This window comes from Aythya ferina (genome assembly GCF_964211825.1).
Source record: "Aythya ferina genome assembly, chromosome: 4".
NCBI classification, from domain to species: Eukaryota; Metazoa; Chordata; class Aves; order Anseriformes; family Anatidae; genus Aythya; species Aythya ferina.
The window spans coordinates 11099831-11165310 of NC_140300.1; the positions used below are offsets into that span (position 1 = coordinate 11099831).

Consider the following 65480-nt stretch of genomic DNA (forward strand, 5'->3'; position numbering starts at 1 on the left):
GGGAGCCACTACATATACCAGGTATCACAGAGTAACTTAAAGCAATAATGGCTTTATTTCATTTATAGGCAACATCATGGGTTAAGGGAGATATTTTAGACTGTCCCCACGTGGGATTTCAGAGGTATTTGCTGTTGGAGCAGAATGCTGCCATTTTGCAGTGTGACTCCCTCAGCTCCCTCTAACTAACTCCCTCAGGCACACTACTCTACCCTTTCCTACTGCTGGCCTCTCATTATACACTTGTTCTCCTGACTTTAAATTCACACTTTTTATTCCTACTCCAGTCTCCAGAGACATAACTTCTTTTCACCTCTTCCACACCAACTTCTCTTGACTCCTTATCTAATCACTATCTAATCACAGCTACTTTCACTTCCCCAAGTTCTTGAGAGGTTGCCTCAGCAGAACTACTTTCTTTAACCTCACCTTTGTCTTTTCATCTGGCTTCTTGAAGAATCTTCCTCCTTACCCCATCTCCTCCCCCTCTTCTTTCCCCACATTTAAAGAGGTGACTTACCTTATATATCCCTGACTTAGTTGTGATGAACACTCAAATAAATTACATTATTTGTTGAAGTTAGATCAGTCCCTTTTCAATCTATAGTTAAATTTCCCAAGAATTCTGTGTAATGATCTCATAGTATAGTGTTTCATAGCAGGCTGAAAAGTTTTTTGAATGGCAAAATATTCCACACAATAATGAAAAAAATATTCCTAAAGGTATATGTCAGCTTAGGGACAAGTTGAGTTTTCAGTGTATATTCACACTGGTATCTCAAACACTTAGTGCAAGTGTTACTTTGCCACAGTAGTCAGTCAAGTCTGCCTATTGTGTGCCCCATCAATCCATTGAATTGTGACTGTATTTGTCCCTACATTTCATACTCAAAATATTTTCAAGTTTTGCTTGTTCATATATAAACCAACCTATCTTCCCTGTCTTTCCCTTTTAAGTATTCCACATCTTGCAATGTTTCACAGAAAAAAAAAAAAAAGAAAAAAAAAAAAAAGAGAGAGAGGTGAGAGGTGAAAGCCTTTATCACTTTGAAATGTTTTAATCAACAAATGACAACTCATCTGGTATTAATATTTAGCAAGTAAATATGATTTAGAAGCACTAACATAAAATGTTTTCTTTTTTCCTCGTTTATAGTGCTATTTTCTTGGAATACATTAAGTGCCAACAATCTGTTTTCCTATTGTAATTGATGCTTTCTGGTACAGGCTTATTAATTGCAGTTTTCTAAAAGCATCTTCTTATGGATGCAGTCAGTTGGGATTTAGCTTGCTTTTTTATTTCTACTTCTTCCATTGGAGTTCAGATAACTCCCACCCACCTGACAGCATCAAAACCAAAACAAGACAAAAATCATCTGCTTCTGGTGAATTTCCCAATGCACAGATGACAGCAGATCTGAAAGGGAACTGCTTCTAGGGCCAAATCCTATGCAGCTTTAAGTTCGTGGAACTCATTTGAATTCAAAGGATACCAGGAGAGATCCTGGCACCCAGCTATGAGTGAGGAATGCACAACCAGACCCAAAATGTTGGGGACTTGACTTTATTAATACCATTTAATTTGGCCAGGATACAAAGGTTAATATCTTTCCCCCCTGCAAAAAGTTCCATGAGATCTTTAATTGACTACAAGTCACCAAGAGTCGGGTTTATCTTTCACAACAGAACAGGGCCTCTTTGAAGCACACCGGGTAGTAGTTTGATGCTGAACCTGTCGAGAATCACAACCCTGCATCCTTCATTCAGAAGATGCTATCTTCTGAATCACAACCACTGTTTTACTGCAGCACCTGGCAGTTCTGAGATCCCAGCTTCCGTATGGATTTTAGCCACTCTGAACCTGCATTGCTTTGCAAGATCTGGAAGGATCATAACTTGAATTTGTATAGTGGCTGACTTGAAGAAAATGCCTTACAATTTAAGAAACCTCTAAACAAACAGCTGATAACTACACTCATTATTATGCAGGCAGGCTAAAATTTGGCAGACTATGTACAAGTTCCACAATGCAAATACAGCTTTCAAGGCACAACAAGAAAGATCAGACTGAGTTAGCTAGTCAAAAGACAAAATGTACAGGGAACTTAGATATCCTATTAAAAGTTTGTCTTTTGAATCTGTCAGCTTCCTCCTAGATAGGTGATTTATACTTAAACTGACACGGCTTTACTTAGTTTGGTGGACATTCAGAAAATTAAATGAGCTGGAGAACCATGACAGTTCCCCGAGGAGAGAAAATCCTTACATTGCAGTCTGGAGGCACTGGCAGAGAAATGAAAACTTGAGCACAGTGTCAGTGGTCAGCCATAAACCAAAGACTCTTTAGCTGTTTTTACCATTGTGGGAGTTACAGAGAAGCAGAACATTTAGTTCTTTTTATCAGTATAGTCAATGGAGTATAAGGTTCAATGGATTTGATCAAATGTGTCTGCCTATTTAAGGATTAGACAAAACTTTCAGTGACCTTCAGTGCTGGAAGTTTTTCTGCAGTATCATACATGACTTTAATCCTGCTGTACACGATCACAGCTTATAGTTTCTCATTCCCTCTGTGACTTCTCTGTATTGTCATTTCCTCAGACTCCCTTGTTGCTTACATTCTATGACCACCTGATTTCTGTGGCTTTAATTTTGCCTTGGGTGGAAGATATTATTAACACTAGCTCATCTCTAAGCTTTGAAATAAATAACATGGAAGTTTCTTCAACTGTTCTTTTGAGAAAGAACTTACTTATGAACTAAACATTTTGTTTTTTCTCCTGTTCTGAAAGAGTTGTTCACATAGGATCATGTTGGCATTGCTCAGGTGGGATTTAACAGCTTTAGATACCTGCAGTCTAAGCATTTGTGTAGATTTGATAATAGTGCAGGACTTTGTATTTTTCCTTGTTGAATTTCATGAGATTTTTGTCAGCCCACCTCTCCAGCCTGTCAAGGTCCCTCTGGATGGCAGCATGACCCTCTGGAGAATATTTAGACAGCTGAATTCAGTCCTTGAGTTTAGCTGATAGGAATAATATACATTACGTCTTGTTTCAGTTAAGAACTTCAAAAGGATTTAGGTCAACTTTCACAAGACACTGGCAGTCTTTCCATGTGTTTTGATGGGAATTGGCTCAACTATCTGTAATAGCTGGGAGTCCTCATAACTATCATTATTCCTTTTTAAATAGAAGTGAAGCTTGTCAGAATCAAAACTTACTCTCATCTAATAGCTGTTTGGTATCTCAGTCCTGTAGATACATATTGACATCCTGCCAAAAAACAATGAAGTTCACACTAGTTGTGCATCCAAGACTCAGGTTTTATAATAATGAGAAAAATTAGGTTTGATTCAGCTTGCTAGCTGCAGAGTTCTGTAGCTGGACACTAGTTGTTAGCATCAGTATGCAAACCAATAGCAAAGGCCAAACAGGCATGGCAACTACCCTAATTACCCTAGTAGCTGATATTTCTTCCACTGTGGTTGAGACATATTGTGTATTGTAAAGATGTTCATATGACAAAGCCTGATGTACCTTTTCATGAATTTCTGCCAGAGACTGAATATCTGTATTGCTTATCAGATTCATTTTCTTCTCGCAGATAACTAGCAATAGGACTAGAGGGAATGGCCTCAAGTTGCACCAGGGGAGGTTTAGGTTGGAAATGAGGAGACATTTCTTCTCAGAAAAAGCAGTCAGGCATTGGAACAGGTTGCCCAAGGAGGTGGTGGAGTCACCATCCCTGGGGACATTTAAGGAAAGGTTGGACGTGGTGCTTAGGGATATAGTTTAGTTGCTGACATTGGTGGTAGGGGAATGGTTGGAGCAGATGATCTTGGAGGTCTTTTCCAATCTTAATGATTCTATGATTCTATGAAAGAGGTTTGAGAGGAGCTAGAGGAGTCTTAAAACTTGCCAAATGACCTGATAAATCCACTCCCTTCCTGACAGAAATGGAGGCCTTTCCAGTCTGAACAGGAGGGGGACTCAAAAGCACACTTCTGCCAGAACTCTCCATGCAGAAGCTTGTTATAATGCACCATAGTGTATCATGAGTTGAAATGAATACAATTTTCCAGTTAAAGCTTCCATATGTATGTAAAATTGTGTTCCTTGGGATGTGTAAAATTATACTGTCCTGATAAAGCAGGACATCTAACTTCCCCTTTCCCGTTAGAGCCCCTTAAAATTCACACTGTTGGTATCTTCATGCTAAATTCATTTGGTGCATTTGTTTTGCTAAGCATGTTTGTGTATACACAGAGAACAATGAGCAGCAGCCACTGTTATATTCATTCATTAATCCTAAATTCATGCAAAAACTCAAAAAGAAGAATGTGGATTTAACATAAAATTAATATCTCTTTTCGTTTAACTATATTTCAAATTTGGCTTCTCTTTGACAGAAGACAAGTATTAGAATACATAGGGTTTATGAGTTGTCCCTAGCAAACTTGTTTCATCATTTAGCTACATTTTTTACATATGAAAATAACATCTGTTCTTTCCTTTTACTCAATAAGACTTTTTAGAAGAGATTAAATGCAACAATTTTCTAAAAGCCTAGTGTAATGAAACAGCTGAATGAAAAGCTTAAAAGAAGGCAACTGAAAAATAAATGCATTCCCAACCATGACTATAACTCATAGTTATATTTTGTGAGAACTCTAACAAGATAATCCATCTGGTTTTGGTTTTCAGTCACAGATGAACTAATAGCCTCTCATTTAAGTTACTGCTTAGAACCACTATAAGCTTAAAGAAGCATTAGTCATTTTATGTTTTGTTGGTTTTCTTTTTTTTTCCTTTTTTAATGTGTAAGGAATATCTTTTTCCTTAAGAAAGGAACATAGCCTGAATAGCAAGGATTACCAGAGAGGCAGGAAAATCTGTGTTAGCTAAAAAAATTGATTACATGGACTCATTTGGTTTAGACAAGCCTCCTACCGTGTCATCAATTCCATTCTACTGCTTCAGTACCAAACTGATAATACCAGTTGGATTGTGGGATTGAAGAAAGCATAATTTTGGAAAGAATGAACCTAAAATTATTTCAGTATATGTGTATGAAATTAATGACCTTGAACAGTTCTGGTATCTTTCCTGTAGAAAACACTGGCAAGATTTACATAATCATTTCCAACTTTCTCCCTGGTATCCTACTTTAATATTCAAATTACACATTTAAATTCTAAATATTTATTGTCTCTCTTCTCACCGTTTCTTTCAAGAATGTTACAAAAAGGCCTTGAGCAAGCAATTTTGAGTCCAATACTTTACATGCAGCACTTATACTTTTGCCACAGAGCAAAGCGTGTAATGTAGGACTTCAGTTTGTCTGTTTCACTAAGGCCCACAGCAGTTAACATTGCTTATAAAAACAGTTTTATCTGTGGAAATATGCATTTGTTGAAGGAAACCCATACCATAAGGAAGGAACCTTATTCACAACAGACTTCCTTCTCTAAGGACTTTTTCAATTCTCACTGACGGCACTCCGAGTTTTTCCATTACTTCTATTTGGCATTGAAACAGGCCTCTTCACTGATGAGTTTGAAACCCTGATAGATAGGAGAATATTTACTCTATGCAATAATAATTCCAAAAATTACTATGTTACAGTGGAGTATAATGAAGAATTTTGCTGTCATAGGAATTCTGGTCCTTCATTTTGGTTTTAACCTAGAAATTATCTGACATGCTATAGACAGATAAATTGCTGCCAGTTTTTGATTGTATACGTAGTTTTAAATAGATCTCGTGTTTGCTTCATCAGCTGTTCTTTAATGTGCTCTCTGTTTATTCATATTAGGCTCATAATCCTTTAGTCCAGTGCTATCATTATAGATTTCATAGAAAGGCAGAGATTATCCTAAAAATATTTTTCAAACTACACTATCCTAAACTTACCACCAATGTTCTTAATTTTAAAAAATGTTATTTTCTCTGAGGCAGATAAAGCACTGTATGCTAGGTTCAGGACTGTGTTACCTTTTATTCAACATATTCCTAAGTCAAAATGTATTGTTTCTCTGTAGACACAAAACCAACCAGATACATATACGTGGCAATACAGCTTTTGTCTCCCAATCTCTTACACATTTACTTTCCTGTGGAACTGTAGGAGATAATGTCTTTGATCACAGCAAGCATTTTTAGGATATCATTCTTGAGATCTCTGGGAAAGTGACTGCGTGTGTCTGCCTTCTCAAAATGTTCATGGAAAAGGCCACCTTCAGAATAGCTTAAGTGAAACGTGCCCAGCCTATTGAATGGAAGGATAGAATTAAGCTCTGAATTTCTGTAGCTTCTGTGAAATACTGATTTCTCTGGTCCATACCGTGGCATCTATGATGGTCATTTATTTTGTTTGTTTGTTTGTTGGTGCTTTTTAATGTGTTCCTTACAAATTCTCACTAGTGGCTCTCTGACTTTCTTAGAAGCTTCAGTATGCCGTGACTTTTTCTGTGGCGCACATCTCTCATTAGCTGTTGTTTCTAATTCTTAATAATTATGTCACATTTGCTATTGGGTTATAACTCTTCAGAGAAGGAAATTGTGGTCTTATTTCTACAGGGCCAATTTTTGGGGCAGAGCCAAAAGTACATAAATGTCCTTGTCATGGAATTTATTTTAATACCTTTTAAGTGCAATTTTTGGTTCTCTTTGCAGGCTTCAGAGATTCCCTTCTGTGTGGTGTCTAATCTAGGTAATATTGGTAGAGATCCCAAAAGCTGTTTATGTGAGTGGGTAGAAACTCAATTGCTTAAGCTCTTATTCTCACAACCAGCTTCCTAGTTCTCTGTTAAAGAAAGTGTGTTTTGTTTTGCCTTGCTTTAGGCCTCCTGACGTAGGTCAACATTTTCCATGGACAAATATAATCAGTACTGGCATCATTTTGTAACTCAAAATGGCTCCTAAGTCCACAGAATTTTTCCATTAAGTCATTCTCAGAAATCCGTTCTTATGAAACATGCAGGCAAAATCTTCTTTAAACCATCTCCTTTTCCAGACAGGGTAATAGCAATTTTGTCTGAGGGTACCTTTGGAATTGTAAGATTATCAGGTTAGAACTTAATGGAAAAGAGTAAATTTTCAGTGAAAACAGAAAGGTAAAGAATGGAGCTTCTCACTCTTCACTCCTCTGCCCTCATTAAGTCACTAGTTCTATTTTAAGGCAAAAAGCTGCACACCTCTAAAACTGAAAATAATACTAAATACTCTATTTCCCTGGTATTTTATACATTTACCTTTTTACTAAGAACACAGTAATTTTTTGATCAAAAATGATTTGGAAATAGTGCTTATAGTAGTAGACAGACTATTCTTACTAACAGAACCAGGACCACATTTTCCTTTATGCCACATAAGGACAAATATGATGGTTGCAAACCATAGCCATGGTGTTCTCTTTTGTTTTGCTACTGTCAGGCACAAATATGGATATCCATTAGAACTAAAGGAGCTTAGTAAGAGTAATTAGAAGATTGTAGTTAAGATCAAAGGCATATACTGTGAATAAAAGCAACCAAAATAAAAACTGAATGCAGTAATTAATATATATATATATTGCTAAATTATGTCCAGCACCTGTGAAAGATAGCAGTCAGCCACCAGCCTGTAAATTTCATATGTTTTTATCCACATAAGCAGGTCTCAGTTCTTGCAGACTTGCTTCCTAGCTTTGCCATTACCTCACTGAGGATTTGTGTTCACGGGTGTGTTTGTGTTTGTGTAAGCAGTGGAAATTTTTTTAACAAGTATGAAAATAAAGCCTGTGTGTTTTTCAGTTCTGAAAATATTTTCTTTGGCAATGAAGGTGATAAACTCAATGGCTAAAAATGGGTATATTTCTAGGGTATATTTCTTGGTTTATACCTGAAATAGGACACCAAACTCAATAACAACAAATCTCTCAGCTGGTAAAATTAGTACAGTAGCATGAACTCTACCAATTAAACACAAGAAAGCTGTCACTAGTCTAGATTTTTGGATATATATTTTGATGAAGACAATGTATTGCTCCTATTATGGATTTGATACTATGGAATGGTTGATTTAATCTTTGTAAACTTCACAGTGTTACTGGTGTAATACCACAACCACTGAAAAAAAGCAGTCATCATTCAGTCTTTAGAGTGTTTGCTTGAGTTTTCATCAGCATCAAACCACAGTATCCAAAGCTGAAAGGCCAATCTAGGTAAATCAACAATGCCAGTTGGAGGTGTAATGGAAGTTTACAGCACTGGGGTCATTGTACTTTTAATGCAGCTGAGACACAACAAAGGGAGGAATAGGGTAATTACCCCACTGTTTTAGTGGTGTCCTTCCTCTTCCAAAACAAGACTTTTCTTCCAATAAGAACCTTCTTCTGGAACTGCAAAGCCCACATATATTTATCTGGGACGTTAGGATAAGTACTGATATTCAGCAGTAGTGCCTATAAGTTTATGCTAAAGGAGTACCCAAACCATTAAGCCACAGAGATTCCATGTGATTTCACAGTTTTATTGCTCTACTGGGGGCATAGTTGCCCCATTTTCTACCGGTTCTTCCCCAAAAGTAGCAGTGCCTCATGTTTAGGATGAGAAACATCTTTCGGCTATTCTTTTTGGAAATAATGACTTATTAAGAAAGTTTGAAGCTGTTTTCTTGATTGAGATGTCAAACAAAATAAGCCAAAGAATGTCTTGTTAGCATACTTAAATGATAGAGAAGGAACTTAAATGATAGAGAAGTTTTGAGCTTCCTGTGATACAGTAGCTATAGTTGTATCACAAGAAGAATATCTAGTCAACAGAATGTAATGGCCAAAATCATAAGCATTTATGGACTTCAGAATGCTTTATGCAGGTCATAAGCAGGAGTTTGGAGGGCCAGAGCTTTGATGTCAGGAGTCTAGTATCTGACATACTCATTCATCCATGTAGCCCATACATTAGCATTTTGAATTATTGTCATTGAGGTCTGACAGATGGAAAAGAGATGTGAGCAAGCAGAAATACGTAACAAGAAAGATTACCGGATGAGCTTGTGTCATGTTTGACTCACTGTTGAATCTGATTCTTCCTGAAAAGTACTGTAAAAATCAGGAAGTAGCTGAATTTTTCAGTTAAAATTAGAGCGTTACTTCTGTTGAAATAAAACTGTGTGTATAACACAATTCTGCTTATAAAAATTGTTTTAGAAAGGAAATGAATTGCTGAACAGACCAGTAACAGGCAGTGGATGTTAGATTTCTTTTCTAAATTATGGATTTAATTCTGTCTGAGATGTTAGTGACAACTGTTTGTTAGCCTACACTCCTTTCAATCTCACTTCCTAGTGGACAGACATCCTTATCAGAATCATCAGTCTCTGTAAGTAATTGTTTCTGCTTCAGGCTGAAGACTAAACTATCCTCTCTCAAAACTGAGAAAAATCTTTTAGCAGTAGTATTGCCACTGTGGTTCATACTGTGCTTGTGCAGATAAGGAAATAGTGTCTGTCTCTTCTGCTGTCATATCTCATTTCATTCAGAAGCACTAGGCTTGTCTGAGCTCAGCAAAATCGCAGTAATAATACAATGAAAAAGCTAAATCTTCCAAAAAGATTTTATATTGTTTAGCTTGGGTAGACCAAAGCCCATTCAGTCACTGTAGGATATGGGATTCCTTACTAAGCATCTGTCCTGTGTTTTGGTATAGCCACCATTCAAAATCTCTTCTCAACACTTCAGCCTGATTAAATCCCATGTACGCTTACGGTTTTGGCACTGGTCACATACACATCAGCACTGACAGTGCCAAAGAAGCAGCTGTACTCTTACAAAATTGTCAGAAAACAGGTTTCCCCTACCTCTCACTCCAGTGATCTAAGCATGGTTTGTCCCAACAGAACACAACCAAATGATATAATGCCCTTTTACTTAGTGGTTGGAGTACTAGACATGAAAGAGTCTGAATCACCATCTCCCTTGGTTTATATCCACTTTGCTCTGTGACATTTACAGATGGATGTCTTTTAATCCCTTCATAGCTTACACCATTCTAGTATGTCAAACGAAATCTTGAAAGCAAGCAAGTTCAAGGGATCACCAAGAACCCAGTGAAGCCCTGGTGCACAGAGGCAGAAATGAACATAATTAGGATACCATATAGCAAAAGATATTTATCTAATGTTTTTAAAAAGCTGCAGTGAAGAAATTCTCCTTCCATAATAGATTCTGGTGCTTCATTACCCTACTATTATGAAAATACACAATATAAATCTTATTTTTCTTTCCCTTGCAGATGAGAAGAGCTATCTTATTTACAAAAGGCATTGTGAAGACTGTTATATCTACCCTCATCCTGCTCTAGACTAAACAAACATAGCTCCTTCAACCCGTCTTCAAAGTTCATATTTTCTAAACTTTCTATCAGTCTTATTGTTCCTCTTTGTACTCTAATTTGTCAACATCTTTCATGTGTTGTGTTGTGCCTAAACTAGACAGAGTTCTTCGTCCAAGGTCTCACTGGACAGAAAGTAATTTCCATTGTTGTCTGTGACACATCCATTGATTTGAAGTTTGCCATTTTTGCATTACCACCCTCAAGAGTGCATTTTACTCTTTCCTGTTTTCCATCTTCAGCAAATTATAGACATCCAGATTTCTTCAAATCATTTAAAGAGGTCCCCAAATTTTGCTATGCAGGGCCCTGTTTGAAATCCCTTTCATTTATAAAGTGTGATGTCCCAATATCTAATTTTCAATTTTTTAGTAAATCACATGTTCAGGTCATGGAAATGTTGAGACAATATCCCATATTCTTTTACAGGAGAATGTATGATGTGAAACTGTTATACATAGTCCTGGCATTTATGATCTCACCTTCATAAACTGTCCCATTAGATAACATAGTTGTGCAAGCAAAATTTTGGCATGTGAGCTCTAAGATCATTTACCATTATCTTGGTATCAATACTGCCAGCTGCAGTCTCACACCGGTGGCTTATAACATGTCGTGTTTTTATAAAACCCACTTGTGAAGTCTTTGGAGTTCAGAGGAAAAGTGAGTACCTATATTAGTGCTACAGATTTTACAAAGTATAAGGACAACAGTAATCTAGGAATTGCAAAGTTATCAAATCCAAATTGTAGAGACTTTGCGTTTTTGTACTGGCATCCTTATAATAATAAAAAAGTCTGCCCAAGAGCAGCCTCTTGGGAGTGAAACAAATTTGTATGTTCTTTGGAAAAGGGTGTGTGAAGTAAATCTGTAACAAGATCTTTTATTTTAATAAGTTCAATTATAAGTACATACACTTATTTCTAAGTGATGATATAAGCCTCTGTAATAGTGAAACAGTTTATTTGCACAGTGAGTTCTTCCAGGGAGTTTTATTAGTTTGTTTTTATTCATGAAAGATGAAGTTAGGGAATGAACAGGATTTTAACGTATGGTAATGTATGGACTAAATGAAAAATGATACTTGACTCCACCTAGCAAAGAAGAGCCACCTCCCCTTAAAGGACTGAGCATTCAGAAGGAAGAAAAATAGCTTCAGGATATTTTCAGATGTTTTCTAAAACTTAATCCACTTTGTTTCCCACTATTTATTCAAAAGTATTGCCTCAGGACATAGATGATTTTCAACACTGATATACTACCACACCCTGTAGTATGAGGTACAGCAGCTGAGCATTCAGACGTTGGCCAAGGTTGCTTCCATATCTGAGATGCTTACACATGGCTGACTGAACCTGTAGATCTTGGGAGCTCAAGGGTCATAACTCTGTTACTTTATCCCATGAGGTGTAACAGCTATCTTGGTTTTCATATATCTTCTTCTATAGTGATCCAGTCCTCTTCTTTATGAAATAAATTTTGCAGTCATAGAATGGTTTGGGTTGGAGGGGACCTTGAAGATCATCTAATTTCAACCCCATTGCCATGGGCAGGGACACCTTCCACTAGACCATGTTGCTCAAAGCCCCATCCAACCTGGATGTCACTTTAAGCAAAATAAAAATAGTGCTAAAAATCTTAAAATGAGTTGTATGTTTGCAAAAAAATAGAAACATGAAAAATTTCTGAGCTGGAATATGAGAAAAGAAGTATCTAAGACCTTGAAAATAATCAGGTTATCCCAATTCCTGGTTCTGCCATCTTCTACCTTGTTATGTCTTTTTTTGTACACGTAGTTTTCACCAAAGACTTCACTGGGGAATATAGCTAATGAATGCTTGAATCTTAGTGGCCTGAATTTTCTTCAGTTAATAATTTAAGCCTCTTCACTTAAACTACATGACTGCCAGTGCAGATAGTGGTTTTAATGGCTTTGTTCTTTACTTGCTCTGGCCTAGCTCATCAATACCATGAGAAAAAATTATAATACTTTTGAAGAAGTGATCAAGGTATTAAAGATATGTTGCTCTCTTGTGCTTGTCTAGTTCACAAATTTAAACTTTTTAAGTCTGAAAGGAACCATTTGAATAACTTATTCTAGACATTTCTGTTTGATTTTCATTGTTGAAAAGGAATAAAGCCAATAGAAGCAATGGAGTGAAACTATTAGACAAAAATGAAAAAAGTGAGGATTTCCAAGTGTCCTGAGACTGTTTTACTTATGTTTGAATTCTCCAAAGTACTTTGACCACAATGGAAAAACACTGTTGATTATCCCACACACATTGTTACTTTAATAAAACACCAGACTAGACACATATTCTGTTAGATGCTCCTAAGACTATTTTAAACTAGCTGAGTGACATTGAGAATACATGTGCTTGCTTAATCTGAAACTTTATATTAAACAATTTCAGCTTTAAGTAAAAATTTCTAAAATTACAAAAACATAAACAAAAATATGCCTTGATAGCAATTTTGAGAAATTAAAAGCATTCACAGTTTCCCTTATAAATTAACTCAGGAGAACTGAAGAGTCAATTTTACAATTTCCCGTCTTACTGATATTCAGACTTAAATGCAGGATAATTTTATATTCTTATTGATAGTCTATCAGTTAGTCATTGACAAACTGTATGCAAAGTTTCTGCATAATATAACAAACGAAGTAGCAAAGAATCCAAGGTGTTTTTTTTTTTTTTTTTTAATTAAATTGTACTACAGTCAAATTGTCCAAGCATAAGTTTAACCAAAATGTAAACAGAGCAGACAGTATCGTGACTTACAAAATGTGAAATGGGAGAAGACTAATTACAAAAATATGAATAAGTCAATGAAGGGTTACACATTCTTTTTTTCAGCAGATAGAAAGAAAAATTTCTGTAAAATCTTGAATAAAATGGAAAGAGAGAATGGTTTCAGAGCATGCAGTCATAACCTTCTTCAGAATGAGACCCTAGCGGGTCTTACAAACCAAATGCTGCAAAATGTGGCCTACTCTGTAGCCCTCTTTCCTGTAGAACCTCTCACACTTTGTACAACAGTAAAGGGAGTGAGAGGTCGTGGACAAGACAACCAAGGAGGAGGATTTGCAGCAATATGCCAAAACTTTGGCATCCTGTGGAGCCGTGTTCCACGTGGTTTAGTGCAGACACAATGCTGAGGAAGTCTCTCCAGTGCATCCATGCCCACACAACCCACTCCTCTAGACTCTCACACGGGAAAAGAGCCACACAACAGAGCTGCTCAGCAGCTATTGGATGGGAGGAAGATCGAGTGTCTCAGCTCACATACACTCACTGTTTCCAGGAGTCTCTTCGACTTGGACCTTTATGCAGAACCTCAGCATTTTGTTATAATCTCCTGTGGCAAGGGAATGTCATGTTAGATACAGACCTTTAGCCAAATCTCAAATTGTTAATTTAACCCAGAACTGGAGTTTTATTTTAATGGAGCTTAACTGATTTATGTGAACTGAGAAAGTGGCCTATTGTCCAAATCAAAATCCACATCTCAGCAACTGAGTAAAATAAAACCTTAAATTGTGCATGTGGAGGCAGCAATCTAAATATTTCTAAATGCTCAATCTAAGTTTATATTAGATTTTGCTTGTTATAAACCATATCCAGTGTATTTTTATACAAGGGTAAGAGATCAAAAATTACTAAACAAAAAAAGAAAAAAAAAGAAGAGAATTCAGAAAAGAAGAGCAAATGCATTTGGGTAACTCAGCTACAGGTTTAAAAGGGAAGTTCAGAAGAGCTAAACATGGAGCTTGCAAAACTGAAAATGTTTGCCTGCTACAAAGACCACGGAGAAACATATTCAGTACACTGCTTTAAGTTTTACCTCTTGCCATTTAAAAAGGATGTATTTTGGTCTGTCTAACAAAAGGCACCAAGGAATTCTGAAGGTTTTAATATATAATTGCTGTAATTGTGGGAGACTGGATGTGAGCATCTTCAAAAGTGGCTCCCTTTCTGTTCAATCTTGGTATCTGCTACTTCAAAACTAACATAACTTAGAGTAGAAGGGAAATAATAGGCAATAATCCTTTACTAACAAATAAAAATTGATATGGGATACCTGCAGTCTATAAATGCAATTATTAAACATTGTTAAGTACTCAGAAAATCCACTAACTAATGTTGTTTATTCATGTTTACTGTTGTTTATGCAGTGTTTACTCCCATGATACATCCTTTGGCAGCATGGTCAAACATTTTCCTCCTAAATTCTTTCTCATTCTTGCCAGAGGATAAGCTTTCCTCATACTTCTAAAAACTAGTCTCTTAGTATCTGTTGCAAGGCTCCTAGCTTTATTTCCTTTACACTTTTAATAGCTTGAAACATCATTTACACATGGCAAATTCTCAATTGCCCAAGATACAAGTAGCTTAAGCTCTCTCAGTAAGCATTAAATTTTGGTAGCACATGTCAAAACATCCTTACTACATAAGTTGTAATTTTTTTAAAAGCTTTTGATAGGAATATATTTAGATGTGAGAAAGTCCATTCCTAAAGCAATCCCGCTTTGCTGCTAAATCCCTGCTCCTGGTCGGTAAACCATTGTAGAAAACAGGTAACCAGACTTCACTCATTTTAAAATAAACATTGACCAATTAGTGTACTTTTTTTCCAGACTCATTCTTAGAAATAGGAATGATTTGTTTCCAGCATTAACTGGTATGTGGCAGACATCCAGGATTCAGCAATGGTGATGAAAAGTCTGGCAGACCTAAAAACAAGTAAAGATGGTGGCTAAAAAAAGAAAACAATAGAGCAAATATAATTGACAAGAGGTGCAACATGGACAACTTTTCTCTGCTTTAATAAGAAATTGTGATTCAGTGACCCAGAAAATCACAGACAGAAATTCATACATATTGATCTACTGGCAGACAAAGAAAGGAAACTAATAATCTACCAGGTGATTCTATCCAAAAATTCCACATATCTGAGAAAGAAGAAAAAACATGTTGGAAACAAATCTGTCAAAATCTGTTAATAAAAGACAGAATTTCAGGCTAAGATACTTATTGACACGCAGCTCAGTTTTCCTGAAGCTTCTTGTAATCACAAGTCTTTTGAGATTCTAAAAATCGTATAGTTATCAATAAGTAAAATAAAATGAGAAACTTAGATTGATTGCTCTCTGAGATAACCAAATAATATTTGAGTAATCTAATTATCATTACTTTGTGGTGAATAACATTTCCTTAGCTATACATTTGCATGTGAGACTATTGTTATCTATGGTATGCAGGAAAAACAGGAACAACATTTTTTATAAAACGTGTAATTGACAGACCTACAGCAGAGCATAAAAGAAAATCATTTTTGAGTTACTTAGTAAGCAATTTACAAGTGTTTTTTCTTGAGTTCAATTCATCAGTATGAGAGAGCACAAATGTTAACTGAGTCTCTATACCATGTAAATCTTGACCAATATGAGGCAAAGGTTTAAGGTTTAAAGAAACTTGCAGCATAGCAGTTTTAGTCTACCAGGCAACTAAATGCAAGTATGTCAAGGGTTATGAATGCAAGAAGTAATGCTTTCTCACATGCAATAGGTAGAGGGGATGTATTTGTTTTACTATCCTAATTCTTTACAATATAGGTGTTTCTACATAGTTGATACTAATAGCAACTTTGAAAATTTTGAAAACAGGAAAAAAAAAAAAAAGAGCCATATTTTACAGTGATGCTCCATACTTCTATTATGCGTTGAGGATCAAATTGCCTCAAAAAATCATATGTCATTCATGGCTGAAGATACTCGTAGAAAGAAAGTAAACTAAAAAATAATTAGAATTTACTTCAGAATTTCAAGCAAGTATGGATACTTCCCTGCATTGGCACTGAAAAATAACAGTGTAGCTCTATTGAAAGTTTTTGCATGTTATTAAATAGATAGGAATTGGTGAAAATAAATTATGGGAAAGTGAAGAAATTTATTTGGGGGTTTGATACATCACAAGACCTAAGCCCCCAGTTCCCATAAAAACACGTCTCCTCTCTCTGTGAGTATTCATGTCAAAAGGCCAAAATGTACAAGAACTCCAGGAAAAGGTGGGGGTCAAGGTCACTTCTTGGGAGTTTCTTTCTATGTCCTAATGCCCGTATGCTGTTGCTTTTTGATATTACACAAAATGCCCAGTTATACTGTGTTAGATATTCCTTCCTAAGGGAGAGAAAGAAACAGGTGTGTTGTGTCTCACACACATGGCCTATACTAGTAAAGGCAGGCACAAAGAAATGTATCTGCATTTCAAGCAGAAAATAAGCAGGTGGATGATGGTCAGTAATTCTTGGTAAAGTTCTTTCCTGCTTTGCAAATGGATTGGCTCCTGTGAAGTTTGTCTTTTCCCACAGTTTATAATGTAACTCATATAACACTTTTTTTTTTCTTTTTTATGTTTAACAAACAGCCAGTAGTGTTAGATATAGTTCAGAAAACATTCAGAAGGGAGCCATGTTATTTTTAAAGAAGCAGAAATGCTTCATTAATCATACTCATCAAAACTTCCAAAAAATTAAATTCCTTGCAATAGTGAAATTCCCTTCTGTTGACTTGGCAAAGAAAGAATACTTTGAGAGCAGATTTTGTACATCTGCCACATCAGGAAAAACACCTGCTGAAAATTTTCAAGAGTTTCCCAGCACATAACTCTCTAAAATAATATGTCAGACTAATCTAGTTTTTGTTGTTGTTGTTGTTTGTTTGTTTGTTTTTGTTTGTTTGTTTATATTTATTTTCTTATGCAAAGATTCAATCCATTTAGTATGTCAGTGCACTGCAAGGGAAACTTAACCTGCCCACTTAGTGATCAAAGTGTTGGCTGGAGGAATATCTGCTGAGAAATTCATTATCTTCTTTCTTCCCTTCACCATCTGAAATAACAAAAAGAAATCAGAACAGCATTAAAAGTAAAATATTTAGGGCAACATCTCCTTTGCACATCAGCAGACATTAATACCAGGAGAGCAATTTATATGTCCAAAACTGCTACCAAATCTGCTGATAGCTTTAGGATATTTTCCCCCAAAAAAGTAGTTTGCCTGATCTCCATCTGTTAACTATTTTGAATATCACTGCCCGGAATACTATAGCACCAGGCTCATACAAAGGAATTCCGATGGCATTTATCTTAACAAAACAGGTAGCTGTCAGAAGTTGACCATTTTAAAGACCATCAGTCTGCAGTGTGTGCCTGCCTCTGGTATCATTTTCTAAGTTTCTCTTCTATCGCAGTATTCTATATTTGCACCCCAGTTTTCTGAGTACCAAATAAAAACGTGAAATACCTGAGAGCTGATGACTTTATCCAGGTTGGCTGTGGACAAGTCAGTTACAAGAACTGTCAATATTTCAAAGTAGTTTAAAATTATCTACAACTCTTTTTATTCATTGCATGTGCTCTGTTGCTTTCCTGGAGTATGTTTCCTTTGTGGAAGAACACATAGATGCTTATCTGGGGAAGATCAGTGTTTCCCTTGCTCTGGTAAAGGAGCTTTACCAGAAGAGTCCGTAGAAAGGACCTTAGGCCTCATTTTTGAAGGGTTTTGTTTGGTTTGGTTTTACAGGGTGTTAGCTTTTGCTTGGAAATTAAGAGTAAAGGAGGAACCATGTGCTATATTTTCAGGTTTCTGAATTCTTTCCTTAGCCTCCAGGACTGGAGACCACTTATTTAAAGCTAGAGAGTGCCACCACGTGGCTACAGATTTTTTAGGCTAGCTAGTGACTTTTGGTCCTGGAAAAACTGAAGTGTTAAGATTGAATGGCTTAGGTCCTGCTAAAACCAGCATGAAACAGGTGTAACTTCTCTGAAGAGGCCAAAATTGCAACAAAACAAAAACAAACAAAACAAAAAATGATACTCTAATAAAATTAATTAAATAAATAAGATGCCCAACATCCAGGAATTCTGTGTGCTAGTTTCTAATCCAGAGAGTGTATGTTATACAGAGGTGTTAAATGCAAGTGCTTCAGAACATAGGTGGTGGAGCTCAACCTTCCTTTACTCCAAGGTGAATTCCTGAGAGGACAAGGTCGAGCTCCCTTTTCACACAGACCCAGAGGGCATGAAGAATTTGGCACATCTTTTTATCTAACTAGAAGAGATGGAGAAAAGGACCAGACCAAAGCCTGTGTGCGTGTCAGGGAGACCCTTTTCTAGTAATTAAGTATTCTGTACAATGATTGTAGTATTATGTCCTCCCTAGTCCCATTTTCAAAATGAAGGGATGACACGACATCTGTACCTGGATGAGAAAACACCACAGTTGTATGCCTATCTTTGACAAGGTTCTAGGTATGTAGCTGCTCACAGGCACCAGTTCATAGTTTCCTGGAAATAGAAGCTTGTTATTTTTTCAATTCAAGCAGGAATACCTGGTGTGCCAGTAGCCTGCAGAGGTTTTAACAGCCCAGCAGGGCTTTTTGGCTCATTAAAAGAGTATCAAACTTTTTCTACTGTCTGGCTATATAACTAGCGTTGAGTGTAAGCCCACTGAATCTGCATTTGCTTTCTGTGTCTTTTTTAATTTAGGAACCAAACATGCTCTTCCTTGTTGGCTTTTCTAACAAACATCTTCTGCAGAGGTATGTTTTTTAATCCCTATCTAATAGGCATCCAGATTCCATGCTGTTCTGCCTTTTTGCTTCATTAAGCTTGAAGAATGTTCTGCCAGTCACCTAGCCAAAATTGATCATTTACATAATAGCTGTGGCAAAACAGAGTGTAAGTCTGATTATTTGAAACATTATATAGACTTGCACCAGAGAGCATGCCAGGAGAGATTCATCTCACCCACCTATAGAATTCTGCTTTGTAGCCTGCTGACCATTCTCTGATGCTAACAGGACCATAGCCATCTAACAGGTGTCTTCCTGAAGGGAAGATGAATCTTACCATTCCTGATTAAAGGGAACACAACTAAATAGCAAAATCCTTTAGCCCAGATTTAGTTCCTCCCAGAATTTGTAAATTCGAACTTTGTTGCTCAAGTGCATTGCATTTGTTACAAGAAAATCATGAAATGATGTTGTACTTTCTAAATGCCAGACATCTAATAGAAATGCAGCTCTTTGAAGTTCCATACCTACAGATCACTTTAACCACATGGAGTAGGAAAACATTTTTTCGCAGAGCAAGGAGAGAGAATTCAGGTACTGCCTTTTCAAAAATTGGCTAAAGTTTTCATTCTGTTCATCTGGCTTGAAGGCAGCGCCCAAGAAGTGGTGTGCTAGATACAAGCACAATTTAACATTAAAAGGTGAATTAGTAATGAAGTACTGGATTGCTGTGAAAGCAAAAATCCTGTGGAATCAGGGCAAAAAAAAAAAATAAAAATGAAGTAGCAATGCAAGAAAGAAGATAGGTCTTAGAAGAAGAATTGAATTACAGGTTTGGAAACACAACTTCCCCTCCCAGAATATAAGGAGACTGCCTGTGCTTACAGCAATCAGAACCAGAGAGAGGTTATAAATTTATCTAGACTGAAAGCCAAATGAAATGGAGAGTAGACTGCCAAGCACTGAAAAGTAAGCTATTTTACAGAGAGCGACATCCACAATTTTCCCAGCTCTATGGAGATAATACAAGATTTCTGTTGAGCTTTCAGGTCAAGGCAAGGAAGAGGACATATTTCCTATGCTTATTGAGACAGTATGACACCAGACTGAATGTGTTTATGCCTTTAGTGTAAGATCCCAAGCTACCTGAACATTAAAACTTCCAGCTTTAATGCTTGGTTCAAGTCTGATTGCAAGCGTTCAGAAAAAATGAGTGGAATTGCTTTCAGCAGTACACACTCAGGCGTCTGATTCATTGTTCAACATAATGTTTTTTCTTTTTTTAAAGCAAAATTTTGAGCTATATTTGGTGAGTGACATATATTTACAAGCATACTCTATTCCTTTACTGGAGGAAGTCTACAAATGAATGAAGAATTCACAAGGTCAGGAAGATGGCAAAAGTTAAATGCCCAATTGCATATATGTAAAGTTTCAGAGTCTGCTGTGAATGACAGTTTTAGGAAAGAAAAAAGATTATTGGGCAAAGAACCAAAGCAATGAGAATACATAGCTACACAAACCAGAAAATAAGTTGTTTCTTGCATCTTTCACTTCCCCCAGGTTTGATAATAAAAACAATAGGTAGCCGACCCCCATCCCCACCTGGCTATTGAGTCTGTGTGCACATCTTCCGTTGAAGCTTCCATTCTTTCTAAAAGTCCTTTAAAAATATAGCAAACTAAGTTTCTATATAAAATTGTTATAGAGAACGAACAGGCATGATTTCAAATTTTCTCTGAATGTTTTAATTGAAACTTTAACAGACTTTTTTTTGTAGATATACACATTCAGTATATACATTCTACAATGTCATTTCTCATAAAGCTTTAGTATGAAAATGTTTTGAGGCATAAAGATTTAGAACTACCAAAATTAACAATCTAGTATTTTTGCAACTAACATGAAAGGATGCATTTTTCTGAATATAATGTAAATATATGTAAAATGGCAGGAAATGCTGTAGTAAGTCATTGCAAACAATATTGACAATTCTGAAAAAGGTCAATTAAAAATGTCTTTGAAAAGAGAGAAAGAGAGCCTTCACGTGACAAATGAAATCCATGGAACAACATGCATATTACCAGAGACTTCATTCCTGAGCACTGGTTAGTTTTTACAACATACAACATCAGAATTTCAGAGATAATTAGGAGCTCTGAGTTCTGCAGTAGGTTAGTTTGTTGGGAAATGAGGGGTGATTTCTAGGGAACTGGATCAAACCAGTTCTCAAATACTGCATCTAACATGCTTGTGCAAATAGTTTTTTGGCATCAATTACAATTAAATAGAGGTAGGTCAAACAAGATCTAGGTCATACAAAGAAAGCCAGTTTGTACGGAGTGTTATTTCTCTATAATGCTTTATTAAATACTTTTCATCACATGTATACATTGATCATTTTCTAATATGCAACTAGGCAAAAAAAAGATAGCAAAGAAAAAAATAATATTAAAAAGAATAAAGGCTGATGGGTTTTGGTTTTAGTTCATAGTCTGATCCTCAGATAACAAGTGCAAGATGTTTTATCATCTTAGATGATAAAATGCAGTCCACTGTCTTGGAAACAGGTAATTTATCTCAGGATGCTGAACTCCTGCTCACAGCACATGCAGTATGAGACACTGAACAGTATGAGACAGGAGCATTCTGCATGCTCCTGCCAAACCTGTGTAATATTTCTCTAACTACTTCTGTAATTGCTAGACTGCATTGTTTCAAAGTTGTTTATAAACTCTTATAACACTGATCAGGAGCTAGATTTATTCTTCTAACATTCAGCTCTGTTGCAAAGGTTCTTGCCTTTTGATAGAAGAAGAGAGACATTTCCCGATCCACAAGGAAGTTATGGTAGATTATTGCAAGTCTTGTGTAAATCTTCAATTGAGCTTTTTTATTGCCCAAGTCCATGGCAGCAGCGAGAGCCAAATGATAATAGCCTGCTGCATCAAAGGGATCCTGAAATTTAAAAATAAATAAAAACAGTAGTACCTTCTCCAGTACAGCTGTCTAAGAGGACATCCAAGCTCAGTTTGTTAGGTAACAAACCAGAAAAATATAGTTTCAGATCTTCTCCCACCTTATTGTTTACATTCTAAATGCATAAAAATTTAGCAAAATGATGTGAAGAAACATTACTAAGTGCAATCATTTTCCACAGCAGTTTTCAGAAATTCTTACCTTAAGATCATAGAATATTATGTCTCCTAAGTTCAAGTACACCTTGACATAATACAATGTTTCCTCCTCAAACTCCAGGGGAGAGGAACAGAGGGACAAGGCCTTTAAATAAAAGTGTTCAGCTAGTTCACAGTGACCCAAATGATGATGGATGGCAGCCAGACGATGATAAGCTATTCGTTCATTTAGCTGATTTCCTAATGAGATAACGTACAAATCAGGATAAAACCAAAGAAACAAAAGTCAGATTCTTTCAAACCAGAATACATCTATAATATATATATTTTTAAGTTTATTTCTATGCAATATTTTGTTGATCAAAACTATTTTTGTTTTGATACATGGCCAAGCAATACATGGCAAAACCTGCCTTTTTCCTTAAATATCCCAAAGAATTACTGATTTTTTTGACTGTTGGATTTGACTGTCTCTGGGATTTTCTAAAATAACTGCATTCATACCTTTCATGTATCACACACTGTGCACATTTATAAAGAACATAGACTATTTTGGAAGTTTTCAAAAGGGTAATAGATAATGGGATTACAAACTCCCTTAACCCTCCTAGTGAAAACTTTACATTAGAATTTATATGAAAAAAGATGACTGATCAAAATGATCTGTCTGTGCATGTACAGAGGGACAGAAGCATTCCTAATCAGTTGAACAGTTCTCAAAAATGAAGAAAATCATTTCAGAATCTAGCCTTATTGTTTTTAATTACTTTTTCTTAGATCTGTTCACCAGCAAGGCTACAAGCAAATCTGAATAGAGCACATGATACTCATAAGCATCTTGGCACAAAGGTATTGATCAGTATTGCAGCTTGGTTGTAAGAAAACACATTAAACTTGGGCGTGGAATCCCACACTTAATTCTGTGCTGTACATTTTCCATATGAATTTAGAGCTTGAAGATGCAGCAATAACATTGTTCTTTCTTGAACAGAGGCAAAAATAGCAAGGAGAGTATTGTTAGGAATTCCTGTCAGGAAATCTGACTGAATTTGAAGGACAAAAACATCTTATTTTTAGATTCCTGTCTTAAACTGGAGATATCAGTCATATCCAACTGTAACTGAAACTGGTCTTACCTAAATTTACGCTAAGCATAAGAGATGCTTTTGCATATTCCAGACTTTCCTCGTAAACCTTCAGATTCACCAGCAATTCCACCAGTTTATTATATAATCTGAGTTCTGTGTTTTTGTTGCCAATCTCAACAGCAAGTGGAAGAGCCCTGTCCTGAAATGCACAAGAACAAGTTAGGCATTTATGGACCACAAGATGTGCACTGAAAAACTTCCATTTACATCATGTCAAGCAATTTCTTGTTTTTCTTTGCTCTTTGAATATATCACTTCTTAAACCCAGAAGAAGAGTTGCAACAGGTGAAATCTACTAATAGGATGGCATGAAGTACTCAGTACAATAGGCTATAATCTTGTTTGCTGAGAGGTTCAAGATTTTTAGAAGTCTGCGACAGAGGGAGGGCATGTAACTATTGATGCTGTAAAAAGAAATAAAAATACACAAAACCTTGTAGAAAGTTACTGCTTTCTCCTTCTCCCATGTACCATTGAAAAATATGTCTCCAGCAGCTTCAAACAATTCCATTGCTAAATTAGGATCTCCTGTATGGAGAGCAGCATCCTGAGCAACCTGAAAACAAGGAATGAAGGAAAAGAAATAAAAAAAATATTCATTACATCTTGATTTAAAAAAAAATATACAAATACTATCAATTGAAAAAAATGATCTTGTTATGCCCCCTCTTCTTATTATAATACAGGAAAAACTATACTTCATGAGACCATACTTCGTCTTTTTTTTGGTACGCTCTTTTTGAGTAGGCCAGTGGTAGATACTGAAAAAAGAATATAGGAACCAGGGCACATACAGGTCTCCCTTTCTCTGTAAATAATATCCTACTAACTTTGTCAGCGCAAAATAGAACAACAGAGGAAAAAAAAAAAAAGCACTGTTCTTGATAACTGTAACACTAAATTTAATTGAAATCAAGTTTGTCATAGAAATAAGTGATTGGGAGTTAGATATAGCTAACAGCACAGATTTAAAAGCCTGTGAATTCTGTAAATAAATGCTGCTCTACTATCCTGGCTGCTCTAACTAAATGTATGCCACGTTAGCAAAAAATGCTTCATGAGAGGAAGCATACACCCACCCCAAAGAAAATAAGTGATATCAGGATACTCAGTTACTGATTGGATAAGCAGTAATGGGAAAGAGGACTTGCACACAAAGCAGGATGAATCTTGTTTTGGTTTTCAAGTTGCATCAAAATAAATACAAGTGCAACTCTCTGCTTTGGCTCAAAGGCAGTGCCCCTTTTCAGCCTGTTTTAGCTTTAGGCACCGAAGGACTATTGTTCTACAGTTTTGGAAGTTGTGCTTTACGTGCAAGTTGAGTTGTGATGACTTGCACAAATTACTAGAACTTTGGTCAACCTTCTAGTGGGGAGACTCCTCTTTTAAGATTTTCCTCATGCAAAGGTACTGTGTTCTAAATATCAGATTCCATACATACACATTATGGAATATACATGTACATACATGTCCCTGACCCACCCTTCCTCTTGAAGAAAGTGTAACAGAGAAAACCATATCAAATGCTTATTTAGGTTTTGCACTACCAGGTGAATGACAGACTTGTAAACTATAAGATAAAACCATTTAGTAAAAGAAGAAGAAATAATATATCCATAGCACAGTTTCTTCCCATAGATGCATTTATTCAGTCTTACTGGCATGCATTCAAAAAGCTAACAGAAAAATTCATTAAATTAGCCCAACATGTCTCAGCACATTTGAAACGTGAATTTGTTCCTTATGTTTTCCTGCTTCTTTGCACATTTTTTTCAAAACAGTAGATGTCAGAATATTTTATTTTACTATCCTATTTTGGTACCACTCATACACCAACCAAGACTCAGATCTTGCTATGTCAAATTCTGTATATATCGCTGCAAGGCATCACCCTCCCTTATGATGGGGAGGATTTTTACACCCTTTACAAAAGCTTTTTACAAAAATTAATTCCCCAGATACTTAAGTGATTGGCTAGAAGCTGTACAGATGATTAAGAGACAGGTCTATGCTGCAGTGCAGCTCCAAAAAAGACTCTGGATGATCCAGTTGCAGCAGTCAAGGCCTGGATCCCAGTTTCAGGTCATTGTTCAGTCTGTTAGCACAGCAATAGAAGCAGTAGCAGATCCTACTCAGTTGCAGGGGGTCCAAGCTGTGCAAGCCACCAGCCTGAGTGCTGCAAAGGCAGCAGCAGCTCCAGCTGGCCCTGTGCCACACTGTGCACAGACATGGAAGGAATGCTTTAGATGTTCTGGGAATGCTTGCTGAAGAAGCTGCTCTGTTTTCCTGAGGATCTGGCCTACAAGCCAGCACACTATACTAATTATGCTATCCACCAGCATGTAGCACACATAAACAATTCAATTGCTGTGGTGCTGCACAGCTGGTAGACAATTATGTAATAGGATGAAGAGATGCACAGAACACAAAGTTTGCAAGAAAGCAGGCAGTAAAGGTCATGGCACAACATCTTTCCAGAGTCTAGCAACAGGTTAAAATGGAACACCACAGGAAGATGCTCAGACTTTCAGCTTATTACATGAATGGTGTTACTATGCATTCAGAACATCAGTTAACAAAATCTCTGGGATAGTTATTACTTATTTACTCTCTTACCATGCCACCTGCACCATGCTGATGACATATGCATGCTTGTCTTGACAACATACCTGAATATAAAGATCCACAAGCTCATTCTGCCTCAGAACATAATATATCTTTCCTGCCCGTAGCCAAGCGTATGCTTCCTTCTCTTTTTTCTGGAGATCTATAAATATTCCAAGGCTTCTTTTGGTATATTCCAGAGCTGATCTGTAAGCCCTGAAATGGGGGAAAACTGCTTATCACTGAATGGCTCTTGAGAATTGGGAACGTTTTTCATTATAATTAGAGAAGTGTTATACTAATGTAAAAGACTATTGGTTCAAATCTGTTTTCTGTTAGATTGTTATCACATTATGTTATTTCAGAGTGATTTATTTAGTTTTATTTAGATGTTTTTTCCCCTACCTCATGATAGTGACAGGTAGAAAAAATATTTCCTCACCTTCATCTCTTCTATTACTTGCTCTTTTTCCTACAAGCCTCAGAAAGAAATAGTTTGTAATTTTGTTTTTCTAAATATCATTTAGGCCTTTGACTTATGTACAGTTCAGACTAATCCACCCTTGTACAAAATTTTGGAGTGGGATGGGGGGGGAACATAAATTATGAGGTCACTGGGCCGCACTGATTGCTGCTTGCAGTGCTTGATATCAACCACAGAAGCCCCAGATTTCTTTATTAAATCCTCTTCTATCTGTCCTATGGTAGATTCCCATCACCATGACCAGATGCACTTTCCTCCAAGCACAAGGCACAAACATATTAAAATATACCATGAAGTGCACAGTTGCTTTTACAGCAAATGGAAGCAGTTAAAGCAGAATAAATTAGATGGCATATTAGAAAAATTAGATGCTTGAACTTAAGCCACAAAAATAAGCATCTACTCTCTCCCCACAATTGAGCATATTTTTTCCTATACTGAGGTATGCCTAAAGACATCTGAATCTAAACTGATTCCCCAAGTGAGATATAGTAAGAAAAAATTCAGACAAACACTTCTGCTGTTGTTGTTATGAGAAACCCTTAAGTTTCTCAAGCACCTGTTAATTACTATGGAGCTGTGCAGTCTATATTTTCTTTAATGATAAACAAAAAAATGGTATTATAAGAACAATAACAGGGTAGAAAATTCTGTAGACTGACACTGTGCAGTACTGCACATAGGTTTTCTGATTATATAAATTTTGAAAAACATTTCCTCAAAGAGAAACACTTACATAGAGACAATCTGATATTTCACTTGGAATATCCCATTCAGTTTCCAATGGAAAAATTGTCATGGAAAATTTATCGCAAACAAGTCACCTACCAGCAAGAATCCTTGTGATGTTGCAGTCAAGTGTTGCATAGCATACAATTTTTTTAAACCATTTACTTACATTTTAAAAATATTTTGGCTCTTGAAGTGGTGCTAATCCCTGTTGAACATCTTGTCTCCCTTGAGAGATGATAGTTACTTAAAAAAGCAAATCAGAAGTCTTCACTAGCACTGGACCCCCTTCAATTATAATAAAGTGTGTTGGCAAAGCAGAGGGAAAAAAAATCAGTCACAGTCAACTGCTGCAAAAATTGAGATCCTTTAGCATGACAGAAGAGTTAAAATCAGGATAAAAGAAAAGTCATTCAGCATGTCTTACCTTTCTGTTCCTAATGACAAGTAGAGCTGACTAATGGTTTCCAAAATTTGTCCCTCCAGAACTTTATTGGACATCTTTCTAGCTAAAGATAGTTGATATTCATTGTAGATGACACACTGAGCCTCATTGGGAACAACCGTACTGTAGAACTGACACAGCAGTTTAATTGCTTGAAGCTGACCTAGGGGAATAGATATGAAATACTGCCATGAATTTCTATTTTAAAATGAAAGTTAAATTAGTTTTAAAATAGTTCATTCCTACTGTTTCATAAGCTCAGCAGTCAGTGAATAATATAGAAGTCATGACAAGAAGATTCCACCACAAGCTTCTTCACTCTCAACAAAATTAAGCAAGGCTAGAGGTTATTTAAAACTTGGTTTCTGGAAAAAGTGATAAAACAGTCACCTTACCTGCATAAACTGCCTAAATCAGCAAACATAAATATAGCGTGGTTCTTCTAAATCCAGCTATTTTATGCAAAATTAATCCAGAGTACCCATTGTTTTCACATTTATATTTGAGTCTTGTGATGTTTGTACAGCCAATGATATCATAGCTGTTATAAATATTATTGAACATTGACATTATACATAGTATTGACCAAAGAGGTCTCTAGACTTTCTAGTAATTTATTTGTTTCTTAATGCTTACACCTTCTCCATCATTTCTGGCCTGAGAAGTACCAGAAATACAAATAAACAAGTACTTATATTCTCCACCATTATGGAATGGTGGTGATTTTCATCACAGATGTCACATAACTAAACATAAAAAGTTAAAGAAAAAAATAATATACGTCCATATAACAAACATTCCCAAACAGGGTACATTTCATAACTTCAAGAGAAAAACAAACAAAAAAAACTTACTTTCCAGATGACTTGTCTCCATTGCAACTAAAAATGCCCATTCATAATAAAACCTTCCCTTTTCTCTCTGCCTTCCACTAACGTAGTAACATCCCAGTTGAAGGAGGACTTGGATAAACTCTTGGCCACAGTCCATGCTTGAAAGTTTGGAGAATAGCTTCACTGCCTTGATATAATAATGTTCTGCCAGCTTATTGGCTGCTGCATGCAGGCAGAGCGCCCCAAAATTAGCCAGAGCTATAGCTTGGTTATGGGTCATATTTGCCTCTTCAGAAAGCTGTAGAGCTTTATAACAGCTTTCAGCAGCTTCCTTTGTGTTGTTTGTTCTTTTCAAAGCAATAGCAAGCATATTATAAGCAACACCTAGTTGTTGAGGATTGCTCTGTGAGGAGTCTACAACAGTATTTAAAATGGTTACTGCCACATCATATTGCCTGTAAAGAATGTATAACCAAGCAAGCGAAACCAAATAGTTAATAGTTTCCTCTGGCTTCACAGATGTATCAGAGTCCAGTGCTTTCATCATGTAAACAATGGCTTTTCCATACTGTTTGTGGTGGCTGTACAGTTTTGCTAAGCTGAGATAGATGGTGCTGCACAGTCCTTGTCGCTCATTTGTAAATGCAGAGGAAAGAGCTTGTATCAGGTAAGGTGCAATTTGAGCTGGAAGTATTTGTCTGAGTTTCCTCAAGCCATAGAGCTTCGGAGCATTTTTGATGACTAAATCAATCCTTTTCAAGGAATCCATTAAAGTGCTTGAGCTCTGGGAAGCGGAGACTTTTATGCAACTTAACACAATGTGTGGCAAACACTTCTCATTGTAGGACTCTGCTAGTTTGAAATAACAGTTGTTGGATAAGTTGTTTTGTAAACCCAAATCATTAAGCAACAATTGCAGCCTTTCTAAGAAGGGCAGTGCCTCTTCATGCTGTTTGCGTGCAGTGTAGTGTTTTGCCAGTAGAAAGCATGCCCTTGCTTCCGCATGTTTGTTCTGGCTCAAAATTGTCCTCTTCAGAGCATACTTCAGAATATCTGACTCAAGGTCAGCACTGCAAATGTAGTTGGGAATTCCCATGAGAAGAGATGTAGCCTTGTCAAAAATATGAGCACATTTTTCTTTGTTCTTCTGTGTCAAGTAGATGACTGCTAGATTTGTGTAAAGAGCAATTACGAAGTACAAATCACTAAACTCTCCAGTTACTGCCCCCAATGCTTCTTCAAAATAAACCCGAGCTTGAGAAAACTTCACTTTTTTAAAACTTAGCCTGCCTAATAGAAAGCATAGCCTCGCTAGTGCCCAGGACATACCTGCTTTCTTTGCTAACTCCCTTGCTATGCTAAAAAAGCTAACCAGTTCATCTTCTTCTGAAAAGCCATAAAACATGCTATTAATAAACGGATAAGAGAAATCATACAGGTTTTTGAAATCTCTCTCATACTCTTCTCTATTTAAGAAGAGTAGCAGTGACTCAAAGACATCAGATGCTTGACCATCATCTTGATAGATGTAGAAGCAAGGTCCTGCAGGTGGAGGAAAGATTTCCTGATTTGGAGACCTGACAGAATCCTTTCCTTCAGTAGCTGGCCCTTCTGCCCGTGTGACCTCCAAATTCTTGAAGTTCTTTAAGAATTCTTCTATCTTGCCATTCTTGCTAGTGCATACCGTGTTAGAGTGTGAACATGGAATTTCTGCAATTCAAAAATAATTCACAGATCAAAGTTTCATGTGTGCATGTACACAATGATCTTTCAGACCAACAGAAACATTTATCAGTAGAGGATGTTAGGAAACACTATATAAACATACTGCTTTCTCAACAATATGTTTAGGAGACAAACCAAAGGTGGGGAGAAGAGAACAAGATGGGTCAGGGAGGAACAAACATGGGAAATGGAAGAATGGGGATAAAAGGACTTTCCACACCTAAGCACGCTTCTGATTATTACAGTTATCTCACCTGTTCCTGATCACCAAAGTCTGTTCCATCCTATTTAACTAATACAAACTTTTTTTTGTGTTTGAGTGTATACTCAAAGTACACTTTGAGTGTATATGAAAGCAAGAGCAAGCACTACCAAGGAATTAAAATTCAGACTACCTGGTAAGCTGGAGACCACCAGAATCTGGAAAAAAACAGGGTCTACAGTGGAGGCTGAATAAAGGGCCTAAGGTCTGGGCATGGATATGGGATAGATTTAAGGTTTGAAGGAACCATAAATTTGAGCATTTGAGTTGAGTAAGGGTAAGCCTAAATTCTGCTAGAAAACTAGGGTAGATTAGCCAGGGATGGTGAGATGGAGCTATTTGTGTTGTTAAAGTCTGAAGTGGGCGCCTGTGAAAGTACTGTACTCTTGCCCACATTATCTCCACGTGGACAGCCATGCCTGTGTAACAGGTGTAATAAGATTCCATTGTCAGATACCAACCCCACTTCTCTGCTGGTGCAGATCATCTTTCCTAGAATTACAAAGTTTGTGGTTGTCATTGTGGTCACTGATCTAAATTCTTCTAGAGCTATCACTGCTGAATATATTATAAACACAAACAAGACAGACATGCTATCATTTTTCAGTTCTCCCACTGTTATCAGGTTACATTCATAGTCAGTGTAAAGCTTACAGCTGAGTATCAACAGGAGTTTATTGACCTTGCAAAATTGAAGAGCTCAGTTTCCGTAGAACTCCATTTATGAAAGTGTTCAGCGGAACCATAAACATAAAATCAGTATTTAGAAAAATGTTAGTACAATGGAAGTAATGGCAGTAACAGCTTAGTAGCTAAATTCCAGCAGGAAATAATTCTGCATTCTCAAAGTAACTCCTTTAGGGAATATATTTATGGGATGTTTTCTAGCAGACTGAAGATCTACTAGAATTCAAACTGGGCACTTGCCAGGTGTCCCATAAAAAGTACTTTGACTTCTTAAACAAAATAACGTGTGGTCAAATCAGTAAAAATACTTTGCAATAGGATAGCAATGTCTGAGAAAGGCATCCGATACTTGTGAAAGATACATCTTACAGCAAAACCTAATGATAAGGTAGAAAAGCAATGAGAGAAAGTCAGAATGTGAAAAGACATCGGAAAGACAAAAGCAAAAAGATTAGAAGCTACATTAGTTTTAATAAATACAAAAATTTTAATAAATAAAAATTTGTGTGCATATTTATTACCACATTCATGAGTTTTCTGAAATTCCTGTTCTTCTAACTGGTCTGTAAGAAAGAAAAAGTCATGTTAGCTATGGTATCTTACAACTTTTTTTTTTTTTTCCAGTTCCATAGGGTAGAAAAATTGGATGTTCCCTGTAAATTTAGAAAAGATTAATTTCCTAAATCTGACCCAAAGATCTATATTTAAATGTCTAACATAGCACATCTGTAGAACATAAAAGAATTACTTTTTTATGTAGAAGATATTTCTCAGGATATGCCAGTTGCCATATTGATTATTTTCATTGTCTTACACAGCCTGTGGTGGCATAAGAAATTAGTGCTCCTGGTCAGTTTAGCAAGACAATTAATTATATTGACTACCTTAGACCAAGTCTCTAGAGAGGAAACCCTGATTGTCCCAATTACTTCACATGAAGCATAAACACTTCAAGAGATAACAGCTGTATTAGAGATGATGTAGCTACAAGTAAATTATTTCTTTGTATTAATAGATTTTGCTATGCTTTTGATAGTTAAATGAAACATGAAGAGGTGTGTGTTTACATTACCTGTCAATAATCATTATGCCACATTTCATAACAAAAATGCAAAGCAGATAACATTTAGCTGAACACAGTTTTTTCTAATGCAGCACTCTGACGTTTGAATGCTTAATGATCTGTTCAGTTCAATAGCAGTATTTGAAAGTCCTGATGTTTAATTCGCTCAAAAATGGACAAAAGAGGATTTCTAAATGCTCTGTTGGGAGAAGTTTTGCATCAGCAGGAAAATAGCAAAGATTATCTAAACGACGTATCTGTGATCAAACTGAATACCAATATATTTCAAAGTAGCTACAAAGTCTAGAATATCGTTAAAATAGAAAAAAACTCACTTATGACAAGGATATAGGAAAAACACATGCATCTTAGGCAGCGAAAAGAAGTAAAACTTGTACTTACCTATTCTATACACAGAGCAAACATCTGTGATTGAGGTTTGCTTCAACAAATGTACCACTTCTTCTAATTGTTTTTCTTTTGAAAAACAAGACAGCTCTTCTGCTTTAAGAAAATCCAGGTCTTGTACTCTAACAAAGGAATAAGCAACTTAGAAGGTGTTTCAAAGCAGATTTGGCTTGAGAAGCTCAATGAAATTTGAATGCCTCACTAAGTTTGAACTTGTTAAGAGAAACCAATACAGGCTTCACATTACAGGTCCTGTTGTGTTCAAAATTAGTATCAGTCATCATACTTACAACTGTATACACAAACTAATGATACCTAATGATGCTTGCAAGCTAACAGTTTCTGCTGTATTATTTCTGCCATTTTGTCAATCTGTATCACTGTATAGCATTTTATGAGAGAATGTATTAAAAACACAAATATTTAAGGACATTATGGTATTGATGTTCTAAGCTCAATGTTACATATCAAATGAAACTATAAGCAACATCTAAGAACTCCTCATTTCAGCATGCATGCAATCCAGACATAAGGGCAACCTATTTACATGGCACCAATGCATTCTGAAATACACATTTTTACAGGTTTCTTTTCGCATTATGAACAATTATTCATAAATGAACCTCATATTAAGCAAGTTAAGGCCTATGGTGATGGTACTAGCAAAATCAGAAGTTGGATACTTTAATAAAGATCCTGAAAAAAGTAGAAATTGAATCTTCTGAAACAGTAAAAATTCTAGGATTAGATGATCCAAAGAATAGACACTGAACCAGATATAGGCAACTACAGCAACCCCTTTTCCCAGTAAGAAACTCAGGTACAATGTGATATTGCTTCCCAATATCTAAGCTAATTTCATATTTCATATTTCTCTGTGTTAGTTCTGACTGATATACACTATGGCAATTTTTATCAACAGAACACACAAAACCAAACCAAAAAACTGCAAACTTAAGTTTAAAGTTCAGTATTTTAAAGCTCAAGAGACTCTTCCTAAGCCTCTTTTGGTTTCCAAGTTAAATACGTAACACTTACGTATTTCCAGGTAAGTCCAGTTTAACAGAATTCGTCTTTACAAAACCTATTTGGCCAGTAAGCAGATGTCTTCCAACAAACCATTCCATGCATTCAATGAGGTAACCAAGGATCTCAATTTCGTCTCCTTCCTGGAAACTAATCTCTTCAGGCACAGTACTTTCATAATTCATCACAGCTATACAGGATCCTGTTGCTGTGTAATAGAGATAGATAAATATTATTTGAAGATACAGTAGTTTAACAATACATTTAGTAGACTAGCAACTCAGCAGAGAAATTTATTTAGTGAAAAATATTCCTGGAACCCTGGAATATTTTTCTGGAACCCTGTACAACCTGAGTTGTACAACCAATGCAGCAAGACTTAAAACATCTGTATGGAATCAGTTTGGTTTGAGCAATTAAAACTGTGAATAACAGCATTAAAATCTATACTAGTAATTTCCCAGCCACTAGAAAGCAAAATCTAAAACCTTTTCAAAAATCTGAAAAAGTGACAAAAAGGAATTGCTTTAAGTCCCTCCTTTCTGTCTTTTGTGCTGCCAGGCCACAGCACAAGCATTTGAACCAATTTATAAAATCTTTATTAAGTAAATAGGCAGTTATATACCAGTCCATACAGTATTGAAACTGACATGTATGGTAGAAAATAAGCCATGTTTACTCTCTAACCTGAGCCCGTCTGTATGAGTGTTATTTTTCTGTCAGTACTAGCTACATCAATACACGTGTGAAAGATCCACAAAAATTACATTGGTGTGTATACCTATTTAAAGTTTATCATCAAATCTACAGGGCATCAAATTAATTACTTTGTATATCTACTTAACACACCATATAGGAGACAAAAAAAAAAAAGGAGACATAAGCCTAAGAGTTTAACTCAAATTAGATACATCTAGCCATTTATTTTGTAAAACCCCTTTGTCGTAGGCAGAGATTTATGCTTTCACTAATTTTACAGCAATACAATTTTAAAAGCTGTTTTCTCATCCTAATATAATAAAAAGAAATATTGAACCCTTCAGAGTCTGTCCTAGTGAAATCATAGAGTAAGTTTGTTTTGTTTTTCACACGTTGACATTTGAACGGAATTTCTTACCAACTTGCCCGATGGATTTACATTCAGTTTTGTATGTAACATCAACAGGATCAGAATACACCTTAAGAAACCATCTTTAAGTAGAAAAAGAAATTGTAGTTAGTGCATGAAACACCTTATTAAATCTTGTGACAGTAACAGTTTTGGTTTTAAATGCATTTAAAACCAAAAAGATGTACCACTCCCAACAAGTATCTTTCAATTTCAACACTGACTAAACTTCAGATACAGCTATATTTTGAGCAATGTTAGCACTGAAAGAAATGTTACCTCAGTTCCTCTAGCAACCTAGCAAAAAAAGCCCTGCTACTTCTCCCCACCCAAGATCCACAGAAAAATTACAGCTTTTGAACTACTGAGAACACCAAGAATTAATAATTTTTGATTATTCCTAAAATAGGGAGTAGATTAAGCCCACTGATAAAATTTCAGCTTTCTAGCAATTACGAGATTGGATATGAACTTGAAAGAAACTGCATTATAACTGCGGATGGCTTCTGCTAATAACATTGAGTAAAAACACTGCTGTCTTGTCCTCATCACATTTCCAAGCATCCCACCTGTTACCATCCATATTTCCAAGCATCCTGAAAAACGAGAATTGTCAATTTAAATTATTTTAGAAATACTAATAGCTTATATTTCATATTCAGGGAAAAAAAAAAAAAAAAAAAAAAAAAGCAGTATCTAATTTACAAGATGGTAAACCATCTTCTTTAAAAGCTGCATTTCAGGCATTGGAATTAATTTCAATTACTTGGTATGGAAGGAAATAGAGCATTTGTTCTCAGTGTTAATAGAAGATGGATATTCCATAAGAAACCATCATTTAGATGGACCTTTCTCTAATCAGATACATACGCATGAAACAGATGCATATACATGTAAAAGAGGTAGTTAGGGTCAGGTACCTACTGATGAAAAGGGATCAGTGGCTCCAGAGAAATGTTAGACAGCATGGTCATGTCACCATCCACAGATCCATCTGTTACATCTTCAGTAAAAGCTGCAGTCTCAAAATAAGTGTTCGTTTCGCAGTCTGTAGCCGTTATCTTTGTTACCAGATTGTCAGGATGTAAAACAAAAAATGCCCCTAAAAAGAATGCAGTGTAGCAGATGCCATTTTATGTAATTTTTTAATGCCATACAAGCTTTAAAATTCTCTTCAAGAGCATCTGTAACGTCCAATTAGAGATAGAAAATAATTGTGAAATCTCAAATTATCCTTCTCATTATTTATCAGATTTTCATACATTTTTGTCTAGTTTCTATATCAGTAAAATGACGTAAAGTGTAGAACCCTCTTCTGCATTATTTTGCAGCAGATTACCTGGATATGTGTGTCTATATTCCCTGCAGAACACAAGAAACATTCCTATTGCATTGGTCAACAAGCTAGCTAGTCCAGCATTCTGTCTCTGACAGTGGCAGCAGATGATACTGTTTAAGAGAAGCACATAAGCCTGGCAACTATTTGTAATCCCTTTTACAACTCCAGGATCTGCAGTAATATTAACCAAGTTGGAATGCACATCCCTATCTAACCCTTTTGGTATCCATTTATGGAGCAGTTGCACTTGAATTTATCTAATCCCCCTTTGATTCTTCTGAACTCTTCCTGAGCTGCTCCTTTCTCTTCTCTTTTTGGTACACTTGGATTTAACAGATTTAAATTTCAACTTAACTAAGTATTTGAGTAGATCTTAAGATTTACTTTTAAGGATTTTAAGAAACAGCTTTAAAGAAAGGCACTTTTCTAAATTTAACCTTAGTGCATACAGTCTTCCTTACCTTCTTGTACTAGTAGACTTCTGTACATCATCTTCAATGATTTTTCGTTTACACACACTTCAATGCCTGTTTCTTCCTCCTCTTGAGAACAAAGCCAGAAGGAATGATCTAGGAATAAGTTCTCCATGCAATGATTTATAAAACCTATGAGAGAAAAAAAAAAAAAAAAAAAAAAAAAAGAATTTGTTTTCTTTGCAGTGTTACTATATTTTAAAGAAAATAACTTTCAGAAAATCATAAACTGGGGTATGCATTCTGATAACTCCATTATTGCTTAACCCATAGTGTTGTTATTTAACCCATTGTTACTAAGCAAAATTACATCCATTGAGTCACATGCATTACAGCAACTTTTGGTGCTTAGCTATCACAAGCTACACCTAAAAGGTACAGAAGTTTTTTGCCTCTAACATTGCTGAAAAAGCAGACCATGTCCTCACATTACAAGGGTTCCACGTGGTTTAGCTGTATTTCAAAGGTTTTCACTAGCAAGCTTTGCATAACAGCTGCTTCGCATCCTGTAATAACAGGTGACTAGAAATAATCTCAAGAAATAATCTCTTCATAAACTTCTGTTGCCTGTATCAGCTATGTCGATTTAAGTAGATACTGTGCCTGGGTATCAAATTCCTGAAATTTCTTTGAGACAGAGATGATACTGCACATTAGAGTTAAGTAAGTCACAAGACAGTGCTTGATCTTGGAAACTGGGACTCCTTACATTCGGATTTACAGCTTTCAAAGCCGTACCATGGTTACAGGAACATCTGAGTCAGTGTAGTATGGTATAGTATGGTAGTAGTGTATAGTATGTTATAGATGGTAGATTATTACTTCAGGGACCAAGATTAGAACATTAGTTGATCCTTTGAGTATACAGTTACAGTGGAGAGGAAGGGGCAGACAGATCAGTAATCAAGGTGCTACTCTGCAGTTTGGAAGATGCTAATTGATTTCCTTTCAGCCAGTCTCACATAAGAAGCTTCATCTTTTTGTGCTTTCTCTGTGAATTTGGATAAGAAAGGTATTTTCTCTATTTCACTAAGGAATGTCTTAAAATACAAAATGACAAATAAATAACAACAAAAAATAAAAGTCATTATATTAAATTTGTCTGATGAAAACAGACAAACTCAATGTAGTAGTGCACACAGGGTTCTCCATACACATAAGAAAAATATAATCAAGTGAACAAAATTAAAAGACAAAATCTGATTCAAACACTATTCTTCAGAAAAGACCTGTGAAGTTATAGGTCATTAAAAATGGAACTCAAATCAACAGCACCACACTGCCACAAAATGTATGCTCAGATTTAGAAACAGGACCAAAGCATGCAAATCTGTTTTACTTGATATTTCATCTGAAGCCTTACCAACTTGGTCCAGTTTGCTCATTACTACTCAGGAAAGATGTGGACCAACTAGAGGAGTCCAGTGGGGAACATGATCAGAGTTCTAGAAAATACACTCTGTGAAGAAGGATTAAAGGAATTATTAAAGGAATTAGGGTGGATTTTCCTAAAAAAAAAAAAAAAAAAAAAAAACAACAACAAAAAAAAAAAAAACACTGAGGGGAAGTGTGAGTTAGAAGTCTTCACTTAGGTCTGAGCCTGGTGCAAGGAAAGAATTATAAGTTCTCCATATCTAGGGTGAGCAGAAAAAGCTGTGAAAGTATTTAAGTAGCAGCACGGATTAGACAATACAGCACAAACACTTGGATCAGAATAAACTGTTTGTAAAGAAAGCATGATCGGATGCTGGGGTATTTAGACTAAACAACATCCAGTAATGATAGCTGTTACCTGCTTTGGTACAAATGCAGATTCTCTCGGAGGTGGGGGATGTCTCTCCAGCCCTATCACCAGTACTATGGTCAAGCACGTTATTTACTGCTTTTAGGAGTTATCACATTGAAAACGTCAAGATCGCATTCAACATATTCCCAGTCAATCAGAAATTATATGCAGAGGAATAAAAAAAGCATATTGTACTGCCGTATGGTAAAAGAGCTTTACCCAGTGAGTGATAAGTTAGAAACTTCCATATTTCTTCAAAAGTTTTAAATGTCACCACTATTAGATCTTGATCACTGTGAATTGAGAGCAATCTAGCAGAGAGCTCCTAAAAAAATAAAAAACAATATTTTAATTACAATTTTGCCAGGCTCAAGCAGAATTTCTCACTAGTTAACACTTATACTAAAACACTATGTACTAAGAAGCGCAAAAAAAAATCATCCAGGATTTTGCCTATATTAGATACCTCTTCTTTAACACATGTCTATAACATATAGCCAAACAAATTTTAATCCAATTTATTCTTACCAGTTATACTAACAATTTCTTTGTAAATTAACCACACTGGAATTAAAAGTGGAATTTCAGACCTGTCTGTATAGTGGCCAATATTCACTATATGGAGTGTGAAAGCCAGGAAGGCCTGTAGTGATCCTTTCCAAGAATACCCTCCTAGCCCAAAGCAATTTACAGCTTGGGAACTGCTTTTGCCAGGAAGAGGAAGAAAAGGCATAAGGATTTTTGATTGTTTGTTAACATTTTAAAATATCTGTAGGTCACTTGAGCCACTGCAAATTTTTAGGATCCATGGCATCCTATTGTAGGCTCACCTCAGAGCTCTGTATACATAGGACAACATACCTCCTTTGATGCATCTTTGAACCTGCTACCTGGGAGCTTCAGTCTTGTGCCAGAGGAGACGTGGAACAGACATCTCCTAGTTCTCTGGTTCCATGCATTAAGACTAATTTAATATGTTGGAATATTTTATTTTATTTTTTTTTTTTTAGAATACGCACAAAGATCCTTTCCTCCTCATTTGTAACAGTTCATATTGTTAGGGTATCATTAAGTTGTGAATTTAACAAACAGCAGCAATAATAATTGTAAATTATAATGTTGAATTTTATAAGGACAATGCTCATGGTGAGAGCTACATAAGCTTTCAAATTAGTGTAAGAAATATGCATTTTAATGGATTCTAGCCAAAGATCGACAATATACGGTCTGGTTGCACATCAATTAATTGTTTAAAAATGGGGCTCTGCAGTACTGTTGGTTGCTATGTTTCAGGAAAATATGAAGAACTGTGGCAATTTATGAGTCAAATACCTGAACCAGTATCTCAGAGAATAAATCAGATGCACAGCCAAAAGTCTTATTGTATCATTTCCCAGTACTGTAGCTTTGATCCTGGCACATCATAAAATTGAAGTGCATCTTTTAAAAAAAGATAAGGACCCTGCTGGGCAGCTGAACTCCACCACAACTGCTCTTTCACTCCCCCTCCTCAAAGGAAGAGGGGAGATTAATGTAATTTATTGCCTATCACTAGCAGACTAGAACTATAAGAAACTAAAAGCAAACTAAAAACACCTTCCCCCCATTCACCCTCTTCTACCTCCTCCTCCTGTGCAGTGCAGAGGAACACGGAATGGGGGCTACATTCAGTCCCTAATGCTTCATCTGCAGTTCTCCTTCTCAGTCACTCTCTGCCCCTGCCTCATGCAGGGTCCCTCCCACGGGATGCCGTCCCTCCCAAATTGATCCTGCAGGGGCTGCCCACAGACAGCAGCTCTTCAAGAACTGCTCTCACATGGCTCTGTACCACGGGGTCCATCCATCCCCCAGGAGCAAACTGCTCCAGCACAGGTCCCCCATGGATGGGTGGCTGCTCCCCACAGACCCCTGCTCCTGCGTGGGCTCCTGTCCACGGGCTGAAGCTCCGGCCTGGGGCCTGCTCCTGCGGGGGCTCTCCATGGGCTGCAGTGTGGAGATCTGCTCCATGTGGGACCCATGGGCTGCGGGGGGACAGCCTGCTCCACCAGGGGCCTCTCCTCAGGTAACAGGGGAACTTCTGCTGCATGCCTGGAGCACCTCCTGCCCTCCTTCTGCACTGACCTTGGGGTCTGCAGGGCTGGATCTCTCTTCTCTCTCCTAGCTGCTGTGTCACAACATTTTTATTTTTTTTTTCCTGTTCTTCAATCTTCTCTCCCAGAGGCCCAACCACCACCACTCATGGCTCAGCTCTGACCAGCAGCAGGTCCCTTTTGGAGCCAGCTGGAGCTTACATGGGGCAGCACTGGGCTCCGTTCACAGAGGTAAACCCCCTTCTACTGAGCCCTTGCCATGTAATCCTCAAGACAGATCTAGAAATTGATTTTAAATTTACAAGAATTTATCCCTCAAATATTTTCTGTAATCTAAGCAAGACAGAACTTGATCCACAGTTTATAACTTATGTCTCAATTTTAAAAGTTCTCTGAATTAATTAATTTCTGTATTTTTAATTCACACAACATGAACACGTTAAAATTGTAATTCCTTTTTGAAAATAAAAGTCCAGTTTAAGCCTCTTCCAACAGGCACGCCTCATCACTGCTTTGATCTTGTGCATACTCCTTTCTTCACCAGATTAAATACTAACAAGAGCCTGAAATCTATTAATAAATTGCCAACACATGCTAAAATATCTGAGCCTCAGGGGCTTTATGCACTGATGAATATCAAAACAACATTCTAAGGAAATTTATCATTATAAATCTTGTTTCCTTCAAAGTTCTTTTCCTAGTCTGTTTCTAATAAGGCCACAAATCTAGCCTATTTGCATGCTCTTTTCCTTTTCCTCATCACCCATCTCTTCCTCCATCTCCTCCTAAACAAAAGTTAGAGCAGAGCAGCAGGAGTACAGGCTGTTTTCACAGTCACAAAATCAGCAGGCTGGTGATGGAGGGTTCATAACACATGAAAGGAAAATCATGTAGGAACACATACATCCAGCACAGTCATAAAGTCATAACTAATTAAGATTTCAGTGTTTGGCTTGCTAGTGAAGGAGGCTAAAACAGAAAAAGGATGCCAAAGGTCAAATGGTATCATCCTGCTTTTTTCATCAAGAGTAAAAGGAAGACTTTAAGTTGTATTTCTAGAAAACCTCAGTATTTGCACGGAACAGGTTTCCTATATACTAACAAATTAAAGACAGTAATAAAAAATGTTTAATGCTCTTGTGTGCAATTTAAACCTATAGCTATCTAGCCCTAGGAAGCTGAATATTTATACTATTCTTCAGACTTCCACTTGGGCTTTGCAGTGGATTTTCTAAGTAACTTACATGCCAAATGACTATAAGCAACTGGAAACTGAAAAGCCAGTGTGAGGGCAAATTAATAAATCATACAAAAGACAGTTTCCTGTGATGTAAATCAAAGTAGAAGATATTTTAATTAGAATTCTTAAGTAACTTATTTAGCTGGGTTTATTTGGCGTGAATTTGGTGTTGCTGTCTCTTTCAATGGTTTGATATTTCTCAGGTCTGTAGATCATTTTGTGAACCAGGAGGAAACTCTGGTCATTCAAATTCAAGGATACAGCATGCAGATGGGATTGGAACCCAAGCATCTCCCTGATGAGTTCAGTAGCATACAGCTGTGTTCTCTGAACAAATAAACCTCTCAATTCCAAAACAATTGACTTACACTGAAAACTGCCATGACCTCCCTGCTGTCATTTTCCAGAAGACGGAGCTGTTCTCTGAGGTGTCTTTGGAGTCTGGGATCAGGACATCCACTCTTGCGCCTTACCATTGTTAACTTCAAGGAGATATCTGGAGAAGGATATCCATTTATAGTGCTACAAGTTTGGTGATGAAGAATCAGCTTTGTAGAGCCAGAAAACCCCTCAAAAGCAGAGAATCTACATTAAGAAATATTTTTACAGTTTCAGAGACAGACACACAGAAAATTGGGCTGCTTCACACATGGGATATTTTCTTCATTTTTATTATCCAGTAGGAATAATGATCTAGCATAAGACACAAGATTTCTCTTGGTATTATAAAAAAGGCTTCAGCTATACAAAGGATTTGATAGTCTGAAGAAAATTTCTGAAACTATCATGCTTGGGGATGTAGAAGAAGAAAAATCAAGCAGATTGGTAATTTATCAAATCAGACAGCTCTGCAGGCATTGAGAACATGCCCAGATTTCCAAATATCCTGTGCATATTTTAAAAGTCAAAGAAAACATATTAGATAATGGCATCTCAGGAAAAGACAACCATAGTTCAGTGTGTTACAACAATGCTCAATGCTAATCTTAAATTCATGGTTAGACGACACATCATCCCCACTACTTCAGAAGGCTTCTATAAATTGAATATGGGAAAAGCTCTTTCTCAGCTAAGCTAGTTAAGCAGTATAAACCAAAATAAATGGCCAAACTAAAGACTCACTTACATGATTTCCTTATCATATGTGAAAGAATCTGGATACCTATGCTCAGACCTTAAAGTAGCAAATGAGAAGCTTTTACAACAGTTAGGGGTATAGTTGTTGCTAACTCCTCTCAGATAAAGAGGATCTTCAATAAAGTTGCTTTCATTCTTCATGTCTCATCTGTTAATTTAACTCAGTAACAGTAAATCATATTCATAAGGTTTCAGATACTTTGATAGGCACATAAGCCAATAATACCCACTCAGGAAGAATTCCTATTGCAAGCATGTATATAGGTCATGCTTCCACCAATAACTAGGGTAGTTGCACATTCTAAAATATTCCAGCTCCTCTGAGATTCACCTCTTAATCCAGTAAAATAGATACTTTCACATTCTAAAGTGTTGCATCTTAATCTGTTTTCGGAGTGCTTTCTGTTTCTGGAGTTTTATGACTGACTTGAACCTGAATTAGCCATTACTTTAATGTCAGTAAGGGTTTCTCAGAGATGCAAAGCAGTATTACTGAATTACAAGACCTCTGTATAGCTGTGGTCATACAGTCAACTGTAAAGCACAAAACACAAACTAAAGCCTTTGAGTGTTACTCAGATCACTTTTAGGTAAGAGCGTTGTTGATCTTTTCATTTTATTCGAAGCCATGACAGATACCAGCGCAAGAAAAGACTTATTTTTAAAAAGTTTGCTTAAATTATTTTTCATAATCAAATTACCTTCAAGTTAAATATTTAACTCTATAAACATGATTTAAGTCTTATATGGGTTAATAAGACTGAAATAATAAATGCGTTGAACTAAACGGACTAAAATATGTGTGCTTCTGCCAAGAGAACAAATAGTAATGGCTTATCGGAATGAAATATAGTCCAAAACCCAATTGCACCTGTGGTACAATTGTGGTCCTGTCTGCCCTGATCCATACCCTTAATTAAAAACCCAAATTCTATATGGGTGAGGCAAGCATGAATAATTTCCGTACAAACCACCATATGCCAGAAAACATCCCAGTGTTGTTTCCAATTTCTTTATCTCTAGAGCAGAGTCCAGGAGACTGGGTTCAGGGGCTGCTTTACATTCAGTGAGTTAAGTCTGTATGCTTCATGCAAATACTGAAGCCAGACAGACTACAGAGGACATCAAGCACAGATATTTCTAAGATATCAACATCTCCCAAATTATCAGAGGAGTCATTGATCTGTTGGTACAGGAGCACCTAGTTTGCTTGAAGGAAGGGAGTAGAAACTCCAGAATGATGAGGAATTCACACATTTCCTTTAAGAGTCAAATCTTTTGATATCAACCAGTCTGTTATTTTTCATTTTCCATAAGAAAAAAATGTGATGACACCCTCCATTCACAGAGGGAGCTAGGAGCCCACCTCAAAAGAAGCCTGTTGTGTTTCCTGAAGAACTCAACTCCAGCTTTATTAAAAATACAGCATGTTAAATTTTGAGACTTAGAAGGGCTGCAAACTTAGAAATAAAACATTTGAAGAACTGAAACCCGTACATAAAACAGTGAAGTTTTTATTTGCTTCTCTTGTTTTTATTAGCCATTCCAGTATAGTCCATAAATAGTTTCTAAGTTTTATTGCAGTTAATAAATTACTTTTTTTTTTTTTTTAATGAGAAATTGTCAACAAATCATATGTAGAAATTAGGCACTTCATAGATGCCATGAAGCATGTCATAAAATTAGAGGAATGACAACTGCAAATGCTGTTGTTGTAGCTGTCTCTATTTGAAAAAGAAATGAGAAAGCATTGCATGATTGCATGATATAAAAGCAGAAAAATTCTTACCAGTTGGAAAATTCTCAGCTTGACTGGGAAGGGTCCTTGAACTGACATTTGTGCATTTTCCATTTTGTGGATAATCTATTATGATAAACAAATGAGCAGTTAAGTGCATTTTCAATGTCCACATAAATAATCACTTTCATTTGATGCTCTTGAGAAGTACTAGAACAAAATAAATATTTTTTCCCTTTCTGCTTTATAATTCTCCAAAATTTTAAAAGTATCTAAAGATCATTTCTCTCCTACCAGGGAGAAAGTTAAATCTTGATTTTATCCTAATGTGAAGCTTTAAGATGGAATTTTCCATCAATAGAAAATTGCTGAAAAGGAAAACTGAAGTCCCATTTGGGAGGGAGCAAAAGTCAGACACCATTGTTTCTTCACTTACACCTATACTAAAAAGTGGCCTCCACAGAAGTTTCAGTAGTATAAATTGCAATTAGTATCAATGACACATACCAATGCATACACAGGGAGCAATAATCCTTCTCTTTATAATTGTTACAAATTTAACACTTGGGAGAGGGATAATGTAAAAAATAAGAGTGAACTGAAGTTTTAAAAAATTAACTCCAAAAAAAAATTTTTGTTTTTTTTGACTCATATTTCTTCCAGTCCTTTTGGAAATGGTAGGTTTTCATGCTAGAAAACACACGCCCAAGCAAGTTCTGTTTTCTCAAGGTTCCCTGAGCAAAAATCAATGAAGCCAAAGCTTGATATTTCTGAGACTGAAAGTGGTAGGAAAAGGTCTTTCTTTTTTAAAAGAAAAAATCTGATGCAATTTTCATGTATCTTAAAAGGAGAGCAGTGGAAAATGTCTTAAGAAAATGGTTGCAATATAGTAGGATGTGGAAATATCTTCCCTTTCAGTGATTTTGTTGATATTACATGAACAATGGCACACGACCAACTAGGAATACAAAAGCACAGAATTTTCCTACATCAGAAATAAAACAGTACACAGTAAAAGCATCATCTTTAAGGATAATTATTACTATACTAGCATTAGAAATTGAAGTTCCCAAGCACTTTGGATTTCGCAGGAGAGTAGGTGGTGTCATAGAATCAGAATCACAGAAATGCTGGAGATTGGAAGGGACCCCTGGAGTTCCTCTGGTCCATCTCCCTGCTCAGCCAGAAGTACTAGATAACTGTCAAAACTCTAACAACATATTATAAGTTTTATTATTACCCAGTAGTCAATAAGGGCAATTTATTGATAGATGTTTCTGGTATGTGAAATAGGCATTACTGTTATTTCGATAGTATCAGATACAGATTTTTCTTGAAAGGTATTTGCTGAGATGTTAATACCCAGCAGGTAATGTTTTATGTTAAAACTAAACCTAATTTCCGTTACTTTGGGGAAGAAGCAAAAACTATGAGCAAGCATTTTATTACTCAAGGGAGTTTAATTACAAATAATGGTTTGCTATAAAATTTAAGTTAAAGCATAGAAGTTACTATAAATACCTTTTAAACATTTTCTGAAATTCTATAATTAGATTCAAAGATTTAACATGCATTCCATGCCCCATTCTTAATGAATGGATGACTTGCATGCTTCTTGGCAAACTGAAAAGAAACTTTATACTGCCCTGGGATGCTTGTACCTGGTATTCCTGGATGTCAGGAGAGTTGCAGCTGTCAACAGAAAGACATCGTCTTTCTAAGCCACAGGACATACAATTTAAAATGAAATAAGTTTTCGTGGTCTCTAAAAGTATATTCACATTTAGAAAGCTCATATTCAGACCTACTAAAAAGTAGGAGTTTGGCCACATAGGTCTGACAGACCTATGCCACTCCACTGGTCCACCCAGAAAGTGTTTCTGACTTGCATATTTTTACAGCATGAAGTATGTTTTCATTTGCAGAAAAATAAAGATGGTATATGGTATTGTAAAATGGAAACATGCAGTCTAACTTGTCTTTACTTCCAGCTCTCAGAGATTATAGCAAAAAATGCGAAGCAAAGTACCTGCAGTTCACTCTTCTGGCTCTTGGATTCTGATAATTTTCATCTCATCTAATTTTAACTAACATAGAGTTTCTATATAGATTATTTAGTTTGCAAACCTCTGCAGCATTACTACAGAGGAAATACGGCTGTTCGCCTTGTACTGTAGATGTAGGTCAGAAAAAAACTCAGTGGAAAAACACGACAGCTCTCTGCTAGCACACTGCAAGCAATGTTTTTGTTAAAAACAAAACAAAACAAAAAAACCACTCATTTACCATTCCCTCCAAACAATAATAATAAAAAAAAAAAAATAAAAAATTAAATGCAAAGGTAAGTCAAGAGCAAAGTGATCAGAATGTATTGATAGAGGTCTTACCCATTTGTTGTTCTTGCAGAGTGTCTGTCTTGCCTCCATCCCTGGCAGTGCTCATGGCACCACTGGCTGCCTCACATTCCCAGCTAGGCATGCACATTCCCTGCTCTGTTTCATTTCTTTCCAAGTTACTGCCTTGCTTTCCCTCTGAAGTAGGAGCAGGGGTTCCCTCCTCCATGGTGCCATCAGAGCTGAGCACAGACATGCCACCTCCTGCTGCCAAACTTGCCATCATTTGCAGGTCCTCACAGTGACATAATTAACATTATCAATGATCTGAGAGAAAAATAAAATAAAATAATGTATTTAAAAAAATCTCAGAATACATGCACGTATGCGAGAGCTGTCCTCTGTCTTCTGTGGGAGTTATTTTTAATTGTAATAAATGTTAAAGTATTATTTCACAACCCACCAGGATTGGAGACCCAAGTCATGGAGGACAGAAAAGAGAATAAAGAAAGGAACATAATGGAGAAAAAGCAATTACTATGACAACACTAAGATGTTATTGCTTTGTCACAGGGACAGTTGACCTGTGATCAGCTGTACAACGTGACAGGAAGGGAAGAAGCTGTTGGAAACACAGCAGCTGGCAGGGGAAAGCACTCAGAGCTATTCTGCTGCTGCTTGAATCTGAAGATACAAATAGGGGTGGGAAGAAGAAAGGAGTGCTTCCCCAGGCTGGGTGTTGGGATACACCCTATGAAAGATATCCAAGTTCCATGTGCGAGCAATCTGAAATACTCTAGAAACTTCTCCAGAAACTACACTGGAAGCAGTGAGGAAACATCCTCATTGTCATACCTTAACCCTAGTCCTGGGCAAGGCACTTTACCTAATGAATACCTCACTCTCCCTCACTGCACATCTCGAACGAAGAGGAAATCAAGTTTACTACATACTTTTGGGGACAGGGTGTCTGAAATTCACTAGTGTTTGTAATTTCCCTTTTGAAAACACTGCTTGTCACTGTCTGACTTTTGCTTTAGACTTCTTTCAGACAGAACTGGTACATAACACCCAAACTCATCCCAGAAAAAGCTCCTGCAGTCAGGTGTCATTGCTGCTTTAGTGACAAAGCACTCAGTAGGTTTGACTAATAGCAGCACTCCAAGGCCTGAAGTGAAACATATTTGTGTCCACTGCTAATTATTTGTTCCTGGACAGCTCTAAGGCAGAGCCTCCAAGGTATTGCGTCATTAGTATTAACATAGGCAATGCAGGGGAAAACATTTTCTGAAGGTGACAAGGATGGAACGGGTACTGCATGCTTAATTGCAACAAGCAGGCAAAGTTTTATAAATCCAGTTAAAGAATGAATCCTCTGGAGGAACCCCCAGTGCTGGAAGACTGGTATAAAAGCATCCAAATATGTCTTTGCAGTAAAGCAGCAGAGATCTACTGAAGCTTGAGGCTGTTGGCAGCAATACTGTTACTGGCACGAACATCAGGAAAAAGCAATAGAAATGGAAGTAGAGCACAAGTAGTTGCAAGCTTCACTGCTCCCTTTACAGGTTGCTGACTTGAGATGTAACCATGAAATGGGATCTTCAGGACAAGCTAGTTCAGTCTCAAAACCCAGTTTTAAAGGTTGGACTAAACAATCTTCAAGGTCTTTTCCAACTGAACAATTCTATGATTCTGTGTAAAAAGTGGAACAGACATCATCTCCAGTGCATCTGCAAAAGATGAAGCTCATGTAGCCAGCACGTCCCACTGATATTTGGACCCACTTCCTCAGTGGGTTCTCACAGACCTCTTTAATTGGTTTCATAAAGCCACAGGATAGATTTTTCCCTTAGTTCTGTCACTGGGACTCAAACCCAAATTCCTCTGTGCTTACTCCAGCCGTGCCCATTAACAAGCGACTATCACTGTAAGTATATCAAACTTGTAATCTTTGTGAAATTTCCTCTGCTGCTTCTTGTCCAGAAGAATTGGTTAAAAACGAAGCTGTAGATGAAAGACTGCTTCTGCTCTTCCAAAACCTCAGACTAGTGCCCAGTAACCCTAGTGTCCCTTTATGATCTACCTTTAGACTGGTCTGCAAATCTCTCTCTTCTCTATTGTAGTGGGTTTATATGGGCAGGAGTGGTGGAGATGAAATGCTGTAGACTGACTGCAGCCCCCATTCACTGCTCCCCTACTCTGCTCAGGGGGAGAAGGTAGAAGAGGGTGGATTTAGGGAAGGTGTTTTTAAGTTTGTTTTCCTTGTTTCTCACTTCTCTAGCTTGTTAATGTGTTGGGTCTGTCTGAGCTGGAGTCACCTTTTCCCTGCAGCAGCCCATACAGTGCTGTGCTCTGCACTCGTAGCTGGAACAGCACTGATATCACTCCAGTGTTGTGTCTATTGCTGCATAGTGCTGGCACAGCATCAGGTCTCCTTCCAAGCCCCCAAGAGCCATCAGGTTGGGGGTGGGCAAATGATGGGGAGGGGACATCGCCAGGGCAGCTGACCTAAACCAACCAAAGGGATATTCCATAACACCTGATGTCACACTCAGCAATAAAAAGGAGGGCTCTCATGGGGGAGGGGGCTGTTCCTCCTGAACAACCACTATGCATTTTGAGGCCCTGCTTCCCAGAACGTGGCTGAACATCACTTGTTGATGGGAAGTAGAGAATAATTTTTTCCCTTCTCTCTGTGCTTCCACGCAGACTTGCTGTTTCTGTGGTTTGTTTTTCTCCCCATTCCCTTTCCCTTTAATTAAACCTTTCTCATCTCAAACCTTGAGTTCTCTGTATTGTATTTTCTCCCCCTTCCTCTTTGAGGAGAGGGGGAGTGAGAGAGTGGTTGTGGTGGAGCTTGGCTGCCCACCTGAGTAAAAACACCACAGTTAGTAATAAGCAATAAATTTCTCTAATCTTCCTACATGGAGTCTGTTTTGCTCATTATGGTAATTGTTGAGTCATCTCCCTGCCCTTACCTGAACCCTTGAGCCCTCTTCATCATATTTTCTCCCCCTTTCCCTTTGAGGAGGGGGAATGAGAGAGTGGTTGTGGTGGAGCTCAGCTGCCCACCTGAGTAAAACCACCACATCTGTTCACTATGAAATGGGGAATCTTAAAGCACGTTGTTCCAGCTTGCCCTTTCACATACACACTTTCCAGCACTTTGCTCCGTAACAAGCCTCATGTCATAGGTTCCATAACCTAAGCAAACTGATGGCCATTGTGACCAGTGGCACCAGCCCCTCGCTGCCTGCCGTGGTGGGCAGACACACAGGACAAGGCAGCGATCTGTTTGCACAACCTCCATACTGTTTTGCAGTCATGAGAACTTTAGCCCACAGAGCACTTGAATAAACAGTAAAATATGTATAGACAGAAGAATGTTACACAATGATAACAAATTAACAAGGTATACATGAAGGTAGTATGATCAACTGAGAGAATTAAACCACATAAATTAATGAAGTATAAAGAGATTAGGATGAACATTGTTTTAATATTTTTGTTGTCCCCTTTCACTATTTTTTTTTTTTTAAGTGCCTGTCAGAGTGGCAAGGCCGATTTTCAGAAGACTGTGCTGTAGCTCTGTGGTTCTCACCATGAAGTTATATCTTATATACACTTACAAAACACAGACAAAAACTCAAAACTCAATGTATCTTAGTAATTACACCTAAGAGTATTTCTACTAATATATCTAGGTAACATTGCAGTTCTTACTTCTGATCTCAATTTTGTCTAACTCTCCTGTAAAACTTTGTATCTGTCCTTATGATCTAATTATAAATAATTAAAAATGCAGGCTTGCAGAGCCTGAACTCACATTACTAGAGATATGCTTATCCATTTATATAGCTGGTCTTTTCCTTAGAGTAATGGCAGTAGCTAACACCATTCCTTTTCGTATTGTACCATGATTAGTATTTTTTCCACACTTATGAATTAAACACTTCTGTATCTGTCTTCTATGTGTGGTGTCTCATGAAGAAATACTGTGATATTAAGGATAACTAAATTCCATATGTAGTTTAAAATATACTGTTCTATGAATCTCAAAGCCAGTTCTTATTTTTAGATCAGATTATCCTTAATCCCAGAAGTGAAATTCAATATTCAGAATCTTAATATTTTCCATCATCTGCTACTACAAGCAGAAATATCTTCCTTTAAAAGTTTTACCAAAAATCATAATGTAACTTGTATTCTTAGAATTCAGTTGAGGTAGAGAACAGATATAGATTAAATCTTCCTATCTTCTGCATGAGTGCCTGCCTGTTGGTAAGGGTAACATATATAAACAGGATTATGAATGAACCTATAGAGCATGGTGCTGCAAAAACAAGAACAAGTGGGACTTTGAATGAGTCAAGATAAATATGATCTATTTAAGAAGCCATAGTATCTAAGAGCCTAAGGCAAGGAACAAATCAGGATGGGGGAAATAAAAGTAAAAGTGATAAATTCTCAATATTTTCTCTTCCCTTTTCCAAAATACACAGAATTAAAATTAAGATCTCAAAAACCTTTGACAGACATGCTCAGCTCTGCAGTTTTCTTTCCCATCTTTAAGGTTTACCTTAAAGTGTCAGCCTATGTAGCTATATACAAGCACTGAGACACTGAGAACAAGACTGTCAATCATTTCCCTGCAGGTAGGCACCTTGTCTACCTGGGCACTTTAGAATGCCTTTTTCATTTTTTTAAAAACAAACAAACAAACAAACAAACAAAAACACATCTAAACACATCTCAAGGGATACAAATTTGGACCCAAGTGACAAATCTTTCACTGAATTTTGCATCACGTCTGTTCTTTTACTGTTCACCTTTGAATATCAAGTACCCCAAGGAGCAAAACTGTAACATAAAAACAATGCTAAGGTATGTCAGCATCTTTATTATGCTTGGTGTTTTCTCATCTATTATCAAATAGTTCCAATACACATTAAAACAGATTCAGAAGCACTAAAGCAGAGGAAAACTTTTAACTACTATAAGATTTAATAAATATTAACCTTCAGTGCTTGAATCACTCAAATATATTTCATAAACATATAGCCCCAACTTCTACTACTGTATTTACTAGAAACTAGCTATTCAGTGATAGCAACAATTACAAGATAATGAAGAAGTGGAGTAAAGATTTGTTCTAATATCTTGATTACTAACTTTGTCTTTTAAAGCTAGTTCTGTATTTGTGTGCACTGACAAAACATTTTACTTACATCTTATGTACTTTGAGGCTCAACCAAGAAATTAATATTTGGTGTAGGATGCTGTCCAAAAAAGCCAGTGATCTTCTCATTTTTTGAAACCAACCTCTGTGCAAAAGCCACGCACACAAGAGGTGTGCAATTTCCCTCTGTTGCTGCTTCCTTTTCATTGAGTGCCTGTATCTGTTTTCAAAACACAGATACAGAAGAAAAAACACATAGCTTGATATTTTCCATTACCCTGACTATGAAGGTGGAGGTTTTTTTCCCCCTCTGTTTTTTGGTGTTGTTTTAAGAGGAGTTGTGGATGATAGGAACATTAATTTTCACTTCAGTCAATTTCTTCCAATTAAAGAGGGTTGAAAAAGAAAACTAATAACATATGCTGAACAGGTTCTGTCTATATCTTTAAAGGTGTATTTTTAAGTCTGAGAAAGGTGCCCAGTATATAAAACAGGTTGTATTTTAACTAGTTGCCAAAAAACTGCATGCAGAGATTATTTGTGGTCATACAGGAGTGCTATAGAGGTGCTGGAGAAATAACCAGAGTCCAGAAGTAAATGTAAAGTTCAATTAGTTTATCCAAGGGGATAATTCGTACATATTGGGAACGTTGCTGTGATTGCTCCTTTTGTGCATTAATTCCTATCTTTAAGGCAAATGAGCAACTGCTACTTTCTTTCCCTCCTCATCTCAACTCACCTGCGCCCCTCCTGGAACATGGGCAACTCTTCTATATTTAAGTCTCTAGCCTCTTCTGTACCCAATACAACAGAGCACTTGTAGCCCCCAAATTTTTACTCATCTTGTGGTGTGTTGCATTCCTCAGGGGCTCCAAACCAAGAAAGGCTACTAACAAAACCTGTGTTACACCTCCATTTGAAGCACATTTGCCTGTATTCTTGATCTTGTTCTCTGCAGTCTGCACAGGATCAAGACCATTCAAATAGTCAGATCCAAAGTTAAACTAAATGATTTTCCCAAACTGATGCTAGATTATTTTGTTATTCTTTCTTCCATGTTTCTCTCAACTCACGTTTGCTTCACCTCTTCTCTATTAGGCTAGAAACATCTCACTACTATTACAAACTTTGTACTTAGAAAAAAATCACAGCCTTGGTCTTCATGTAAGTCAGTCATGGGCATGAATTCAAAAAAATAATCCATACTATGTACTACGTAGGCAAAAATTAAAACAGTGAGTTTTTTTCCTTCAGTCCTACTATGTATTACACAGAAACGTAAAGCAAATCTGTAATCAAGTTACACGGATTTAGACATCTGAGCACTCTCCAAAAATGTAAGACAGACTCCTTTATCACTGAAGTTACTTCAGTGAAGTAACTAGGTTAGTTATCAATTCTTAGTAAGCTATGTTGCAAGCAGTATCATTTCTCATGTTTAGTCTACAAACAAAAGAGCCCCAGCTTCAAATCTGAAAGGTGCGATAGATTTCTTCAGGAGTTTTAACCCCTCATGATTCTTTTTTCTTCATACCTTTGTAGCACTGAAATATTCTTTCCACTCAACGTTTAGCTTTGAATGCACAATAAGTTCAAATCTTCCAAGTTTTGACACTGAGATTTGTAGACTCAAATCTAGGATTGCATAGCTGCTTAAAAATACACAAGTTTTATGGGTGCTTCAAAAGAAGATCAGATCACCACTAGAAAACTATAAAAGGTATCTGTGAATCTCAACACTTCGTTTTATGTGTTAGGTCTGACAGTTTGGCCTCTGGCAGCTAACGCAGCAGAATCAAGTAGGAGGAATGCTCTTGTCACAGAATAGCTCACACAACACTGCCCACAACAGCTTCTCAAACTACAACAGATCACATTCACACATTTTCCAGTACATTATTGGTACATAAAAGTATTAAACTACTAAAGTTGTCCCCCTTAACTGGCTGCAATTCTAACATGCTAACGATAAACATGGAGTCAGATGCCAGACCACAAGTACCTAAATAACGGTGAGAGGCAGAGGTACAGACACAGAGCACTGATTTCCTACCTTTTGCACGTAGGACTTGCTGCAACATGCCAGTAAACAGCAGGCAGATCTGTGCCTTCCTCCGCTCTGGTCAGAACTGACTCCAGCACAGCTCTTCCTGTTTGACCTTCTTATCTTTCCTGTTGATTGCACAGCCAGGCTGGGATGTGGTATGTACAATAAGTTGTCTATTAACTGATACTGTTAATTGAAAAGCTTTTTTTTAGGGGGAAAAAAACAACATTCACAAGTTGAGCTACTAAAGTTTATTATACAAAGCAGAAATGTATCAAATGTGCTGGAATTCATTTATTCCTGCTTTTCAAAACAATAATTCATTTTGTCATTTTGCATTAGCTGCTAAAAGGTTTCAATGGACATATCCAGGCCATTGTGCTAAGCAAGCATGTTCAGTCAAAGTAACAAATAGACCTTCAGATGAAGCACCAGGCTTCGTTTCCCCTTTACTTTTAATCACAGAATTAGATTTCTTGCTATCATTATGGCTACAAAAAGCCTCGTGAAGAATTATTTGACAGTGAACTCACTCTGATACACTTGGTTTTAAATTGCAAAGTGTAGGGCTTTGCAGCTCAATCATGCAATCTGCAGCCACATAGCATTAAATAAGTTTTGGAAGTTAAGGAATATATACACAAGCCTTTATCAATGATCCAGATTCCACAGCCTAAAGAAATGACCCACAAAGGCAAAGGAATAAGAATCCATCCCACTTCAAATTTATTGGCTTTTTGTCCTCTGCAATAAGATGAAGATGACTTTGTTTTTATCTTTTCTTTCTGCCTAACAGTGAATATTCCACACATGGCCACCTTGCTGGTAAGCACTATGTATGCCCAAAAGCCAGTGGTGTGGGCTGTCCTCAGCATTGCAGCAGGCACTAAATGAGAACAGAACAAAGAGAGGGTGTCTGCCCCAAAGTCTATACATCTGGTATCTCAGACATCCCCAGACAACAAAATCACAACGCACATTTAAGTTGCTTCTTGACTTTATAAGTAGTGATTAATTACAAATCACACTCTTGTTTACCTTACTTCAGCCAGTCATACTATATTAACATGAATTGTAAATACTACTTCACGCAGATTAGCCAATCTGTTCCCACAGTATGTTTGGGAACACTCCATCCTTCAAGAAATTATAAATTTTGAATTCTTTTCAAGTGAGTGTATAAATCATACCTAACCAACCATCCCACAGGGCTTCTCTCCTATTGGAATCTATTTGATATTGCTCAATAACAAAGTGCACAAAGCTGTGTTCTAGTACCACTTCAGTTTTAATTTATAAATTAGCTATGCCCACAGTATGAAATACCATATTTATATCACCATTTTACAAACAACTAATTTTCCATAACTTTTATAAATGTCTAAATCTTTTTAGCACATTTATTTAGTTTGTATACTGAAGGATAATCTTTTATCACATTATAAACTCAGATCTTTGCTGGTATTCCTTTTATTTATTTATTTATTTATTTTTTAATGTGAACCTAAAATAGTTTTGAAAAAAAAAAATCTAAACCTGTTTTCCTCCATGATTACCAACCTTCAATCTTCTGTTTCTATGCCCCAGTCACTGCAGAATCCATACACATGTACCACTGATTCGTGTGTTCCTAAAATCTCAAGAAGTACAAACAATTGTTTTAGAGAAGTGAAATCAGGAGAGACATATCTTGCTTAAGGAAACAAGTTACAAACTATCAGCTGAACTCACAGTTCCTTAACTTCCTTTTCAGTACCTTCTTCTTCAGCTGTCCTCTATGATTTTACTCCAAAGTGTATTTCATCATGCCATGTTTAGTTTCATGGGGATGTCTACTTCCATGTAGTTTAGGTGGAAGTATGAAAACTAAGTTTTCATCCTCAGGGCAATGCTATCAGAAGTTTGCTCTCGTCTTTTTAAAAGAATACCAATCCACATTACAGAGATTTTATTCAGCGTTACTGAAGTTGTGAACAGCTGTTCCCATGAAATAACTCTAGAGACCAATATACTGTAGCAAACAGGAAGAAGGCAAAGTTAGCAGGGTGGTTTCCGTATTAGTAATCACATCCATTGGACTACATTTTAATCACAAAAATTTGCTACGTATGAGTTGTGCCACCTGCTCAGGTTTCCTTACGTGAAAGAACAGTCTTCAGAAATCATCTTGTTTAACTATAAAGATTACAAGCAGACTTGACAGCCTGTTTATGTGTGGTTGTCCCTGAGCTTTTCAGAATCATTAAAAGAAGCTGCCAGGAGGACATTGCGTGTTGAAACAAGAAACTTCCTCTAATTGTCTTTCTCTGTCATTGTTTTTCATTATCCTGTTTGTCTGCCCTTCTGCAGCTGCATATTTGTCCAGCAGCTTTTCATTAGAACAGCTTGCATTGGGAAAAACAACACATTTTAATAGTCAGGCCAGGCTACACCTTCTATTATAACTACTCTTCCATCACAGTTAGAGATATACCTATGAAAGCATATTTTAGCCTGCTACCAAAGGGACCAACTGTAATGCTTAAGCGCATTGAAATGTAACTTATTTGGAAACCTTATTAACTGATAACTTGCAGCAAATAACAGATTTAGGCAAGAAGGGGTCTTTCTACCTGTTTACTAAATTCCTGCCAGATAATCTTTCATCTCAAGCCCACGATGTGTTACAAAGCCTATTTACCCTTGCTGAATCCTATAATAAAAGAACCTCTTCTGTTTAATGTTTTGCTCAAATTAACATTCATCACTTCAGCTGGCATGACAAACTTGAAGTCATGCAAGTTGCTGCTTTTTTGGCTGAATTATTCTCTTTGTTTTATTTCATCCAGCAGTTGAGGTATACTCACAAAACAAACAAAAGCAATGCAATACAATCTGAACTGTAAATTTAAGAGAAATACCAATTGAGCACACAGATGTAAAATCTGTACAGCTTGGAGTGTGAGCCTACAGTAGTAACCTTTTATTTAAGGAACTTGCCTAAATAATGATATATATTTTTAACAGGCTTACTAATGTGCACGTTGTGTCAATGTTTCAATATTACAGCTGCATAAAACTTCCTTATAAATAGGCTTAGCCATATGTTTCCTTTTGATTAGCGTGTTATCTCTCCAGTGACTGCACATACAGTTAGGTAAAGAGTTAAAGTGTTTTCTCCCAGAGTCCTGTCATCTTTTCCCCTGCCTGGTTGGAACCCAGATAGCTTTACTTCCCCCAGGTCTTGGAAAAAACACCACCCCAGCTCCACAGGCTGGGTTAGAAAGGAAAAACAGAAAACATGAAAAGAAAAATATACTCCCATCCATCTGTAAGGAAATGCCGTCGCCTTGTAGTCTGCAGGAAAATGCTGAGTCAAAACATCCAGCTGTTACACTGCTTCAACACTGTTCCTTAGCTATTTACCTAGCACACTAAATAACAGCTAAGTTTACTTACAATTATCACACATTAATAATAGTTTCTATTAAGCTCGTTATCCCTCAACAAACCACAACATGGTACACTCCTGACAAAACTTCCTCCTAAGTTTAGCAGCTCCTGAGAACCACTGTTAGTTGCTTGAGGACATTTTTGGCCACGGACCAAAAAGCCAACAAGCTCATACCAGTGAAAACATTTGGGCTCGTATCCCAGTCCAGGCAGGCAAGAAGGTCATGATAGGACTCCCTGTTCTGTTTCAGCCATGACACAGATTTCAGGTCTCTCACGTATTAGAGAAAAAGAAACCTTCTAGAATAGTTTCATCATCTCACAATAAAAAATAGTATTTCACACTTACCACTCAGAAGATTTATCATTTCCTTCCTTCTGTATCACCAAGATTTATTTTCTGACCCACAGCCATAACAACCTCCCATAATCAGGTACACACTTTGGATTCACACATACCACAGACAGCTTATACTTCTTCATGACCCCCAAACCAAAAGCAGTCAGGGTTTGTATTCACAAGCTCCAGTACAGGGAACAAGCTTTCTCTATTTTATTATTAAAGCTGTTAGATGAAATTGAATTCCATATATCTTTCCTTAGTCACTGCAATTAACAAACCACCTAGAAATTCAGGTCTCTAAAAAGCACAAAAAAGCCTTAAGAATTTAGGAAATGTATTTTGACATAGAGGCAATAGTACTGCTCTTCTACAAACCTACAACTATTAAAAAGAGGAAGGTGAAATAGAATTATCTAAACTTAGTTCAATTTATACTTTAATTGCCACCACCACCCCTGCATAACCTGAAGAGACACCTTTTAAAGCATTTTGGGCAACTTAAAGGAAAATGAGCACTTCCTTTCATTAACAGTTGAATTTTTTTTTTTTTTTCATTAAAGGTTGACTTATCCAGCTGCTTAAAGTTTTCAGGGAGAAAGAGTTAAGGACAAATCTGTAACCTTCCTATGGATTACCAAGGAAAGCGAATATGATGATATGTTATCTACTCTGTTCAAATGAATGTAATGCTTCTTTTCCTTTGAAGAAATATCTTCTTTTTCACGTTAGCCATTCAGAAAAGGACACTAATCTAGGTTTTTCACTGAGTGAGTTTCTTATTTATATTGTCAGAGTTTTCCCTCTAGTTTTTAAAACAGAAAACTATTTCAGTATATCTGAACATGTTTACTGTGAGGATTTAAAACCAGACTGGAGTAGGAGGCCATGGCTTCTATTGTATGCTGAAATCTGCAGTACTGAAATTTCAGCAGTCTGTTAGGTGATTCTGATTAGTGCTTGAAAATACAGTGTGAAGGAACTGTACTTATTGGAACCTGAATATATATGGAATACAGATATTTCATAAGCTAATTTTGGTATTAAGGAAGTAAATTTTGACTTAGGCATCCAAAGTGGAGGAAATCACTATATATAAATATATATTTCAATGTAGACTCAGTAAAATAAAGGTTTGCTTTTGTCTCTGCTGATGCTCTGCGAAAGGATATGCCTGAAGGAATACCTGGAGGACCAAAACAATAGATAGCCACCAGATTAGAAATTATCATAAAACTGTGATTTATTATCATGTCATCTTTGTGCCACACAAAGTTAGTGTAGGTAGCTTCCATGATTGATGAAATGAATACTGGTGGTAGGTATGCCATATAAGGATTTTCCTTTTGATAAATATAGCATAAAATATTATTTTCTTATAGTTTTGGATTAATGCCTCCAGTCCCTGAAATGTCTACAAGATAGAAAATCTTATATTGATAGTTTTGACTTTAACAAACGACCATAAATTCCTGCACTCATATAAAACTAGAAGAGAAGACAGGGATTTTTCCAAATTACTGCTGCCCTCTAGTTGAGACCTGAAGAAGGGCTCATGTGTTCAAGCGTCCAGTGTTTGCAGTTCTGTCTGTAGTTACTAGATCTCAGCTTCTCCTAGGAGCACCTTTCCTCTTATATGTATCTCTATTGAATGGTTGTCTAAAGACACCAAGACTAAGAATATGAAATGATGGCAATAAACATAACAAGACCAACACTTTCTGCTACTTAAGTGTCCAGCCTTGGCATGCTTCATTCAATATTTCTTAGAAAAAGAATAAAATAGTTAAAAGATACAGTGAAATCATCCGTCTTGTGAAATATGTGGAAAGATTTTCTATTTAATAAAGAATATCTGAGGCACAGTGGAGGATTTTTCAATAAGGATCTGAAAATCACTGGAACTCAAAATGCTTCCTATTTGAATTTCAGCTTTTGAACCATCTTACAATTCCACTTATGAACTTTTGATTACGTGAAATACAATTTACACAAATTTAAAGCTTTTAGTTTTGAGACTGGAGGTGCTTTATTTTTATTTCTGTTAGTGCCAACAGAAACTGTAATTATGTGAAGGTGTGACTGGGGAGGGCACATGCTATAAAGATATTTTTACTACATTTAAGGGCATGCAACTAAAAAGAAAAATTATAACAAGCCTTGTCACTTGCTGGGTACACTGCATTAAATGCACAGTATGTGTCTTATGTCCATACATTATATTCAGTAATGATCCATTTTTCACCATTTTGATCCATTTTAGAGAAGTAAAAATAATTAAAAAATAAAAATAAAAAATAATCATTTATTCCTTATTTTCTAGGTGACTTCTCTGCATACATTATCCACAACCCTCAGCCACCTTTAACTTTTCTTTTAGGTAGGCTTGGCCCAAGCCATTACATAAAAACTAGGGCCTTCGACTGGTATCATTAAGCCTGGAAAGCAATACTGATAACATGAGACAGCTTTGATGCAGTTGAGGACATCCACAGAACTGTTCAGTCACAGCTGCATTTTCCTGGGGTCTGATGCTTTCCAAACCAGGTATATTCCCTGGCAGAGTGCAGCGAAAGCTTCTATAAACTGTCAGGAAGGCAAGGCCTTGCTTGCAGATGATGCTATGTGAAAATTTTGTCACCTAGTAAGAGTCTAAGTTCTGCTAACATGGTACAGTATTTTTTTTTTTTTTTTTTAGATTACAACAGTGTTGTTACAACAGCAATGCAAGACAAGCAACAGCAAATCAGCATATATCAGCTTGTTCTGCAGAGTACAGAGTTAAACTGACTCAGGGACAGTGGGCTATAATATCAGCTACTTGAAGTGAGAAGTTGCAGCTTCACAAAAGCGGTAATTTTCCAAGGAGTCACATCTGCAAGAGATCACACGGTGCTTAATAAGTGCTAACCTCTCTGCAACAGGCACAAAGGGGATAGTATTAGAGTTCAAGCTTGTTTACTACAGAAAGCACATCATTTACAAATTTACAGACAGGGGTACTGATTTCACTAGCTACATAAACTGTGTAACATTACACTGGAATCCTTGCAAGCTTCATCTGCTGTTCTCAAATTCAAGTTAAACTTTTGCCACTGTTTTTGCACGTGTAGTTGTGACTTTTATATTATTCATGCCTTATATTGGCTCTTCCCCAAATCATTCTTTGTATTTATATTTCTGCACACCTCATTTCTATAACTTGTGTGGTTGTCATTGTTGGATATAAATTATATAGCATTACCTGCTAGACTTCCTGTCATATGCAGCAGTCTCCGATATTAAAATTTATTTGTTTTGACCAACTTTCCAAAAGCTGACTGCTGACATGAGAGAACAGTCCCTGATTGTCTCATTGTAACAGAGAATTCTTTCATCCTCAGCCATTGTTTCCTTTGATGTTATTCCATTCTTTCTGTTTTCAAAGTTTGCCTTGAAGTTGTATTTGACCTACTGATCATAATGCATTTAGGTTTGTAATGGGTAATTGATGCCTAAGTTGAAACCGCTGATGTAATATTTATATTCTGCCCACAGTGTAAGAGGAGCTGTACATAAAAGTTGTTACAGACATCTTGGTATTGCAATACAGACATCTCCATACAGTGCTCTATTATTTCATTACAGCTGTTCCACACTAATTCATTAGTTATAAACATGTGTACCTCTGGCTTAGTAAATAGCTGGCAATTTATTTTCATATCCTGAATCTCATTTTAAGATCTCTCAGCCTGTTACTCTTTGTAGACTTCAGACTTGACTTACATCTTGTTTACTATCAATGCCAAAGCAACACACGACAAACCCAGGAACATGGTGGAGAAGCACCCAGTGTCACAGGCACCAACACATTGCAAACACAAGCCTGGCCCATTTTGGCAGCTGTCCCAGAGCCAGCAACTCCCTGATGTAGTAGCCTGAATATAGTAGCCTGAATGTTGAACAAGCCATAACTCGAACTGGGAGTAATAGGAAAATTAGAAATTTCTGGAACAAAATTGAGGGACAATTTGTCATTTAAAACATAAGCTCTTCAAAATAAATTACTATGGATTGCAAGATCACTTTTCATATTACAGGAGATCTAATAGTTGTCAAAAGACAGCAACTTGGAGTAAATACGATCCTAATAATTAGATTTAAGTTGACAAAGTAAAGAAATGCCAAAGTTTCTTGGCAGATTAAGCTCAGTTTTCAGGACTACCTCATAGAATTCAATGGCAAAAAATACAGAGATGCACAGTAGATTATTTTTTTTCTGATTTGTTTATGATAAGTTTAGGTCATTTTAATAGGAATTTGCGCAACTAATTGTATAACTGCCACAAACTGATGAATTTTATTTATTTATTTATTTTAAAGTTTTGCTCTAGGTTGCCCTGAATATCCTTTGGTACTATCTCCGCTTTGAACGTGAAGCCAAGGGCCAACTTCTTATAACAACTTCAACACCAGGTATTTGAAATTGCGATCTCCTATATTCTGGACAAGAATGTAAATCACTTCTAATATCTGACTGGGTGAATGTTTTTTCACAAGTGAGTGTTTTTTCATTCCCCATGCAGAGCAGCAAGTTCCTGTAGATTGACCTTCCATCATTGGGATGCTTTTAAAATATGACCCCTTTCATACTATACTGGTAATGACCTAAAAAAACTTTGCAGACAAACAATTAAATAAAAGTAATAATTTTATTGCACTGAGGAGCCTATGGCTTCCCCATTGTTGGAAAAAATAAAAATTAAAAAAAATAAAAAGGAATTTCAAAAACAGCCTTTTTTTGTTTGCTTCAACTGGACTTTCTCAATAAAAATTCTGAATAAAAATATTGTATGGCAGCCTTACTGAGAAACTGAATTTTAAAATGCTAGTATTATTAATTGAATACTACACCTATTGAACACTCTGAATTTTAAGAAAAATAAAAAAGAAAAAGTGAAGAAAGGGAAATATAAGCAATGTTCTTAACTTCACTTAAATATACAGAAAAAAAAATATATGGGGCAGCTTCTGCGAGAATGTATATTTTGTCAGTCCATAAATCTGCAGTGTACTTAAGATACAGAAGCATACACACGAACAAGAACATACACATTGTCAAGTGTAACGCTAGTATCTATTCATGAATATATGCTATATTGATTGTTCTATTTTATATTTAAAGTGTTCACTCCTTTTTCCTTTACGTGAAGCCATACATAATTTCAAGTCAAGCACACCACGATATCACAGAACTTGCCTGGCAGTAAGAACCTGACTATATCCATCTGTTTTCCGGAAGCAGAGAAAATGAAACGTGAGATGTATTTTTTTATTTGCCATGGATTCATTTCTGATATTTGGGGTGGTTAGCAATTCAACAGAAAACAAAGATTTTTATTCCAATAGAACTAATGTAATAGAAGACGTATGAATATAAGTAAGAAACACACAGTTTAAATACCCAGGTACAGTAAAATGCAATGTAAGTTCTTAGAATCATGGAATGGTTTATGTTGGAAGGGATCTTTAAAAATTTTTTAGTCCAATATCCCTGAATAACAATAGTGAAGAAATGTTAGAAAACATTCATATGCTATAAAAGTAAAGTTTTTTGCCTTGCACAGAGTTTTTTAATCTCTCCCATGATAACACTGAGGGTTTGGTGGAAGCCAGACTATCAGGACTGTCAAATGCCAGTTCAGTTTCCAGTAAAGACAGAAGTGGTTCAAAATGCTGATATTTTGGAGGCTGATCTTGGGGGTCTCTTCCAACCTAGATGACTCTGTGGTTCTGTGACTTTTCAGCCTTTTTCGCAGTGGCTGGACAAGCTGATCACTTTCACAAACACTGTCAGGAGATGATTGTCACAATGATTGTCAGCATTGCCTATTAGCCTGAAATTTTAATTGGTAACATGAGACTGAATCTTGCAGTGCCTTGATGACTGTGTGATCATTCTCAGGGTGTATCATTGTCCTGAAGGATCTCAGCTGATTTGTCTATAAGACAAAATGCTCGGTGTAAATTGTTTAGCGTTAACCTTCTTGACAACTTTTTCTGGATGGTTTTAAAACTACTAGCATTAAACTACTTCAAAAAGTCATTCAGGCAGAGCTTTCTCTTGCCCTCTGTATCCTGGATAAGGCTGTTTTGGATGATAGTCCACAAAAGCAGGGATTGCTCCATGGTCTCTTGGTTGGAGTGGTGAGGTCCTACAGAGTGGCAGCGTATGAGTTATGCACTGGGTCACAGGGTCCCCTAATTAAGCTTGTGGCAGGTGCTGTTGTCTTAAACAAGGAGAATTTTGAACTCCAAAATCTGTTTCTTACAGCATTTCCTAAAGCACATTTGTGCCGTGTGCTCAGCAAACCATTCTGAGCATTTGGGTAACTGTGCCTTTAGGTTATTTCCATGACTGATAGAACTTCAAGAATCCACTCATAGACCTTGGGTTTTCTCTGCAATGAATAAGCAATGGCTTTAGTGTTCAGTCTCCTTCTGCACTACTGCCCAGCAGAAGGGTCCAACTTTAGCAGCCTGAAAGCCCAAAACAGTTCCCTCTTGTTACACCCGGTATTGATTGCACAATTATTGACTATTGATTGCAAGTTATGTCTAATTTTGCTTTCAAAGCAACACTTCTGCATAGCCACAGGCTTACTAGCATCACTCAAAGAATGCCTTGAACTCATGATAGTTATTATATGCAAAGATATTTCATGATTAAACTGTTACACAAATTGCAGTGATGCTGGAAGCCAGATCTTATTAACATGAATGCAGAACAAAGACGAGATGAATGCTGCTGCATTGCCACAATTGAGATGCTCTACAAATTTCTGCTACTCTGATATGTAACAGACATAAACACATGGATATTCTTGTACCGTCTGCAACCTAGTGAAGTTCTACAAGACCAACTGCAACTCCTCTGCCACGCTTTAGTACAACTGGGCAGTGCAAGAAAGCTTTCATTGGCAAATGGGTGGCAGAAGGTTGCTGGATGGAAAAATGGCAATAAAGGCAGTTAGCAAAGCATGCTATTGAACAATTAAAGATGCATTCTGCAAATGACAGAAAGGGATAGCAGCATGCTAATGAAGTTACAAGTCAGGAGCTTCAAGGAATGACTAAGCAGAGTAGGAGTGAAGGGTGGAATCTGATAGGACAGATTCATGAGTGACACAGAGAAAGTGAATAGGGAACAATATGTTTGCTCTCTCTTCCACTACAAGAGTGAGTAGGCATTGAATAAAGATAGCAAATAGCAGGTTCAAAACAAAAGCAGGTGGTTTTTTGCAGCACCCATAGTTCAGCTGTGAAATGTCTCAAGCAGGGTACTGCGGTTGCTTGAAGTGTGCATAGACTGAAAAACAAAACAAAACAAAATAAATAAAATAAAATAAAATAAAACAGTTGAGCAAGGTAATGGAAGAAAATGCATGGAAGGTTCTTAAACATGCAGAAAACTCATTTGGCTCAGCAAGTCTGCTCTGCAAATATCCATTGCTGCTGGCTGTCAGCAGTGGGGCACCAGCTTGGATTGTCTGATCCCATATCCCTGTGATGCCTGAGTGCAGGTCCATACTCTTCCCAGTGGCAGCAATTATCTCCAGGATTTGCATCATTTGAGTGCAGAGCAGGAGTCCTCTGCACGCTCCTGCTTCCTCACGCTGGTAGTGTTATGCCAAGCTGCCCTGCACGCAGCATCAGAGGAGCTGTGCAACATGATGTGCTTATGTAACTGCATCT

At 36.8% G+C, this 65480-nt stretch overlaps 1 protein-coding gene across 10 annotated transcripts; it reads right to left on the reverse strand.

Annotated features, from left to right (window-relative positions):
• Positions 1-20678: 20678 nt before the first annotated feature.
• On the reverse strand, positions 20679-58211 carry SH3TC1 (SH3 domain and tetratricopeptide repeats 1). Of its 10 annotated transcripts, XM_084517314.1 has the most exons (21): positions 57756-58211; positions 55706-55985; positions 55535-55604; positions 53981-54160; positions 46803-47075; positions 44467-44541; positions 41909-42036; positions 38430-38535; positions 36413-36556; positions 35537-35714; positions 34622-34695; positions 33517-33712; positions 32473-32600; positions 31529-31570; positions 28355-30043; positions 27483-27663; positions 25908-26058; positions 23672-23794; positions 23227-23377; positions 22134-22330; positions 20679-21911 (listed from the first exon to the last, which is right to left on the reverse strand). In XM_084517314.1, exons 5-21 carry the CDS (start codon positions 47032-47034, stop codon positions 21681-21683), a joined length of 4026 nt encoding a protein of 1341 aa, XP_084373440.1. In that variant the 5' UTR covers positions 47035-47075; positions 53981-54160; positions 55535-55604; positions 55706-55985; positions 57756-58211; the 3' UTR covers positions 20679-21680. The 10 variants fall into 10 exon arrangements, with proteins under 10 accessions (XP_084373440.1, XP_084373439.1, XP_084373437.1 ...); XM_084517313.1 differs by lacking the exon at positions 55706-55985; XM_084517311.1 differs by lacking the exon at positions 55706-55985 and having other exon boundaries at positions 53981-54175.
• Between the last annotated feature and the right edge of the window lie 7269 nt (positions 58212-65480).

Bases quoted from the DNA above. Each gene is read 5' to 3' on its own strand.
- SH3TC1 (XM_084517313.1), bottom strand. From the start codon at position 47,034: ATGATGGCAAGTTTGGCAGCAGGAGGTGGCATGTCTGTGCTCAGCTCT. The intron at 31,571-32,472 runs GTAAGTACAAGT...TCTTTCTTACAG, and splicing joins TTGCTCTGTGTATAGAATAG to ACCAGTTAGAAGAACAGGAA. The intron at 21,912-22,133 runs GTAAGAATTTCT...TTTAAATTTCAG, and splicing joins TAATATTCTATGATCTTAAG to GATCCCTTTGATGCAGCAGG.